The 70,617-nt window shown below is 47.7% G+C and overlaps 4 protein-coding genes across 10 annotated transcripts in view; 1 reads left to right on the top strand and 3 right to left on the bottom strand.

Moving 5' to 3' along the window:
• Positions 1 to 2,555: 2,555 nt before the first annotated feature.
• On the bottom strand, positions 2,556 to 27,061 carry C44H16orf96 (chromosome 44 C16orf96 homolog). Its single transcript, XM_061569764.1, has 16 exons — positions 26,100 to 27,061; positions 22,366 to 22,470; positions 21,021 to 21,101; positions 20,456 to 20,569; positions 18,498 to 18,678; positions 16,785 to 16,870; positions 14,783 to 14,905; positions 14,150 to 14,224; positions 13,167 to 13,331; positions 11,017 to 11,135; positions 10,012 to 10,074; positions 8,943 to 9,044; positions 8,317 to 8,473; positions 7,915 to 8,020; positions 6,498 to 6,629; positions 2,556 to 5,659 (listed from the first exon to the last, which is right to left on the bottom strand). Exons 1-16 carry the CDS (start codon positions 26,595 to 26,597, stop codon positions 5,394 to 5,396), a joined length of 2,373 nt encoding a protein of 790 aa, XP_061425748.1. The 5' UTR covers positions 26,598 to 27,061; the 3' UTR covers positions 2,556 to 5,393.
• A 1,022-nt stretch (positions 27,062 to 28,083) lies between these two features.
• PRPSAP2 (phosphoribosyl pyrophosphate synthetase associated protein 2) lies at positions 28,084 to 40,470 on the bottom strand. Of its 5 annotated transcripts, none has more exons than XM_061570114.1 (13): positions 40,334 to 40,470; positions 39,718 to 39,858; positions 35,995 to 36,047; positions 35,799 to 35,865; positions 35,316 to 35,488; positions 35,055 to 35,170; positions 34,740 to 34,795; positions 33,059 to 33,216; positions 32,691 to 32,729; positions 31,204 to 31,274; positions 30,529 to 30,675; positions 29,117 to 29,228; positions 28,084 to 28,791 (listed from the first exon to the last, which is right to left on the bottom strand). In XM_061570114.1, exons 2-13 carry the CDS (start codon positions 39,798 to 39,800, stop codon positions 28,736 to 28,738), a joined length of 1,131 nt encoding a protein of 376 aa, XP_061426098.1. In that variant the 5' UTR covers positions 39,801 to 39,858; positions 40,334 to 40,470; the 3' UTR covers positions 28,084 to 28,735. The 5 variants fall into 5 exon arrangements, with proteins under 5 accessions (XP_061426098.1, XP_061426099.1, XP_061426101.1 ...); XM_061570115.1 differs by having other exon boundaries at positions 39,718 to 39,855; positions 40,334 to 40,436; XM_061570117.1 differs by lacking the exon at positions 32,691 to 32,729.
• A 1,968-nt stretch (positions 40,471 to 42,438) lies between these two features.
• Positions 42,439 to 52,665, bottom strand: SLC25A17 (solute carrier family 25 member 17). Of its 3 annotated transcripts, XR_009756398.1 has the most exons (10): positions 52,297 to 52,665; positions 50,316 to 50,376; positions 50,028 to 50,094; positions 49,423 to 49,577; positions 47,647 to 47,763; positions 46,915 to 47,060; positions 46,701 to 46,800; positions 46,429 to 46,524; positions 45,308 to 45,390; positions 42,439 to 45,074 (listed from the first exon to the last, which is right to left on the bottom strand). XR_009756398.1 is itself a non-coding variant. In XM_061569831.1 (9 exons), the coding sequence occupies exons 1-9, from the start codon at positions 52,363 to 52,365 to the stop codon at positions 44,927 to 44,929; spliced, it is 972 nt and encodes a 323-aa protein (XP_061425815.1). In that variant the 5' UTR covers positions 52,366 to 52,663; the 3' UTR covers positions 42,439 to 44,926. The 3 variants fall into 3 exon arrangements, 2 of the variants coding, with proteins under 2 accessions (XP_061425815.1, XP_061425816.1); XM_061569831.1 differs by lacking the exon at positions 46,701 to 46,800 and having other exon boundaries at positions 46,885 to 47,060; positions 52,297 to 52,663; XM_061569832.1 differs by lacking the exon at positions 46,701 to 46,800 and having other exon boundaries at positions 52,297 to 52,660.
• A 4,748-nt stretch (positions 52,666 to 57,413) lies between these two features.
• Positions 57,414 to 70,617, top strand: part of MOSMO (modulator of smoothened) — a 22,062-nt gene continuing 8,858 nt past the window's right edge. Inside the window, exons 1-2 of the mRNA XM_061569815.1 lie at positions 57,414 to 58,076; positions 70,424 to 70,617. The exon at positions 70,424 to 70,617 is cut by the window's right edge and continues 19 nt beyond it. Of these exons, the coding sequence (XP_061425799.1) occupies positions 57,971 to 58,076; positions 70,424 to 70,617 (300 nt within the window). The 5' untranslated portion in view covers positions 57,414 to 57,970. The remainder of the gene's footprint in view (positions 58,077 to 70,423) is intronic.

Here is a 70,617-nt window from a genome sequence, read left to right on the forward strand (position 1 = left end):
GTGTGCTCCTTTAGCACACGTGCACGCCAGCATGTGTTTTTGTTCGTGTACAGTACACATGTTTTCTTGTGTGAGATGTAGTTTTGCACGAGCGACGTTCTCCACGCAGTCATTGTTACTCATTGGTTCTTTCGGTAAAGTCACGGAGGTATAATATAAAATACATGAAATCACGACGTTTCGGGCGCAACACAAGCGTCCGTCATCAGGTGGGACAACCACAGCAAGAAACAATTGCCTATAGCAACCGAAAGAACCAAAGAGTATGGATCCCTGCAGTCACGAAAACTTCAAATCTAGACTGACATTCTTTTAAGTTTTTTCAGTAAAGTCACGTAGGTGAAAAATAAATAATACATAATTTATTTGAAAAAATAATAGAAATAAAATAACGTTTCGGAGGCAACACAAGTCTCCGTCATCAGGTGGGACCGTCACAGCTAAATTTACTGTCTCAAGTGAGGCAAAATTCCAAGAGTCAAGCTCTTAAATACAAGCTAAGGGGGAGGGGGGGCTTATCTGAATGTGGTAGACAGGGAATGGAACGTGTTGGGGGGTGGGCGGGGCTACAAGCGAACAATCGGTGTACCTCGACCTAAACAGGTGTTGGCTGAAAATACAAATATAAAAAAGCAGTACTGTTAAACGCTGGGGATGTCAACACTCAGTAAAGTAGAAAAGTACCTGTCAAATAAGATGGTACAAATATGGGTAGTTAAAAGACTGTCATGGTTCTTCTTCTTGGTTCTTTCGGTAAAGTCACGTAGAAGGGAAATAATAAAATAATAAAAATAAAACATTTTAAAATAATTCTCACGACGTTTCGGCCACAACGCAAGCAGCCGTCTTCAGGTGAAGACCAGGTCTGTCGGGGAGACAGCGTCTGAATGAAACACCACCACGCTTGGCAGCGTCTATTTAAGCTGGGTTGGAAGGGGGGAAGGGCGCCTTGACAAAATAATTTGCATATCAAGAGGAATTTAGCATATTTATGGAAAATGCAGGTATGTGATTAGTACTACTTGTGAAATGCGTAGGAGGTGCTTTAAATCGAAAAAAAACTGTCATTGTTACTTTGCCATTTCACTGCTGGATGAGGCCCCTGCCTCCCGTGTCATGCACTTCGGGAGGTTGAGATGCGGTGGAAACTGCCAGGCACGTCCACGCTTGTTTCACATCATCGATTACGTGCCACGTGTTCCCACATTCATTGTCCTGTGCATTGTTATTGTTATTAAACCCTGAATGGATTTTCGACCAAAATTCTCAAATGGTTGGAGGGGCGGGGGGGAATTGCCATCGCAGAAACCACGACGCGTAGTGAACTTCTCTACCATTCCACTTAGGCGGGTATTGGGATACGAATGTATCCCTTCGGATGCCTGATGCCACTGAATCATAACTTATGTACTGGGAAAAGCAATAATTTTAACAGATAGTCAGTCTCCTGAGCTTAAAACAAATCAGGGCCTTGTCCCTTCTTTATGCGACTGGTAAGTATTCAGAAGTAATACGCGTGTTGCTCTCTGATATACAAGTCAATCATAGGCAGTTCCTATTGGACCCCTCCCCCCGTATGGACTTAAGAGACTGTAGGGGCAAGTGCTGTTAGCGAGCACCTATGAAGGCCAGAACGGCACACGAGGGGGTGGGTGGCTAGCACCACGCCCAGCCACCTTTGTCTCCCCAGCGGCGATGTTTTTACACACCGCACCAGGTACTCATTTGAGGCTGAGTCGACCTAGGGGAGGCCCAGGACCGGTTCAGATAATCGTCACCGGTGTTGGCCGTGAGCGGGGAATCGAAACTCGGGTCGCCGGATTCATAGCGCAGCGCGCTAACCGCTGCACCACCGCTCCACAACTGCCACGTGCAGTGCTGCTTAAAGCGTGTGGGTTCATTTTCGTGTGAAATAAACCTTACTTATATATAAAAACTAAACTATTACGTTTCAGAGAATTAAATGGGGGGGGGGGGGGGGGTACTAAGACACCTGGACCACCATGTGTGCAGGGTATGATTCAGCACTGCTCTCCCCTGAGTAGCGTAAACAACAGATAACAGACAATAAACCAATTCTACTTCCACTTGTACAACATAACATGAGCTCATAGCAGTTAAAATATATTGTCTTTCATTGTGGCCTTAGGCAACAGTGGACTTTGTATATACTGTATCGAAGTGTTGTCTTGTACAGCAACTTAATATACGGACAATCACTGCAACGTTGATGTTACCTTGCCGTTTTTTGACGACTTATTATTATTCATATGTTATGAAATTATAGAATTTCCATTAAATGTGCTTTAAAAGGTTTTGCGGCATTATTAGGTGTGAGTTTATTACATTTTTGGGCCAATTTTTTTTATTCCCCGTACGAACGCATCTGCAGTTATATCATGGAAGCCAATGGTAAAATAGAGTTCGATTTATGGAATTTCGTATATCGAGGAATGGCCATCGTTTACATTGCTTGGTACGATATCTTGCGATAACAAAAATGTAAATTCTTATCTGCTACACATAGAATGTAAAGGCATATCAAGAAAGCCACAGAACATTGATTCAGCTTTAATCAACTTCAACAAATAAAGGTAAGACATTCCAATTTGTAAACGTGTACAGTATATCCTCAATCTAAAATGTCAAACAAAATCGAGTTGAATCGTGCAGATGCAAGGGATGTCAAGAGTTGTACTGTCTTGAGTTTTTGTCGAGTCTCTGAGAACCTGTGGAAATCTTAGTAAAATCTCAAGTCAAATCTTAGGATTTCATGAAACCAAAAATGCCGACTAACCAACACGTGTCCACGTGTCGTAGCATTCTTTTTTATGGGACTAAGAATTCATTCATTGAGATTAGATTGATTTGCTGCTATAAATGTCCAAATAATAAGCCACTTTGTTGAGCTATCATTTGTGGACAGGTCGCTTCTGAAAAATAATGTAACACCTGAGTGGGCTTCGCCTCATGGGATAGCGATGGTTTAGTGTTGTTCTTGTGTTTGGGTGATGTTTACCTATTTTGCACTTTGCACTACGATCGTGTTCTTTTTTATTGTTTGTCGTTCTAACGTTCTTACCCCCCCCCCCTTACTGGACATCTGTAAAAAAAAATTTATAGCTCATCGGATTCCTCCTGCCGTCTAAATAACTATTATGATTCTGAAGTGTCCCGTTTTCAATTAGTCAGATTGTTTCGATTTAAAGCTTTCGTGACTGCAGGGATTCATCTTCTTGGTTCTTTCAGTAAAGTCACGTAGAAGGGAAATAATAAAATAATAAAAATAAAACGTAATAAAATAAGTCTCACGACGTTTCGGCCACAACGCAAGCAGCCGTCCTCAGGTGAAGAACAGGTCTGTCGGGAAGACAGCGTCTGACGCCGTGAGAATTATTTTATTAGTCAGAATGTATTATTTGGACGACTAAGACGATACTTTAATTCCATAGGTTGTTCCCTACTCGACGAAGACTCAAGACTACGACTGCTGCCTCAGTACCACACTGCAGGCAGCACTGTGAGAGCTGTTGTACATCTGTGCAATACCACCCACAATGATATAATTTACTGCAATTCCCCCTTCTTCCCTCGTGAAACCGTGCAATCATTGTGTAGATCACCAACCACAGCGGACAGACCGCTGGACGTTGCTTTGGTAGGAGAATCCATGGCGAACAAAAAACACTTCTTTAAAGACGTGTGCTTATCAGTAACATATCCATGAAGTACTGCACCCTATACACACTAAAGTAAATCGAAAACCGATGTGGGTAAAGCGTGAAAACTCTATTTTGATACATCACCATAAAGTGCATTATGCTCTCGAATGTGTATCGACATACAATTGGATGTAAAAAAAGCTTCAAAAACATCACAATACGGGGGTGGGAGGTGGGAAACTATTAATAGAAAACTACTTTTAGCATATGTAAAAATTTATATTATATATATATTTTCCTTACACGTGAATATGGAATTAACTTTTTGCCACCATAAATTTTACAATGTCAAATACTCGTTTACAATGACAGTATACACGCGACAGCATATTGGCTTTTTCAAGACACCTTTAGGCACTTCGTAGTTTTCTTTCATCACATAAACATCTTAACGTGTTTAATAAAATTCAAGTTGATGTATCCCATTATATAAATACTTCACAAATCGAGTTGGAGTAACTAGCACGTCACGCGAACTCCGATCATCCTTGCAGCAGCTTCTGGCTGCTGCCATCGAACAAACAGAGCCACCGCATCGCGCGGCGTTTCCAGATGCGCTTCTGCGATCGTCTGGAACGCTCTTCCCCCGCACCTCCGATTAGCACGGTTGGCTTCGTACGGTGCGAAAGAAGTTCAACGTACACACACGTACATACACCAGATTACACCTTGCACGGGCATTGTCCCCTTTGCTAGGATCAGGCACCGCTCCACGTGGGAATATTGCCGCACGTGAGTTTGGTTCATCCCTTCTCGTTGGGCCTTTGCCTTGCAATGACTGATTGTGGCTTGCGTGTGCACAGACACGCCAAGCCCTTTGCGTTGAGGAACTTGCTGGACGAACGGAGATGCTCATGAACACAAACACGGCAAAAAGGCTGCACCGACTGTGACATTTAGTGACCCGACACGGAGATGCCAGCTTTTCTCAACGGTTTAACCCAACACCATCATCGTGTCACGTGCCACTTGGCGTCCTTAGGTCGCAATACCATTCAGACTGTGAATGCAATAAAACTGTATTTAGTGGTTCTTACTTTGGTAGACAGACATTACACTTCTTATTTGAAATAAATTATGCTGCTCTACTTTGATTGCGGCTCTCAAACTATACTCATTACCAGCCCTTCGTGCTTTCACCCTTCTCTAGAATATAAACTATAGAAACTATGAACTATAATCATCTACGGCCTTTTGTGCTGCGACCCTTCTTGTTGAGGCATCTGCCTGCAAGAATCAAACCACGTGATTTTGACTCTTTCACAAGTTATTCTACAGCTCCAAAACAGCAGCTGCAATAATTTGTATTTCATCAGGAAGAGCTTTCTTTTCTATGGCTATGTTCCACTTTGGGAGAGAAAAGTTACCGATATGGAAATGCCTTAATTTTTAACAATAATTATTTTCTAGTTTGTATCACACTGGAAGCCACTTCACGTTATTCTTTGCCAACTCAAATGACCCGCTTTGACAGGACGTGCATTTAGAGCCTCCGATCATAGACGTTGCCGACCATTGTGAATCTCCAATACCTGCCCAGGAGTACAATGACATCGAGTGGATTTCACCGCTCACAACATTGCAACCAGCGTGAGCGTAGCTCCGGCCCCCGTGCTGTTTTAAAACCGCAGCGGTGAAGGGACGATGTCATGGCTCCCGTCCGCTCGTCGCTTACACAAGCTGCTGCTGCTGCTGCTGCTGCAAAGTGTCTGGCGAGCCTGGCGGTTCGGCTGGTGCGGCGGGGATGCTGACTGCGATGGAGGCTCCGTCAACTTGGTGCTGCTGCCGCTGCTGCTGCCGGTGCTGCGCGAGTGAGGAGGTGGCGGCGGCGGTGGCGGACGGCTGCATTAGGAGCGTGGCCGCGCTTGCCTGCCGCTCGCCGCTCAAGCGACCCAGGGAGGTGGTCGGCCGCTCGCGGACCGAGGGCCGCGCCGAAACTTGACGACAAAACGACAACGACGCATGGCAATTGAGAACGCGTTGGGGATGCGCCTCATGAGAAGTCACCTAACGGTTGGCGTCAGGAAAGAATTGCCACGGCCAATAGGAATGTGGAACCTCCGCTTCGTGTGGCTCCATCGCTCGTTTGACGCTTTTAATTGTTTGATGCGACGTATTTTTTGCACGTCAGTAAAACCGCACCGTTTCATGTCTCGGTAAAAAGCAGCTCGGGGAAAAGCAAGAATCTGTTTATATATTAATTTTACATTTCGTATTGCCTCTTGTACACAAAGTGGCAAAATATTAAAATACATCATACCACTCGAGATCATAATAGCTTGTGAAAGGTAGGACGATCATGTGCGCGAATATTAATTCGTCTGCATAATGTATCCGTCCATCCCTGTACCATCGTTTCAGAATGTACAACAAAAGCAAATGGCTACGGCATTTATTCTAAAACGGTAAATGTCATGGAAGTCCTCGAGCAGACTCGGGAGGAGGGAAGTCGACTTAGAATAATACAGCAGAGAAAAGCATATTGTTAAGAGGCGAAACCTTGATATAGAAAGATCTGGAGGGACGAATGTTGTGAAGAGGGCAAGAGGCAGAACAAATGAAATGCTGCTGGACAACTTGACGGAAAGGGGTCTATGCGGTGGAATGAAGAAGAGCGCTCAATGTCAGACAGGGTGGAGGGAGTGTGAGCCGAAGACCGGCCACTAAGACAACGGCCTAAAGAACACGAAATGTAACGGCCACGCTGCGACGTGTCAACCTGACTCTGGCTGCCCCAGCGTGGTGGGTGTCGTGCGTGCGTCGTGCGCGAGGCACCTGCCCGTGCCCTCGTCGGCAGGCGAGCGCTCTGGGGCCGCGTGGGTACGGCCCGCACTTCCGCTCCGCCGCTGTTCCTCCGCTGTACTGTGCTCCGGCTTCCTCTGTATGCCATCTGAACGCTCGCGTCCTCTTCAATTGGGAGACAAACGGATGGATCGATCGCTCTGTTTCGCAGGATGGATCGGGCTGCAATGTTTATATTGCGATGGGGGCACTGCACACAAAGCACGCGCTACTCTTGTCGGTGGCGGGAATAATGTAGGCCACAAACTTGCCGAGCGCCAACGCACCATTGATGCCGGTGGGAGGCAGCAGGAGGTCGGGTTGGCAGGCTGATTGATTTTGCAGTTTTGAGCAAAAGCCCCATACAAAACCATTTGCCACCGATGGCTATAGTGATAACCCGATAGGCATTTTTTTTTTGACATTGTAAATTAATATGTATTGTGCTAAATATAAAATGTATACATGAATGCATGTGTAATAAGTGACTTCCGCGACACGTCGTGTAGAGGGTACTTCTTCTTTACTACTCACACTGGGCACCACACAGGCCAACACTTATTCCTCTCACTCTGAGTACAACACTTAGATATTAACGTCTCTACTGGCTACTGGTCCCATCGCCCTCACTCGGCTACGTCCGCTGGCTGGCGGCGTGACGATGACGGCGATGGAAACCACGCAGAAGATCTTCCACGTGGCCGGACGACAGAGAGATGTCGGCAAGCAGCGACGCAGCCGGGACCCAGGACCCCACACATGAGCCCCGGGGCCGCTCCCTCTTATTTCCCCCAGGCGTGGCTAGGCCCCGCCTCCGGCCACGCCCTCTCGTGGAACCTTCGAGCAGGTTCCCGGAGTACCTCGGCTAGCCCCGCCTGTTACCTTTGCTCAAGATACACCTCCCTCTCTGATTGGTTGGTACTTAACCGTGCCCGTACCCGTGATTCCCCTTCCAGGCCAGCAGGTGTCACCCTGTCATTACACGTGTAATACATTTGCGGTAGATTTCCATTTTGGACCTGGCACCTGCCATCACCCCCACTTTGCAGCACCGTTAATTTATAATTAACTTAAAATTAATGTCTACAGTCATGTGAATGGTCAGTAAAGAGTTTTGAAAACCGAAAACTTTCTTGAAAAAAAATGTTGTGACATCAAAACGTTATATAACAATTTTCTAAGAATTATTTGTTAATTTCACGCAGATAAATGAGTTTGTGTGAACAACTGTTTGATGCATGTCCGTTCATAAGCTATTTTTCTGTGCACTATATTTTTCGTGCTGGAGTAAATCACACAGGGGGTCAAAGTGTGAATTGAAGCATGGCTCGGCAAATCAAAATACTTTAGTTGGTAGGCAAAGCCTATTCCCGTGGGTCGACATGCGTACTGCCAGAGCACGTGGGCTTACCAGTGGGAAAGTCCTCGGTGGGCTGAGCAGGCTGGAGATCAGGGAGGCGACCGGAAGCCCTTCCCTTGTAAATCTGCCCATTCAAGCCCATGATGTCGACCCCTTCCTGAGAGCCGTAAGTCAGTACGTAGAGAGATTCATGAAGATGACAAAAAAATTAACAAAACGGGACTTCACAAACTTCACGGATGCTTTTGCTATCAAAAACCTATTAATTTCTTACATTCTATGTACATTAACCTTGAAGCCTATATTGTTTTGCTGCTTTAAAAATTGTATCGAAGTCACTTGATATCGCACCAGTTAATATCGCGGCCGTCCAAAAAATAAACCTCGAGTGGTTTGGCGTACGTAGCCCACGGAAGTGCCGGCTTGAGTGCGTGCGTGTGTTGGCCCACTGACCTTCGTGTAGGGCTGCTGTTTTTCCACCGACTGGGACAGGTAGATCTGGTTGAGGTTCTGAGCTTTGTTGAATCGGCGGGCCGTGTACGTCATCGTGTGGCTGCCCCCGCAAGGTCGCGCTGACGCCCAGTAGGCATACTCGGCGAGCTCCTTCTCACTGGAAAACCAGCGAGCCGCGTGAGGCCGTGGGAGCATGTGCCAGCGCTGTGTGCAAATGGTCTCAGCTTTGTGCTAATAAAAAAAGGGTGTATTTATTTTATTTTGTAAATACAAGTTGAGCTGCTGAAGGGCTTTTTCCTACCGAACCAATTTGCGTGTGAAAATAGAACACCAGCTAAATGTGTGTTTGTAGTGCATACATGTGCTTTCCTTATTATATCTGTATGTCACTGATCATGCTGAATTACCAGAATGTCATCTATCCATGCATTTCCACTGTCATTGGTGATATAGTTTTTAATGCAGTAGCTATAAAATGTTGCTAGAATAGTCACAATATGCACGCAAGCCTGTGTAGTCTGGGCTGTAGACATGGCTTCACATCGCCTTGGTTGGCTCCTGTTGTGTGAAAGTTGTTGTGTCCGTGACATGAGGGCTGTGCGGTTTGCGATCGTGTTGCAGCTCACCTCTTGGCATTGTGACGTATGTGTCCGACGTCGTAGACCGTGTAAGGCCGGACGGATCGGCTCGGCGGAAACCCTTGCGTAGCTGGTAAGGTGATCATATGCCTAAAGTAGCAGAGCAGGGAGAGTCGGAAACTTAATTTGCAATAGCAGCCTTTGCCATGCTCCTCAACGAGTTAGTGCTACAGTCTATGGAGACAGAAAGCATGGCTGGGAATTGCGCATCGCAGACAATACATCTGAACAGGTGACAGGTCAGTACCGGCATTGAGCATCTGTGGTCAATTGTGTCCAACATTGATTTTCCACAACGGAACATCAGCCCCGTACTTAGCGCTGTCACATTCAATCTCGACACGCGGCGACTCTCAAGTGGTTTCCATGATGCGCTGCTGCCTCTGAGATGGAATAACATTTAGACCTCTCAACGATTTTGCCCCGGCCTTCTGCGGCGTTATGCTGTCCAGCAATGTCCACCGATTAAGCGGTGACCGCTGAGGGTTGAAAATTAACGTGGCAGCAGCCTTCCGATGGGTTTTCGAGTTGTACCGCCACGTCGTTTGGCATGACGTCGAGGGTGAATGTGAGCTACTTCAGCCGGATCCTGAAGAATCTCACGGCACACGAAGCAAAACATTGGAAGACTTACGGTGGTACAACGCGAAAAACAAAGCGCTACGCAGCACATCCAACAAAAATAAACCTATGCTGCAAAAGGCAAAAATAAAAAAGTAAACAGACCGCTAAACGAATTATACACAATTTACCAGTTAATATAAAAAAATATTTGAAGACAATAACATGTAAGGCCAAGTTATATTCAATGATACAATGTATTGCATATCTAAAATATTAAATAGCTTTTTATTGTTACACTTTTTTTTTTACTCCTGACTAAAAATATAATTGCATTACAACTCCTCAACGCTCTCTGCTGGCAGAACATTGCAACTCCTGTCATTGGCCGCCTTCTCGTGACTCGAAACTTTATTTTTCACCCCCAAGACTAATTCATGACGGCAGTTAAAAATGTACAATTAGTGTCTTCATTAACCCTGATTGTATTACGTACGGTCCTGGCATCAAATCCACTGGCCGGTCACAGGAGAGACAGTTGAACCTTGCCACCAGCTGCCTGAAAGAAATTGAATGTCAACGTCAGTTTTTGGCTTGGTTAGTGTATTGCAGCAGCCTAACAATAACAATTGTATACTTACAATTGTCAATCCACTGCTGGATAAGGCCCCCCCCCCAATGCCTGTGAAGACCGTGAGGGTTACATGAGCATAGCCTGCCACCATGATGGGTTGGTGAAGGTGGGGGGCATAGCAGGGGAATCATAGAAGTACAGTACAGCGGTTGTTTTTGCTCCACTGTCCTCTACTGCCAATCAGCCTCGCAAAGCCTCTGACAGCGCCTGGTTGTGCACGGTGCTCAACCATCCCAGCGCTGTGCAGGATCAAAGCCTGCTGAGCTTTAAAGAAGTGATGAGGTCAGGCACGTTGTGTGTGGTTTACGTTCATAGGCAAACATCAAATGCATTTAGCAACATACAACATCCATAAAACGGAAAATGTATTTTGCTGCACCCACTTACAAAGACAGTATTTAATAAATCATAATTTACTTTCCAGGCTAGGCCTCATAATTATCTGATTAATCTGTCTTTAGGAACCCTCAACCAAAGACAAACTAATGAATTGTCAAGTGGTGTACAAGCAATGAATGCACCGATTAATATTGTTTTAATATTGTATCAGCTCACGGGTGAGTTGAAGTACAATTCGCGCAACCAAATTTAGAACTTAGATACGCAAAGTTTCAATTGGAACCACGTCACACATTACATCGGGAACAAGATCCAGAAAGAGTCAAACTTAACATAACCAATATAAAATATATCCCAAGCCTCTCATTCTCATGCCAATAAAATATGTACCAACAATAACAACCCATCGTGACTGTTGCCGTGAAGAACCGCCGGTGACTTTGATCACACGCGTTCGGGGGCATGCACCAGCCTGGATGTGACTATCGACCCTGCCGCTTGCTGGTGGCGGCTCTCGGTGCCCATTACTTGCGGAAGGCAGCGGCATCATCAGCCTCGATCCTGGGCCCTTCCTGGAGGTGCTTCTTGAAGGCCCTCCAGCGGTCCTCCAGCTGCTTCTTGAGCGGATCCAGATCCATCCGGTCCAGCTGCTCACACACAGCCACACACACACACAGCCACACAGCACAACACACACACAGTCACACAATACACACACACAGCCACACACACAGTCACACAACACAGCCACACACACAACACACACACAGCCACACACACAGCCACACACACACACACAGTCACACAATACACACACACAGCCACACACACAGTCACACAACACAGCCACACACACACAGCCACACACACACACACACAGCCACACAGCACAACACACACAGCCACACATCACAACACACACAGCCACACACACAGTCACACAACACAGCCACACACACACAATACACACACACAGTCACACAATACACACACACACACAGCCACACACACACACAGCCACACACACACAATACACACACACAGCCACACACACAACACACAGGTGCTCGATCAATCCTGCTTACACATACGGTGTGTGGTACAAGCATTCAGCAGCATCTCTTTCTGCTCCATTTATCAAATTTTTTTTTTATGAAAGGCATGAAATATGCATCAAGTCACGTGTGCGTAGCTCCATTTATTTTCTATTTATGGTTGTAACGCATGAGGCAAACTAATTAGACAAGGAAGGATACATTGTATGCTTGTATATGTTGTTAATTTGACAATCAAAGACAGTGCAATACTCTTTGCAGACATTTAACCAGTTCAGTATAAAATGCAAGAGAGAAGTCTTGAATAGAGCTCACAATATGTGGATATTGCTCACTCGTGATAACCAAGGCTTTAAGAGTTGAGTGCTTATAAATGAAACAGTACTTACAAATGGGATGGACAGTGCAGATGGCACAGTACACAGGAGAAAAACGAACACAGAGAGCAGAGTCAAGACGGACAAGCCACGTGGGACGGAACAGACAAGACAACACGGACGTGAACGAGGAGCCTGAGGAACGATGGCTCTTCACTGCATCATGAACGGGTGTTGACGAACCATTGCATGGTTTGCTGAATGCTGCCCACTGTCGGATGCATACGCAACCCGATCTGGCCAATGTTCGCCACGTATCCCCCTCACGCCTGCCTCTTTTCGCAGTCTGCGTTAACGCTGTTTGCGTGCTAGCCACCCTGCCGTGATTATTCATGGGCCTGTCGTATGGAAGCGTTAATTTGCTTCTCGAACGATCGGCCTTCCCACTACACTGCCGTACGAACTCACGCTGCGGAGACTTTGTACAATATCTATTCTCTTTGAACCTGCATCGCTTCAGAGACATTCAAACTAAACTGAAGGTCGTGGATTGTCCTTAGCATCGTCAATTTGTACGTGTGAATGATGTGAACCGATTTGAGCCACACAATAGATATTTGCCGATGCGTTTAAAATCGGTGTGACCTCCAAACTTCGACTGCGACTTTGGTTGCTGTCAACACGTCAAATAGTTGGCAAAAAAAGAAATAATCATTACTGAATTGAATAAAAACAGACGGTCAGCCTTTCAGCAACATGCCCCCATAGTCACCACTGGCCATCGTCTAAAACGTTGCCTTCACACTCTCTGGTTCTTTTGGTAAAGTTACGTAGGTATGAAATAAAATAAATCACGACGTTTCGGGTGCAACACACTGCCTCAGCAGCAGACCATGCTTTCCCACCTGATGACGGACGCTTGTGTTGCGATCGAAACGTCGTGATCAATGATTTTTTCTACCTACGTGACTTTACTGAAAGAACCAAACAGTATGGATTACTGCAGTCACGAAAGCTTCAAATCAAGGTTGCCTTCACACTTTAGCTTTGCTCTTCCAGAGTACGTAACGCCGGTATCGCACCGACCGTCAAACAGGCGCTCGCGCGCTGCTATGGGACACAACGTGCGTGTTACGTATGCCATGGGCAACAGTGCACAGTGGTTCATTACACAACGAACAATGTTGAGGTTGGATCTGGTAACCATAAACATTGGGCGTGGTGCGCTTCTCTTGATATCGCTACCCTCTGCCCACGTTCCGCCCACCGAGCGGTGCGACGGTGCCCCAGGCCTTCGCTTCCCCACCTTGGAGTCCATCTCCTGCGTGAGGCGCTCCAGCGTCTTCACCCAGTCGTGCTCGTGCAGCGCCAGCTTGCTCAGCAGCTCCTGCACCATGGCGCCCAGCCGCTCGGCCGTCTCGTCGAACTGCGCGCGGCTCACCTTCCCGTCCAGCGCCAGCTTGTCCGCTTTCTACGCTCGAACGGAGGAGGGTCAAGAGTTAAACGCCATTCGCCGCGGTGTGGTCGCGATCGTAGTCGTCCGCCCGCTGCAGATCCATCGCTCGCTTGGGATGAGGTACCGCAAGATCCAACCGTGTCCGGCCAGTGCTCGCCGAGCTGCGTTGGCTTCCGGTTGCCGAACGAATACGTTGTCAGAAGTTCGCACTCATGACACACAAAGTGCTTGCCAAAAATGAACGACGCTACCTTGCTGATCTCGTCAAGGAGCAAAAATCATCACGCGAACTGTGGTCATTCTCGCAGCAGCAGCAGCGTTTTGATAACCATCGCACAGAGACGGTCACCGCATCGCACGCCGCTTTAAAGATGCGCTTCTGCGGCTGTCTGAAACGCTATTCCTTCTAATATTAGGATGCCACTGGAGCTATGCACTTTTAAATCTCCATTGAAAACGAACTTCTTTCGAACTGATTTTTGTGTTTAGCTTGTTGTCCTTCCCCCGCACCTCCGATTAATATGGTTGGCTACGTATGGTGCAAAAGAAATTCAACATACATAGTGCACCTCCGATAAGCACGGTTAGCTACGTACAGTGTGAAAGAAGTTCAACATACATACTTGGGATTAAGTAATCACAACATATTCATGTTTAGAAGCTAAACAGAGAGGCTCAATGTATCTGCATTTTGTGTTCCTGTAGAGCAGCATGATATTTTTTCAAGACTCTTTGTTTCCATTAAAACGCGCGTCAGTATCGTTCTATAGTATGGATGTGAATTGAGTAGCAAATACATTATAATAGAGTGCAACAGAACTTCAAATAGTTACCACATCAATTTCCATTTCCACTCGCTGTTTATCTGCCTTCTTCTCTTCCAGCTGTTCCACAAGCTCAAACAATCTCTGGGAAAAAAAGACAGTCAACAACGACATATTGTAACGTTCCGATTCAGTATTTATCAATCACGATAACATAAAAAAAACACGGAAGCCCTTCAGGCACAACATTAATTACAAATGGAAAGTGCAAAGCAGTAAACAATGCTTGAACAAAAATATACATATTTAGCGAGATGCTGGACTTTCAATTCGGAAGCCACTTGATCGTTCGCACGGTGTAACAGTTGAACACATGGTGTAAGTTTCTTCCTTTCCCCTGCCTCTGTCCACCCATCATGAGCAGACCCCCAGTTCGTCAATCTGCAGGTGGCATGTGACGGAGGTTACAGTGTGGGGCCACCTGGAGCTCGCTCTCGTGAAAGCCCTGCCTCAGCAGTGGCACGAGCACGCAATGATGAGCAGGGGCTGCACCTCTAAGGCCTTTCATCTCCAGCACAGTCAATTTAAAACCTGGCTCTCCAAGCTCAGAGCTTGCAACGATTACGCTTGTCTCACCACGGCACCCATGGGCCTCTGTGCGCGTGGCGGGCATCTGTGGGACTAGAGTGTGGGGCCACTCACATTGACGTGCCGCTGTTTTTGAGCCTTGTCTTCCTCCAGTAGGGCCGTGGTGCTGTCGAGCCGTTCGCAGTCGGCCTGCAGCTGCCGTAAGGCCCCCTGCAGCAGTCGAAGCGCCTCTGCGTCCTGCCAATGCACGATCATCCCGTACGCACACAAAAGGCACAGGGACAAAGAACCCCCGTATAGCCTTAACAGACTGTTGGGGCAGGTGCTGTTAGGGAGCACTTACGAAGGCCGGCACGGTACACGAGTGGGTGGGTGGCCAGCACCACGCCCGACTGCCTTTGTCTCCCTAGTAGTGATGTTTAGACACCGTACCAGGTACTTATTTGAGGCTGAGTCGAGCTAAGGGAGGTCCAGGACCGGTTCAGATAATCGTCACTGGTGTTGGTGGCCATGAGCGGGAATCGAACTCGGGTCGCCGGGTTCGTAGCACACTGGCTAACCACTACACACACTACCGCTCTCCACTACCAATGCACAATCATTCCCGTATGCACACACACACATTGACTTCACTATAACCAGGTGATCTTTGTATGGGTATCTGGTGTTGTATGCAATGTATAGCTATCTGGTCTGCACTGAGTTTTCTGTTTCAAGTTACATTTCAACATTTAAAATAAAGAGATGAAGCTGAAAATAGGCATTGGAATCTCGTTCAGGAGATGAGTGAATTTAGATTCTATCGAAATATTTCAGTTCCTGGATGAGAAAAATTATCGCAATTGACGACATGAGATGCCTGCCATCGGAATGAACAGTGCACTGGAAGTGATAGGCAACATAAACAACACGATCTGTTTGAAACCACAGAAAGCTGAATGAAGAAAAGGAGAGCTATACAGCAGGATAAAAAATGACAGACGCGAGCTAAATACATAAAACCCTGTAAATAATTGAAGAGATTGAGAATCGGATTCGGGGAGTACAACATGAACACGATTGACACACATCGTGACAACGGCAGCAACAGAGAAACGGTAAAATGGGTGCTGCTGATGCTGCTGCTTTCGAAAATGGTCGTTCTTAAATATCAAGACAGAACTATCGTGTATTATAGGGACAGATCTCCATGGCAAACAATTCACATATTCCGCATGTCACACTTTGAAGAAATAACCACAGCCCTGTGCTGCCGCGCTCACTCACGAAACTATCACGTGGCTCCAAACGTAAGCCTGGACATGTCATTTATACATACTTGCCATACGCTATAATAAAACAATGTGCTCGTTACACACTATTTCAATATATGCACATTAAACTCTAGTTTTGTAAATGACGCACATTTACTTGACAATAATGATACTGTGGTGATAGGTTTTTACCCTTTCAACTGGTACAAAAACTGACACCTTTATACAAGGCATCATGTTTGCAATAACCACAACACAAGCAGTCAAAATGCAAACAAAAAGAAACAACTTTGATAATGATAATGATATGCACTGTCCTTGAAGTTGATTGGTCCACACCCGAGACAGTGGGTTCAGGGAGCTAATCAGCCAAACAAAGGCTTTCCGAACAGACAATGACAGCGCCGTGATACAATGTACAAGACTGGATCATTGACATGCTGTGCCAGTAAAAACATTTTAACAAGTATTGTTCAGATTTTGTCTTCAATGCAGTCATTATACTCCATACATCTGTGTGGGGGAGCACTGCTTTGATTTTATTTCCAGACAGATATCTTTCACGCGGCTAATACAGTCACCCGCTTGCATCATCCCACGTGTTTTAGAGAAGCAAGTTAAATTTATGTTGAACATGTATCCCATGGTATAACGCATCTCACTAGAATGCAGGTCCTCGGAAGGTGACAGTTAAAAGATTGTTGAAAACAATGACTCTGCTTTCTATGCACACATTTAATGCAGTATACCTTGTCCTTTGACAGTTGAATATATAATCGATTAATAATCGTTATACACCGCAGCATTTATGTAAACAGCTTAACAAGAACATTGTGGATGATAGTAACGGTGGTATATATTACCTTTGCCTTTTCTCCGTTCAGTTTGCCGAGGTCCTCTGCCAGAGCCTTCAGCTGCTGCAGGAGGTTGTCTGGGATGTTTTTTGAAGCTGCACAAGGATATTACAAGCCAGGCGGTATCACACACCAGTTTTGACCATTACATTTGTGGATATGCCAGTTGTGGGGCCTGGTCAATTGTTCCGTTTTTACACGCTTTTATTTAACTCTGTCTGTTGTATCCTCAAATCCTGTAACTCAATTTTAACCCACTTCCGAATGTGCTATCGACTGCAAACTTTGTATACTTATGTCATACTGATGACAATACTATATTCTATCATAAAAACATAAAAAACATATATTTTAAAACATTCTTTTACACGCTTTTTATAAACTCATTCTGTCTGTTGTCGTATCCTCAACTCTTTCTGTTGTTGTATCCTCAAATCTTGTAACTCAATTTTAACCCACTTCCCAATGTGGTATCGACTGCAGACTTGGTATACGTATATCATACTGATGACAATATTATATTCTATCGTTATAAATAAAATCAAAATATTTTTAAACAATCTTTTTTATATGTTATGTTTCGGCTTGGGTCTAATTGTCCACGCTCAACTGACGTTGGCTGTAAATGACCACGGCCCCTGACGTTATGGCAAGCTTCGGGGCCACTTCCTGGAGTCATGGAGTTCTGCCATTACTCGTACGGTACATTTAATTAAAGCGTGTTTTTAAAAAAGTATTTTTAAATATTACTTATTATTTTGTTAACCTAACATCAAACTGAGAGGTGAGGGAAACTGCAAAAATATATAAAAAATAAGAATACAGTGGAAATCCTCTTAGTCTGCCCTGATGTGAGAAGCCGCTTGTGGCTGATCCTATTATGCCCACTTACCTGCGCAATTCACCCATTTAACGAATGCAAATGAGCAGATACACGTGGATAACGGATTCATGTAATACCGCTTCTGCGTCACTCCCCTTCTCCGCATAAAGGCTCAGGCAATAGGAAGATTCGTTGCACATAATAATTTCGGGCTGCGGTGAAGAGGAATAATCCATCATACCAAAGTATTCTTAAGAACGATTTAGCAGGCTTCTGCGTAGATGCAATCAACAGAAGTTGAATTGTGTCAATATGTTACGGTATATATTATCCTAGCATGTTTGTTTGCATGTTTTACCACAACTATGTGTGGTTAATGCAGACTTGATGTCTTGCAAAAAGTATCTATGTGGTGTTTGAACATCTTAACACCTCCTGTTTTATTTCCAGAGAGGGTAAAAACCTATGCTTATTTTTCATCATTTTTGGATACTGACAAAAAGTTCGCATCGATATGCTTTGCAGTATTTTCAGTAAATAAATACTTTTTTCGCAATGCAAAAAAACGTCATGGTCTGGCCATCAAATACGAGAACGTCAGAAATCTAAATGGTTTTCGGCACCTACATCTCATTGAAGCCAGACCATTACCTGCTGCCAATGGGCAGCGCTTAAAACGTATCCGCAAAAAAAACGTGGGAGATGCGGATATCGAAGTGCAAAGTGTAAAATCAAAGACTCTCCTGTGTGCGAATGCATCTAGGAGCTCCAGACCATCGACCATGTAACTTCGCACTGCCCCAAATTCAAACGACTCGCAGAGCCACTGAATTACTCAAATCACTTACAATTGCATCTCTAATAATCCCTCTTCAAAGGCCACGTGAAATCAAGATTACCGAGGTCTTCCAATTGCCGCTTCAACGCCTCCATCTCACTCTTGTTGGGGACTGATTGCAAATCGGCCTCCAGTGCCTCCACGCGGATCTCCAGAGCCCCGTGGAGCCTGGGAAGCTGCCCAATCACCCTGAGAGCCTGCGCCGCCTCTTTGTGCTGCGCTTGAATCTCAGTGGCATGCGCCTGCAGGGGTTCATTAAATCAGCAGAGGCACAGACACGCTCACAAGTCTTGACGGCATCTCTCCAGCCACGCGCAAAGGGGGAATCATCAAAGCTGTGCAAATATGACGTGAATAGCCATGCATTTTACGCGAATTGATTTTTTATGATTGTCGTGGCCTTGATTATAATGCAATATTCATCATCATCATCCACTGCTGGATGAAGGCCTCTCCAATCTGCTATCATCAGAGCAATGTAATGGGTGCAAACAATGACTCGCCATTTTGCAGATCATTGGTATTTATAAATATAAACTGGGAATTGATTATAAGAATAGGTTTTCCCCTTTCTGGCTATAAAACAGGTGTTAAAATGTTAAAACACCAAATAAACATTTTGCAAGGAATCATGTCTGCATTAACCACAAATACTTGTGGTAAAAATACAAACAATAAAAATGCTCGGACAGTATATGCATTGTATTTTAAACTGATTGGTCCACACTAGAGACAGATTTCAATGATAGTGCATTGTCTTTGTGCTGTTCGCCATTTGGCGTCCTCTGGTCTAACACTGTTTGAGACTAGGCTCTCAAGAAAGCCATCTCTGGTGTGGACTAATCAGTTTCAAAGACAATGCATATACTGTCAGAGCATGTTTTTTTTTGTATTTTCGACACAAGTACCGGTAGATGTGGTTAATGCAGACATGATTCCTTGCAAAAGGTTTGTTTGGTGTTTTAACATCTTAACACGTTTCATTCCCAGAAAGGGGAAAACCTATTCTTATATTTTGATACTGGCATAGGAGGTCCCATAATGCAGGCATTGATTACTTGAAAATGCTGATAACACAGGTAACACGCTGTATTTGCATTGCTTTTATTTGCCCTTAATTTAGATGGGCATTCAATACAACGTGTTACTATGATATTATATTTTGTAATAACGGACAGATGTTGTACGATTGTTTCTATATTACCTTAGATGGTGCACATTTACCACTAGTTGCTGGTGATTACTCTGGGAGTGTTTCGATGTCTAGACAGAACATCAATGAGACGATGCCCACACAGCAATATGGTGGAGGTGACATTGTAAAGTTGTGTCATTTACCAAATAAAGTTGTATAATAATAAAGTAGCAGTACATGACCATTATTTTGCTCATATCTGACATAGTGAAGTTGTACAAATGACTAATTTCATTGTATAAGTTTTACGTAATTAAGCTGTTGTATATGCCGTTTGTTTATGCTCATTTATCCTGACCACAACTATCCAGTCTTCATGCATTAACCCCCCACCCTGGCCCTCGCACCTGATTGGATCACAAGCGACGACATCACATCTGTCCCTCTATTTGAGAACGAAAGAGGATTTCTCCACAAATCTGGCCATCGCCTGAGGATGCTAGTTGTAATTACTGGCGAAACCTCGTACTCGAATTGTAAATGTGTGTGGGTTTACTCTCCAACACACCGGTGTGCTGTACTAGTAACGAATTTGCATGTTGTTTACGTGACAAGCCTTAATAATTTGCTGTGTCGGGTGATGTCGGGTTGAATGACACATTCATATTTACGCGATCTAACCCAATACACCTATATTATGGATAGCTGTGGATGATCACAGCTGATGATGATTAATTAAATTGTATAACAACTAAGCACCTTCTTTACACGTCATAATTTACATCGCGTTATTTATTACAAAACAAAGTATCTGTTGTTTTGAATATCATCATTATTATCAATAACTGCCGTGTCTTTGATTTCTGTTGCAGAATTCCACTCACCTCCTGTAACGTGCCACCCCTTGGGACCAAGGTCTCCTGGAGGAATTTGTACGTGATACAATTCCTGAACTCCTCCGGGCTTGGCAGAAGGCCTAGTTTGTTTTGTTGCTCTCTCTACGGGCACACAAACAGACGCGTGACGATGTAGCCTCAAACTCGGATTTCAACAAAGAAGGCAGTCCATGTTGCCCATGTGAGCGTGCTTAAAAAATGTAGAAACGTCATTTTACCACCGGTCATTTTTCAAAAACGAGCACGCTGTAATTGTACAAAGCAGTGTTTGTGGAAAACTGTTTAAATTGTACAGTATTATTATATATGGTTATGTGCAATGAATTTCGAATGGCAATGTGATTTTTAATTTACACAAAAATGATCATGCCATAAAACTATATCTTTATCGTAGTACCTTCTAAGATGACACATATTTTATATACAGTAATAAAATGTTTTTAAAAGGCAGCTATGAACAGTTTATGATGTGAATAACGTTGCTATTATATACATGTGAATATTCAATGTGACATTTATTACAAGTATATATTCGATTCCTAAAATCAATTACCAAATTTCTATCCAGCTCATCAATCCTCGTCTTGTAAGCCTCCACAGCAGCCATCCGCTCCTTTAATTCGTTTGCATTTATCTGTGGAAATAAGCACAGCGTTTGTAAGATACACACAGTGCAGTGGTTGGGGAGGATTTTGTAGGTGTTTGCATTGGAGTCTTTTTTTGTTAAACATATACGTAACGTACTATAACCGTGTGGCCTGAGCACGTGTGATGTGGACAGCTTGATGAATAGTCATTCATAATGTTCTCTGCAGGAGGGAGTCTAGTGAACTGTGAAACGGAGTTGGGCAAGCCACCCTGCCAACCCCGTGACTAAAACATTCGTTGCTAACCAAGCAAGGCTTGTGGCATAGCAATTGTCAGAAGCCAGGCAAACATTGTGCTGGACATTTTTTTTATACACCGTTTATCGACAGCAACGGGAGGGTTATGAACTTCTGCACCAACACTGTGTCAACATGCTGGCCCAACAGTGCCATCGAGTAAAGATAGGGCAGTGCTGAGTAAGTGGTAATCGTACCATATTATTAGGCTTTCATTAAAATGCTCAGTGTGATTTAATAGTACCTGCTTTAATCAGGGGTGAGGCACCAACAAAGTGGAATGTAACGCCATATCACATTACAACACGTGACAAGGCAAGAACCATCAACGCCTATACCCTCTGTGTGGATTAGAGCATTATGGTAAGATATTGTTCATAAGAGGTTTTTAGGGTTAAATCGCGTAAATATGCGTCGTTAAACCCGCCACCACCCGACACAGCAAACTAGTAAGGTGTGTCACGTAAACAGAACGTGCCAATTCGTCACTAGTACAGCAACACCGGTGTGTTGGAGAGCAAATCCACAACATTTACAATCTGAGTACGACGTTTCGCCAGTAATTACAACTAGCTTCATCAGGCGACAGCCAGATTTGTGGAGAAATTCTCCTGTTTTGTTCTTAAATCGAGGAATACATGTGATGTCACTTGTGAGCCCCTGGGGTGCAAATGCCAGGGGAGAGGGTTGGTTAATGAATGCATATAAATGACGATGGGTAAGATATCGGTTCGAGATGAAAGAGGGATCATGTTCTCTTTGTTTTCAGATCGTTTGTTGGAAGGTTCACATCCTTACAAATAACGGTTTCACGAACATATTTATCAACAATTTCCAAACAAACGCACGAATCCATACAATTGTTGAGTGATAACATCCGAATAGTTAGGCCTATATTCAAGGATGGAATACGTATTACATTGAATCAACAACCGATATATGTTAAACTGCGATGAAGTATTGATCAGTATTAAAGGCCCTACTGGAGTACCCTATTACCATGACATTACTTACTGATTCTTGCTGATCGCGCAGGTTTCGGATGTTCTCCAACATAACTTCTTTGGCTGACTTGAGGCTGTTGATGTCATCCAGCAGCTCTTGCAAGAGGGACATCGCCTGTGACCAGAAACGGAACAATCGAAGCAATCTGCTGTCGTTTCGTGCTTTTTCGGGTGGCATTGATGCTGTGACCATAGATCTGTGATCACGTGAGTTTTCATTTCACAATAAAGTAATGCAAACATGTTTACAGCAACAAAATATAGCAAAATAAGTGAATAGTTATATAGTACATTGTCTCGTGTAACCAAGGAATTCAAATGAATACATTTTAATTGGGTCATATTCTTTCAGGTTTCAATTCCTTTAAATAATAACGATTATAAAGTGTAATACGGCACTTGGGTTTGCGGTATTTTAAATTGTCTACCTTGAAAAAAAGTCAACAATGACAAACAAAGCGATGGTTTGAATAGGCCAGGTCTCCTAGGGTTGAGTCACGAGTACAGTAGTGTATAGTGTAGTGCAATTGTTGTTGCCTGGTTGCACAAACACGCGTGACATTTTGTTCATATAACTTTCTGTTGTATAGACTCAGCATGCACATCAAACGAGTCGGGTCAGACTTCATTTTCAGCTTATCATATCTACATAGAGTATTTATTTTGGCATGTCTTATTTGGCAGTTTTGTGTTGGGCACACATTGTGTTTGCAGGCAAAAAACGTCCAAGTTTTTATTTCACAATGATCTACAAAGTCACTGTTATTGACAGATAATTATTAAAAGTTTTAAACATTTTAAACTTTATGAAATACTGTCGCGTGGATAAATTACATTGATGTCACTGCTGGTGACGCGCTTAAAGTAACACATTTCTAAGCTCAACTGTTGCTTACTAATGCAATTTCATGACCGTGTTTCCACATCAAAAGCTGTTTACAAAACAAGGCTGGACAGGTTCAGTTGAACCATTAACGGATCACGAAGCAGGGCCGCAAGTTCTGACTTGTAAGTCCGCGAGCAAATATTTCTGACAAGAAAAGCACTCAAAGAATAAAGACAAATAAATGAGACTGCTCACGAATTTGAATGTCAAGTCGCACATGACAATCCATTTGTAGATTCACCACGAGGGTAAACCAAACACAAAAAGCAATTGGGAAGAAATGAGTTTTTAAACATCTACATTGAAAACTCGTTTCTTCAGAACTGATTTTTCCATTTAGTTTGCTATCCTTCCCCCGCACCTCTGATAAGCGCGGTTGGTTACGTACGGTGCGAAAGAAGTTCAACATGCATGACATGCGTAATGGGAAGGACTGACAGAGAAAACAGCATTTTAAATGAAAGCCTCTACACGTCTCCAAACCAGTCTCACTCCACTTATTAACCATTTTAGCCCTCTCCTGACACGCTTTGTCCAACAAAGCATCCAGTGTGCGTCATTTAGAATCAGTGGGGTGGTCTCCAGCACGGTTGGCTACGTACACTGCGAACATACACACATATATATAGATCACACTGTAGAAAATGTACATGCACTATTTATATATATATATAAAAAAACTATTCACTATGATTAAAATACACTTTCAGGATCAATTATTTTCACATTGAAATAACACTAGCCCTCAATTGTGCTGTGACAGGCACCCTTTATACATCGGGTGGCACGTGAACCCCGTGACCCCCTTGTGAATGACATGCTCTTTAGCGTGAAGAGTGCACTCCTGGTGAAGTACGCAGAGGACTACATTCTATGGCTCTTACCAAGAATTGTTTATGGTTCCAATCATTGACCAACAGAAGCTGAATAAAAGCATCTTACTGCTGTCAATCATACAAAAATATATAGGTAAGAATAATTATTCTGTTATCTACTGGCAGTATAAGCCAGAAAACACAAATTTCAAAGTTGTTTGTTGAATCACAGTCGTTATCACCAAACAACAAGTGATCTTGGTTTTTTCGGTGAAGTCACGTAGAAGGGAAATAAAAAAATAATAAAAACTGCTACTTTTTTCAAAAAAATTCTTGCTGTGGTTTTCACACCTAATGATGATTGCTTGTGTTGCAATCGAAACGTCGTGAGAATTTTATTGTTTTATTTTTATTTCCCTTCTACGTGACTTTACCGAAAGAACCAAGAATATGAATCCCTGCAGTCACGAAAGCTTTAAATCGAAGCAAGTGACACATTTAACTATTTTGTTAGTTTAACAATACTGATTTGGGGATACAGTAAGGGAAGTGGTTCGTGGTAGCTACAAAGCAGTTACTTTAGTATCAATAAATATACAATGAGTGGTAGGATTTACATTTGTCATGGTGACCATACCTGGTGCCGTGGCTCAGGCAGCTACAGCCGGTCCACAACCACCCCCAACTCAATTGCATCAATGAAGCTCAGCACTGCGACTAATGCGGTGGCATTCTCTTTCCCTGGAAAGGATCTTAGCCCTTGGATAACAGCGAAAGATATAAGTTTACCATGAACTTTACCACTGATATTCAATCCAGGTTGCTTTGATTTCAGCCACCTCTCAATCTGAATTCTCTGGACCGATTCAGTCTTGGAATTACCAAAGGTCCCAGCCACCGTAGAACCATATAATCAATTGCCTTATATCTAATATTAGCAGTGGTTTAAAATTACAAGAAAAAGCAGACAGGCGAATGCTTTACTTGGGTCCTCTCTGATATAAAGTAACTGGTGCCACTTGCGGATGTCGATTTCTCTCCACACCTTTAGGTTAGCGCCTGCATGGACAACATCTTAACCCTATTCCAGCTCGGCCACTTATTGGCAGACTATTAGAGATCTGGTCTTGCCTTAATGTGTAATTTAAAACTGTCTCAGCAGCTGAACCGGATTGATGTTACGGGCAGGGCTGTGACTGGTAGCTGTATACAATACAACTTTAATCTCTAAAACATATGATCACATTTCAAGTTAGGAGACATTCACCGGAAGACGTCGGTCATCAAACAATGTCTCCTCACATTGGAGCATTAAAGCAGATTGTCTTCTTTATTGAATTATAATTCCATAACGATCTAGAAGAAGCTATCAGCATCATCCAAAAGCCGACTGAACTGGGTTTCAAATAACGATACTGTGCCCAGAGTTGATTATAGTCCAACCCAATAAACAACACACATGTAAGAATAGATTTTACCCTTTCTGGCAATAAAGCAGGTGTCAAGATGTCATACACCAAATAGAAACATTTTGCAAGGAATCATCTTGTTCGAAACGACCAGTGTTAAAAGACAAATGGTCATCAACGTCCCACGGCGAGACCCAGCACACCTGGAAAGGTTGGTCATCAAGGTAAGGACAAGGATTTGCAGTGGCACATGCCTCATCATCTCAAAGCACCTTGCATATCACATCTTGTCTCCACCAACCCTGCCTAAGGCAGTCTCGCCAACGGGAGAGGCGGGGCAAGGCATCTGCAGCACTGGCTGTGATGGTGTACATCTTGCCCAACACGAGTGGTGTCATTACATACACTACCCAACTACAGCAAGGTCCAGCGCACCACCCTCCATCAGTTCGGCCCCACGCAGGGATCCCATACCCTGTCAGCCCTCGCGTTCAGAAGCGCACGGCACGTGGAGCGAAACGTCGGACACCGTGCCCGCGAAGAACAACACCGCAGTGACAACACGAAAACGCACCGGGGCTCTAACACAGCAGCACGACCGCTGCAACCTGCACGGTCAGAATTCACCTCTCACCTTGCTCACAGCCGTCTCGTTCGCCTCCAGACGCTTGTTGATCTGCAGCAGCTGCCACATGTCCCTCACGGGCCCTGGACGCCCGCCTCCACCGCCAATGCCACCACCGCCAATGCCACCACCGCCAATGCCACCACCACCTCCACCACCTCCTCCTCCTCGCTTGGACCCATCCAGCAGCTCGGGGAGGTCAGGCAGCGCGTCCAACACGCCGAGTCGCCTCTCCAGCCCGTGGACTCTCTCCTCCAGCCCTGCGGGGCTCTTGCCCGCCGTGGGCGGCCTGCTGGGATGTGCTGGGAGTGGAGTCGGACCTGCGGGGTTCTCCTCCTCCCGCTGCTGCTGCTGCGTTGGGCCGCCCACCACCCGCACCTCCTGCAGCTGCAGCTGGGCCAGCAGGGCTCGCAGCAGGCGGTGGAGGGCAGTGAAGTCGACGCATCCCGCCTGGGGGGAGCCCACGGCCAGATCGGCGAGCTCAGCCAGGCTCACAGTGGAAGCCATGGGTCCCCTCTGGCTGTCCTCTGGCTGGCTGTGTCAGTCTGTGAGTCTGGCTTTCTTCAGTCAGAGAGTCGCTCTGTCAGCCGATCTCGCACTCTCTTTAATGAATCACTGCCTTGCTCAGTCAGAGAGTCGCTCTGTCAGCCGATCTCTCTCGCACTCTCTCTCTCTTTAATGAATCACTGCCTTGCTCAACTCAATTAGTCAGGTCCCTTTGGTCGGGCACTCAAGACGCCAACGGAGCGGCGGCCAATTGCTTGAGTAGTTCGCTATTGTCTAGGCGGTGGAGAGAGGATGAGGCGAGAGAGGAGGAGGTGAGAGAGGCGAGAGGATGAGGCGAGAGAGGCGAGAGAGACGAGTGGAGAGAGAGGCGAGAGAATGAGGAAGAGAGGCGAGTGGAGCCGGCGGCGGCTGCTGCTGCGGCTGCTCCAGACGGAGCCTCCATGGCCCGGGACGCGCTTCCTCCGTCGCTTAGCAACGGCCGTCTCACTCCCTCCCTCACCACGTCGCGCTCCGCCGAGTAGTGGGGGGGGGGGGGTGAAAGTAGTGCCGCGCATTTGCATCGGGATTTTTTTTTTAAACTCAACTTGATGATTTGTGCGCATTATATATATCATGTAAATGTTGGACGTTTATTAAGTGCTCGTTGCGTTGTTGTCGTTCATCTAGTCGAGGTTGGGTTTGTGTTTGACGGGTGCTTCTGTATCGTTACGCCGCAGTAAAACGTGTTGGGAAGCGCATTTCTCAGCAGTGCCCAGTTTGACGCGGATTTAATTTAAAACACGTTATCATTATTTCCGTATTACTACTTGCATTAATTAAATACATACTTGACAGCCGACGCCCTATCGTTTATTTTCCCCTCACTACAGTAGCGCCCCGCACAAAACGAGACGGCCTTCCTGCCACCCAACCCACGTGGCCAGGGGTCGAGAGGTCAGGGTTGGGTTTCGAGAGCGATGAGATTCTGGGCTCTCTGGCTCAACGAAACCCAGCATCGTGGCGTGCCAGGTCACGGTGGGCAGAGAAAACGTTAATTTGATTAAGTCCATTGAACGTTTCGAAATGATTGCAGAAAAAACCATGACACAGGGCGGTTCAAGATTTTCACTTTAAGGTAATTTATCTATTTTACCAGGTAAGGCCCACTGAGCTATGTTGCTCTTTTTCAGAAGCGACCTGGCCACAAATGATAGCTCAATGAAAAGGTGGATTGCTTCCTTAAGATGTGCTACCAAAATTTGACCTGGCCCATGGGACGAAAAAGACCCCGCAGTGTAGATAGGAAGGTGCCGATGATCGACAATTTAAATGGGCTTATGCAAAATGAAAAATGCACGATCAGAGAGGATGATGGGGATTGGATCGAGAAAGCAGTCCAAGACAGGCAACTCGGATAAACTGGCTCCCAACGTTTAAGCCAACATTTGCAGATTACGCAGTTCCAATATTGTTCAACGAACAAATCTCAAGAGGAAATACACAGGAGTGTTTGGGGAAATGTTTTATTGACATCACATCAGACACTTTCACATGCTTGTTGCATACATTTCAATTAACAAAAGAAACAATACTACGTGATGCTGAGCTTTGTACATATTTAATCATGAAAAAGCAATGACACCTACAGTTCATATATGATAAGTGGAAAAATTATTTCAACTGTAAAAGAGAAGGGGCAGGAATGTGGATATCCTTCACACATTACAACAAGAATGTTATCCAGCGTAAATGTTACCATGTGAACACAATTGCAATAAGGTAAGGAATTCGTAATTTTGTATCAAACTTTCCCTTATAATGCCCACAAGTGCTGAGTTGTAAAACACGGTTTTGTTCATTTATCTTCATGTCAAAACTACACAGCATTCAGAATCTCCACTTTAAAACTAAAAACGTCTGTGACAAACTAGTAGGCCATTTCTGTTGAGTACATTATTATCTCATTTAATATTCCCATGGCAAAAATGTAATGGCATACAATAAGTGCACCCTGCCAGCCTTTATGGTCCACCAGATAATCACAGATAAAAGCTCCACTTCTAAATACAAGACAAGCAACTTTTAAGTTGTAGCAGGTGTATTGGACATGAAGTGTTCTCAAGACTGCTAAGCTGTGGTGAACAAGATGCTCCCAGGGTTTAGTGTATGCCCTGCTGTCCCAATCCGGAAGAAGGAGAGAACTGTGGTGATTGATCTGCCAAAACGTGAAAAGCAGCATTAAATGCTGTGCACACATGGAACCTACAGCATGGGTTTACAAATCAAGGCAGCAAAAGAATGCTGGAAACTAGAAAATAAAAGGAAGAACCTTGGAAAATAGCGCACACTTGAGTCGGGGACCACCAAGCACAAACCAAAGAAATGATCACCCATTCAGCCATCTCCCAGAGGGCATGGATGCAACTTCAATGACATTGCAAGCATTCAAGGCAGGTGGATAGAGGCCCAGCAGGTCGCTCCACCGCGGTGCGCCTAGTCATCGACGCCAATGTTGCGGAAGAGGTAGGACATGGACTCGCCGTTGTGGATGCGACGGATGGCCTCGGACACGATCATGCTGATATCCACCGTTTTGATCTTGTGGCACTGCAGCTTTTGCACCTCGTGTGGGATGGTGTTGGTCACCACCACCTGTGCATTAACACATTCCATTAGCATCAACCTCTTGAGTATAAAGCAATGCACACACATACGCTACAAAGTTACTACGTGGAGTTACCAACACACAAGCGTGTGCTCACAGTCTGGTGAGATGGCCATGTTTCAACTCTTTGAGTTTGTTACCTAAGCAATAATACGGCCGCATATTCAGCTGTATAGCTGGTGGTCTAGACAAAGTCGAGGGTGTTGTGGTCACATGACATGCATGCAAGACATGATGGGAGTTATGCCTTCCTGCTGTTTGTGAGCACATATTTGTGGATATTGAACTTTGTTCGTACCATACGTAGCCAACCGTGATGATCGAAGGTGTATTGTTAAATCTGTTTCTCGACTATACGCATTCTGTTGATATTTTGCAGTGTATTTTATCATCAATTACATAAAGTGTTGGCTTTGAATTACAAAGTTCGGTGGCACTGCACACAAGCATTTCGAGTACCTTTTTCCTCACATGGGGGAAATGAAAAAACAGACATACAATAGCTATTACCACAAACAAGGGTTAAAATTCCACATATCCCAAATAATTATCATGCTAAGTAAATTCATTTGAGATCATCAGCATGGCTTTATTCCTCTTTGTCACTTCCTGCACACTGGCAGCAGCTGCTTCAGGCTTGAAGCGCTGTGTGACCGAATTGCAAGGCTTTCACGCAGCAGTGGCTCTTATCTTATCTGAACATAATTTATACAGCTCCTTCACTAAGGCGCTTTACGAAGAATTAACAACGGTATGTACGAATGTAATGGGGATTAGGCGAATGAAATAGATGAGAGGAAGCAATCGGGGCAAATCTGTGATGCGTGAATTCCGTGAAAGCGAAATTCACGACAGTAAATGATGACGAAGGGATTGAATGAATGGGGTTAATGATTGAATGAGAATATGAAGAGGGAACAGTACCGATGGTGGTTATGAGAGGGAGATTAAGGGGGGTCGTGGGGTGAGCATGGGAAAATAAGCGAGTTTTGAGTGAGGAGCGGAAACTAGTGAGGGGGGGTGAAATTTGTTCCAGTGAAGGGGGGCGAGGAGAGAGAGACAGTGTAGATTGAGCACAAGGAGGAGGAGGAACAGAGAGAGACAGCAAAGAGTGAGGAGGGCGTAAAGGGCGAGAAAGAACATAGGATACAAGAGTGGAAAGATATGGTGGGGTAAGACCATGAACGGATTTAAAGTTGCCGGTTAAGTAACAGCAGTTTGGTTCAACTTGGGCCGGCTGCGAACTACCCGCCGCCCCGCCAAGTGCAGCCTGCATGCAGTGAGGACCTCGTGAATGGGAGATTCTTCAATGAGCCGAGGAGCGTCCGACGAGAGCAGGCCGTGAGTGGCCATTACGTAGATCTTGTAGGCACCCCGTTCCTTCAGGGTCTCGGCAGCCATCACGAAGCTGTGCACATCATCAATTATGTCGTCCTGCCAAAATAGTGAGATGGAATGCAGCTGCATTACTTTGCTGGGAGTAAAAGTAAAACAAATTACATGGAATATGCAGTACAGAAAGTTCTGTTCAGGTGGCGCAAAACAATACAACATATTGCCTTCATTGCTTCAACTACAAAGTTGACCAAAAGCTGAATGACATTCGAGCAGGTAGTGTTGAAGGCAACTACACAAACTGAAACTTGCTTAATGTCTAAGTGTTTAGAAAACACGGGAAAGCATCGGGCCGCAACTGCATTCGTGTATCCCTGTAAGTATTCAATGCACGTGCGAACAATGACATACGCAGGTTTATATTCTTGGTTCTTTCGGTAAAGTCACGTAGAAGGGAAATAATAAAATAAAACAATAAAAATTCTCACGATGTTTCGACTGCAACACAAGCAATCATCATCAGGTGACTTCATGGAAAGAACCAAGAATATGAATCCCTGCAGTCACGAAAGCTTTAAATCAAAATTTATACGCAGGTTTGTTAAACGTTCACTGCATGGCACTTACCACAATAATTGCAATTCTTCCACCAACATCTCCCACAACCGTAATGGGTGGCTTCTCCTTGGGCATCATTACTGCGGTAAATGTATTGGGCAGATGGCATTAACGCAGGACTTTGGACAGCAGCCCCAGTGGGTGTCTACAAGCTCCATGCAACTATCACAATAACTGTGGCATCCAAGAGACATGGAAAAAGGTACTGGCAACCATTTTAACTTATATTAAATCATTACACCAGGTAAGCAGTGCAGTTTCTGCATTGTGAGAGATCACATCCAGTACAGGAGTGGGTCCATTGTGCTGACATTAAATTAACTGGGATGTGTACAAATAAACCTACTTTTTTAATTTAACTATTAATCTGCCTCTAATTTTATACAAATAACACAAGAGCAAAGAACGCTACATTTTTTGTAAATTTGGTTAATAATAACCGTAACATACTTGAATTGAGTTAGGATTATGCCAATTAAAGTGTTTTTCTCTTACGGACAGTCAGGTGTCTTTGCACATGGCCCCACCCCTATGTGGCATTGGAACGGAGCACTCACACTTTGGAGAAAGTTTGCGCCATGCTTACCCAGTCGACCAATAATCATGGAACACACAGGCAAGGCGTTGGCAAAACCTGCACTATGTCATCATGGATAATGGAACTCAGGTTCTACAGAATGCGAACGTTCAAGGTGCATGGAAACTAGCTCAATTCATCGCGCATTTGCTGCGAGCTGTACATGCACTCGGTACCGAAATCCTGAATGGAATTTTGTGGGGACGGTAAGTGCAAATGAGCATGCTTTCAGGATTAAACCAGATTTCCAAAAATAAAAAGGATTCAACAATAATGTAACATATGCCTTGTGTTGAACCACATTAAAAATGTTATATTTAATTCTTCCAGTTAAAAAAAAAAACTGTAAAGTTTAACATTACCAAAAATCAAATACTTTACTTAAAGTGTACTGAATTGTTTCATGTCTAGTTCAGCCAGCATGAGACAGGTCTGACAATGAGCGCATTCTAAAATGTTGTCTGCAACAATGAAATGTGTGGGTTTTGACAACTGCCCTTTGCTTTTATATTGTATATTTAATTTTGATTTGCAGAAAGACATTCATAATTTCTGAATGAGGCAAAACTCTCTTACAATATATGCAATTCAAGCTCAGATTTGTTTGCAAAACGTCCAATTGCAAGCCATGCAGGAAGAAAATTAAGGGTCCAAATGATTTAAAGGAATGGCAATTATTTGAATGATGTAAATGGTAACCAGTCGTAAACCACCACCACAATGCAAGTATAGCAAACTCTACATGCCACACACAGTTTTTTCCCCCACACCTTTTCACCAATAAATCAATTCAAATCTCTGGAAGATAGGAAAAAATAAAAGAGCCCATTGTAACAGTATCAGCGTTTTCTCCATGTGTTGATCTCGGTGCAACAAAAAGGCTTCAATGAATGCGGGGCAGGCAAACAAATGGGCGTACTTGGCAGCTCTAGTCCTGGGTATGAACTTGACGGTTTTCCTGACATACGGACACAGCAAAAATGTGAGTAGATGTCCTTCCTTCGAGATGGACGCACGAAGTTGTAGGCTTTTACATTTGTTTTAAAACTGTCGAACACTCCGGAGTTTTACTTGCAACAATCCCACCTTACTCGAAAGGAAAGTCAGCAACAAAACTGTTATCGTTAATGGCACATCATTTTTTAAAACGGTTGCATGTTAGAAATTAAAAAAATGCAAATGAACACACACGCACGCGCGCCTCCTCCTTCTCCATTAGCAGTGTTCGTTAGCAGCCGGCGTTCGCTCGCCGCCGCCGCCGCCGCCACTGCGTTGCAAGTGCCTTACGCGGAAGCTCCAAGACGGGGTGGATGGCAGAGCTCGAGTTCTTCATGACAATGGGCGGTGGCGAGTGCCGCCCGTCGTCCATGTCTGACTCGGCATCCTGCGCCTCCCCGTGGATCACGGCCATGGCGAGACGCAGCCGCTCTGCAAACGACTGAGCCCTGTCTCGCCAGGTACACACACGGACGTTTAAACATCCGCCCCAACACGCACTGCCTACCCCAAGTTGATGTGCGTGGGACAGGCAGCTCTTGATTATCCGGGTCCTCTGGTTTTTTCCCCTCCAGATTTATAAAACATGTGTAGGGGTGTTAAAGAGAGGGCCCGTTATGCATGGCAGCCTATGGAAAACAAACACAGTGGGCGGGGCTACGTAAGTGCACGAGGAGGTGCCCTCTACGACGTCCGAGCCAGACACCCTGGGGGGGGCTGGTTCGAACGTTATGATCCCCCGGGGCCCCACCCCTCAGGGAGGGGTTGGGTATAAAAGGGGATGTTCAAAGGGCTCGAGTCAGTTATGTTTAAGCTAAGGGAAGAAGACTGAAGACGTCTTAGATAGAGCCCTGGACTCCCCTAGTTCGATGTCCTTTTCAGGGCCGGACAGGACTGAGCCAGCGGCGTGGTCCCGAAAGCCAGAGCCGGTGCTCTTGTAAGAGCTGGTCTGGAACTCCGGGTACCGGGCCCGACTTACCAGTGTCGGGCCAGTTAGCCTCCCCTAGCCCATTAGTGGAGGATTCGGGGCTAGGACAGAGTTAGCTAGGGGTGTATCCCGAGTTATACGGGTGAGGGGGCCGATACCCCCTCGAGTGTGTATATGCCCACTGTCGTATTGTGAAATAAATATACGTGTGCCTCAACCTCGGCGTCAAGCGTCTTCACCGGTACTTCAACTTCACATGCTTCTGAGATTGTTTAGATTATTAAATGCCCAAATGATTCTGCTTTTGATGAGTAATCGTTTGTGGCCAGGTCGCTTCTGAAAAATAAGTAAATACCTCATTGGACTTTGGCCTGGTAGGATGGGGACGGTTTAGTTTAATTTGTAAGTGCTTGGGTGATTGTTTACCATTATTGTACTTTTCACTCCCTTCACGTTTTTGTATTGTTGTTGTAATGTTCTTACCCACCCCTACTGGACATCTGTGAAAGAGCTTTGTAGCGGATTCTGAAAAATGCAAAGATGCATATTCTTTGGATCTTTCTGTAAAGTCACGTAGATAGAAAAAATAAAAGTAAAAAATAAAAGTAAAAAAATAAAAACTACGACGTGTCGATCACACACGCAGAGGTGGGGGGATTTAGTAAACTTGCATGTATGTAAATGAGGATATTAGAATATTATTTGTTTGACAATTATCATGGACAGCCCTCTATAAATCCACTGCTGGATGAAGGCCTCTCCACACCTTAAAAGTTGCCAGTTGTTTGACCATATTTCCCCGCAATGACTAGTCTGTTTTTCTTGCGTCTCAAGGTAATTGGTTAATTTGCCAACACATTTGGAGTCATGTGTGCATCGGTCAATGAATCTCAATGAGCTCATAATTAAACCAGCAGACATCGAGATATGTTATGTATTGCTAATCTTCAACCCTGATAAATCTCACCACTAATAACACAAGTTATCTGTACGAGCACAATCACTAGGAGCAGAGTCTGAAAGCATCGCAAAAAGGCAGCTGACCTTTTGGCAGAAGAAGGCGACTTTGCCACAATAACAGCATTTCTGTAGTCTGGAATCTACAACAGGCATGAGTAATTGATACAACAAAATTAGTACAAATAATACATTCAAAAATGTTACTTCATCATGTTCTGTATATCTGAAGATTAGTTGTATATTATTCTTAACTGTGTATATGTTTTCAAGTGACTTTCCACGCATTTTTTTTATTTAAACTTGAAAGCTATATTTCTCATTTCAAGGAGCTGCTACCTGGTTGCAAAGGTTATAATTAATGCTGCAGCATAGTTGCAATTAAAGAGCCGTTGGTCGTACCTCATCCTGTATGTACTGAATCAGAAAAGGTGATGCCCTCAGGTTATCCACTGGGATGTTAAAGAAGCCTTGTATCTCCTTCTGGTGCAAGTCCATTGTGATCAGATGTGTCATGCCTGGAACGAAATGTGGCTTTAATTGCAAAATAAGTCATCAAGTAAAAGCACAATAATAATTGTGCTATGTAGAACAATAATTGCACGATAATTGGTGGTTGTGCCAAGTGTAGCTTTGATCAGTCAATTATTCTCCAGCTCTAACCTGCTTTGCACAGCATGGATGCGAGCAGCTTGCAGACTATGGAGCCGCGTTTGCGCATTTTGGAATGCTTGCTGTAAGGGAAGTAGGGCACTACGCCAATAATGTTGCGCGCTGCCGACGTCTTGCACGCATACGTCATGATCAGCAACTCCATCACCGCTGTGTTCACATCCCTTGGGATAACAAAACAGAAAAGAGGTGCCAAAACATCTACATAAACAATGAAAGAGCGTTAAAGCGTTTTCTTAAAATATACCACTCACAAACCTATCATTATATTCCAGTTAAATGGTAAAAAAATTACCATCGTCATGAACATTTACGAAGCAGCAGTGAGTTCTATTAACAGAACACACAACCAAAAACATACTATTTGTCATGGAAAAAATGTATAAGGTCAAATAAAAAAATCTCGCAATGCACAAAGGTTCTGATTGCCTTGCGGGCTAGGTTATATAATCAATATCTAAATATACTCGTTACCTTGGGCACGTCTGAATAATGAACACATCCTTTCCTCGCACGGACTGCTGGATGTGCACTCTCGTCTCTGTAACACAACAGCATTAAGGATGGCAATGCATTACAAAAGATGATTATACGAAAAACACCTTTACATAAAAAAAACCTGAACATTATATGAATGCGGGCGGTATAATGAATGGCATGGCATCACCACCTCTGTTTGGCTCCTGGTAGACCTGAGCTTTTCCCAGATCAGTGCTCAGACGCCTGAAATTAAAGTACACAAAAACACATTTATTCTCTTCAACATTTTGCACAAACTTTGTAATAACCGACATATATCAGACAAGGAGAGTCAATAGCAGTGGCCATTTATTTTTAATCATTACATTCATAACTCGGAATTTCAATGAAGAGTTTGGATGGAGAATTCGTGTGATAACCCCTATCTCGTGCTGCTTATGTACATACAGTCCCCATGAATCTCAAACTCCAAAATATTTGTTCTAGACTAGTGCATTTTTTATTTCAGCAAAGTCACTCGTTGTTGATTTTATTTAGTCACAGATGCTTTTCTCAAAAAGCAGGTGATGTCGACCTAGCTGAACTTTGTGTTTCTACAAATCACAGTCGGTGGCTTTACCACTCTGGCAGGAGCTAAGCACTTCAATCTAGGAGAGCTCTGGGAACCCGTTCCATCGATTAAATAACAAAACTTCACAACTGGATGCATCGAGGCAGGCCTGTCTCGGTCACGAGTTAGTCTGCCATAAAACTCCAATCACGTGTTTCCAAAGAATCGGACACTCCTTCCATAAATAAACAAGAGTTAACGACCCCAGGCAAAGGCTGCCTCCCCAGTGAAGCAGGCGTTATTTTCCACACGAATACCTTTTAGCCCAGTGGCGCTGTGGGCCACAGCTCTTCATTCACAAAGGAACATTTCCGAATTACCCACCCTTGTAGATCCCTCGGGCTTTTTATTTATCGTGTAGATGGAAATCCAACTGCTCGATGGAAAGCTTCCCCCCGGCACCTCCGATTAGCACGGTTGGCCACGTGTGGTGTGAAAGAAGTTCAATGAACATGCATACATACACCTTGCGGGTCGTGGCCAGTACGATTTGCTGATGGTGGGGGGGGAAACGTGAAAGTGCCACACTTCCATTCTCCTCCAAGCCCAATCTCACCACTCCTCCCATGCTCCTCCAACTCCCAATGCCTCACCACCACTCTCCCTTGCTCCACCAATCACCCAGTCTCACCACTACTTTATCAACACCCCCCCCCTCAACATCAGTTTCACCGCAATATATCTCCTCCATCAATCCCCCAGTCTCTTTCACTATACCTCCTCCTGGCATCTCCCTTGAACTCCACCCCCCCGCCACCTAATTTGAAATAGACTTCTTCTACGTTAACTACCACTCACGGTCTTCTCGTCTTTCTCCTTCGTCTCTGCCAACCTCCTCAATGCGTGCACCTAATCCTCTACACTTCCAGCTACAGTCTCACCACTACACTACGGCACCTCCAATACCAATACCCGCCATTCGCCACGATGTGACGGTGACGTTACCACGGCGCTCGCTGACAGGTCACGAGACAGACCCAGGTGCTATGGGTTGACCGAGATGATTGGCAAGATGTGCCTCCGACTGTGCATACTTGCTGCACTTTAACCGCCTGGCCCACCGCTCGTTGTTGTGAGCGTCGCTCCTCTGCTCTCCGTTGTTGTTGGAGGGCGACTGCCTCCAACTGTGGCCCAGTAGCGTCCTTCATGATCCTCCTCCATAAAGGTCAGTCTTAACACCGCTGATACCAGTCATTGGCAAGTCCGCTCAGCACATCCTCCCAATCCCTCTTCTCCAGCCCGTGTCTTGCCCGTCTAACCCCCTCAATCCGGCCAAACAGACGCTGCTTGGGAATACACTATACAGTACCTCCTCTTCCACCTCCAGCAACACCGACACTGCCAATGTAGCAGATCCACGACTCCATTCATCCCTTTTGGTCTCACCCGCACGTCCACCACTCACGCGCTCGCCCTGTATCGCCACTACAATCAACAACTCTCATCTCCGACCACCCACTGAATTACATTGAAAAATGCACAGCCTTTTGTCAATCCACTAATGGCTTACCATACCGTGTCGGACACTGGGTTGTTGTTTGGACCAAACCTCACCAGGTGGCGGGTGCGGGTTGGTGGTGCGTGAGGGTTGGTGGTGAGTGAGAGCTGGTGGTGAGTGAGGGCTGGTGGTGAGTGAGGGCTGGTGGTGAGTGAGGGCTGGTGGTGAGTGAGGGCTGGTGGTGAATGAGGGCTGGTGGTGCGTGAGGGTTGGTGGTGAGTGAGAGCTGGTGGTGAGTGAGGGCTGGTGGCGAGTGAGGGCTGGTGGTGAGTGAGAGCTGGTGGTGAGTGAGGGCTGGTGGTGAGTGAGGGCTGGTGGTGAGTGAGGGTTGGTGGTGAGTGAGGGCTGGTGGTGAGTGAGAGCTGGTGGTGAGTGAGGGTTGGTGGTGAGTGAGAGCTGGTGGTGAGTGAGGGCTGGTGGTGAGTGAGGGTTGGTGGTGAGTGAGGGCTGGTGGTGAGTGAGGGTTGGTGGTGAGTGAGGGCTGGTGGTGAGTGAGGGCTGGTGGTGAGTGAGGGTTGGTGGTGAGTGAGGGCTGGTGGTGAGTGAGGGTTGGTGGTGAGTGAGGGCTGGTGGTGAGTGAGGGTTGGTGGTGAGTGAGAGCTGGTGGTGAGTGAGGGCTGGTGGTGAGTGAGGGTTGGTGGTGAGTGAGGGCTGGTGGTGAGTGAGGGTTGGTGGTGAGTGAGGGCTGGTGGTGAGTGAGGGCTGGTGGTGAGTGAGGAGTGAGGGCTGGTGGTGAGTGAGGGCTGGTGGTGAGTGAGGGTTGGTGGTGAGTGAGGGTTGGTGGTGAGTGAGGGCTGGTGGTGAGTGAGGGCTGGTGGTGAGTGAGGGCTGGTGGTGAGTGAGGGTTGGTGGTGAGTGAGGGCTGGTGGTGAGTGAGGGTTGGTGGTGAGTGAGGGCTGGTGGTGAGTGAGGGCTGGTGGTGAGTGAGCGCTGGTGGTGAATGAGGGCTGGTGGTGATGAGGGCTGGTGGTGAGTGAGGGCTGGTGGTGAGTGAGGGTGGTGGTGAGTGAGGGCTGGTGGTGAGTGAGGGTTGGTGGTGAGTGAGGGCTGGTGGTGAGTGAGGGTTGGTGGTGAGTGAGGGCTGGTGGTGAGTGAGGGTTGGTGGTGAGTGAGGGCTGGTGGTGAGTGAGAGCTGGTGGTGAGTGAGGGTTGGTGAGTGAGTGAGGGCTGGTGGTGAGTGAGGGCTGTTGGTGAGTGAGGGCTGGTGGTGAATGAGGGCTGGTGGTGAGTGAGGGCTGGTGGTGAGTGAGGGCTGGTGGTTTAGTGAGGGCTGGTGGTGAGTGAGTGCTGGTGGTGAGTGAGAGTTGGTGGTGAGTGAGGGCTGGTGGTGAGGGTTGGTGAGTGAGTGAGGGCTGGTGGTGAGTGAGGGCTGGTGGTGAGTGAGGGCTGGTGGTGAGTGAGTGCTGGTGGTGAGTGAGAGTTGGTGGTGAGTGAGGGCTGGTGGTGAGGGTTGGTGAGTGAGTGAGGGCTGGTGGTGAGTGAGGGCTGGTGGTGAGTGAGTGCTGGTGGTGAGTGAGGGCTGGTGGTGAGTGAGGGTTGGTGGTGAGTGAGGGCTGGTGGTGAGTGAGGGCTGGTGGTGAGTGAGGGCTGGTGGTGAGTGAGGGCTGGTGGTGAGTGAGGGCTGGTGAGTGAGGGCTGGTGGTGAGTGAGCGCTGGTGGTGAATGAGGGCTGGTGGTGAGTGAGGGCTGGTGGTGAGTGAGGGCTGGTGGTGAGTGAGGGCTGGTGGTGAGTGAGGGCTGGTGGTGAGTGAGGGCTGGTGGTGAGGGCTGGAGGTGAGTGCCACTCGGGGAGGGTGCCTACTCACTCGGCTATCTTGCGGGCCAGCTCCACGCAGGCGGGGTTCGAGTTGGCCGAGAAGAGCATGCAGTCGGCCTTGGACACGTTCATGGCGGCGACTGTTCCCTGCCGGGGTGGTGGTGCTGATGGCGATGACGGCGACACGCTGCTGTGAAGACGACGACGACAATGATGATACACTACCGATGCTGCTGATTATAGTTTACACTTGTGTACAGAAGAACAGCGATGACAATTGTGTTTTATTAAGTACGGTGCTACGACTGCTGGTGTTGAAGATGATCTGCCACTGGTGATGGTCACGCTGCTGTGTGTAGCACTGCTGATAGTGTTGCTGATGGCGATTTCTCACGGCGCTACTGCTGATGATTGTGACAGCTGAAGCGGGTGATGCTGCAGCTCGCTGGCACTGGCGATGCTGACGACGATGCTGACGACGTCGATGTTTAGGCCGTGATGAAGGTGATTGTTGAACCACCTCCAAAACACGCAGCCACAAATCCTCTGCGGGGCTCTCGACAGCCGCTACTGTACGCTAAGCATGGCGATTACCTCCCAAAAAAACACACACGCATACACACACGCGCAACAGGAGACGAGTAAACAGGCGCAGCGGCTCCCACCTCAGCAAACAAACATCCAATGGCAGCGGCGTCACCCTCAGCTCTCCCGCCAGGCCGCGACCTGAAGGGTTACGCGACGTCACTTCCGTTAAATACGAAGCCGACGACGTCACTTCCCCCCGCCCTCACGGAGCAGATGACGTCACGTACCCTCAAAGAAAACGTGACTTTACCGAAAAACCCCACGAGTATGACTCCTTGCAGTCACGAAAGCTTCAAATCTAGAACGACACTTCCCACCACAAGGAGCAGGTGACGTCACGCACTCCTACACAGCTGGTGACGTCACGCACCCTCACAGAGCTAGTGACGTCACGCAGCCTGGCGGTGAAGATGACGCCACTCTCCCCTCACGGTGCTGGTGACGTCAAGTACACGCACGGAACCTGTGACGTCACGCACCCTCACAGAGCTAGTGACGTCACGCAGCCTGGCGGAGAAGATGACGCCACTCCCCCCTCACGGTCCTGGTGACGTCATGTACCCGCACGGGGCCTGTGACGTCACGCGCCTGACCCTCACCCCGTCAACTGGTGCCCGTGTCGGTGCCTCAGGCCCCACTGAGCTCCGCTGCAGGAGGAAGGGACCCGCGGCTTGTCGCCTGGACACGGATAGCGGCAGCCACATCGTGTGAACGCGTGGATTGGTGGATGTGGCGGGGAAACCCAAAAACAACAAAATCCACGCGAGCACAACGGGGAGAGAGAGAGACACGAAAACTCCAAAGAGCAGCAGCAGCAGGCAACGTCAGGGTCGAGCTCGAACCCACGACCTCCTGTGCACTAGGCGAGGTAGTCGACCTCGTACAGCCACAAGGCACGGTCGTCTTGTTCTTTCGCAGAATGGCAAACATCAATGCGACGTTCAGGAGGAGCTCCGTGCCGATGTGTCTGCTAGCCACGGCGAGAGGGCTTCACGAGATGGTCACATTTAGATAATCCTCCTCCTTTCTAGATTTCTTTCTAGACCAACAGCGGGTAAAACATCAACAAGATATTTTTTATTAATTTTGATGTTTTACCTACGTGACTTGACCGAAAAAACCTAAGAACAAGATGCACAAACTGTTCTCTTAGCCCCGCCCACCCTCCCAACACGTTCCACTCATTGGCTTCCACATTCAGATAAGCCCCTCCCCCTTCCCTTCCCCCCCTTAAACTTGTATTTAAGTTGTATCACACATATTTGGCAAATCTAGAATTAATCCCAGCAACGTAGCAAAAGTGCTGTTTCATCTACATAACAAAGGCTCAGTCCCATTCACAGCTGCCGCACCTTTACATCAGCCGCACCTGAACAACTCTTGGAACCTCCCAGTCCAACCAGTCTACACAACAAAGACTCATTCCTGGCAGCGGTTTCAGCCGCACCACCTCTACATAACAAAAGGCTCAGTCCCGTTTACACCTTTACATCAGCCGCACCTTAACAACTCTTGGAACCTCCGAGTTCAACCAGTCTACACAACAAAGGCTCATTCCTAACAGCGTGCTTCAGCCGCACCGAACCTCACAATAATAATATCCAGGGCCTACCTTGGCTACTCCCACCCTCAACCAGTATATATAGAGGACTGTTTTCTTGTAATTTCTCTTACTTGATACAGCTATCGTGCTGTGACGGTTCCACCTGAAGACGGAAGCTTGTGTTGCCTCCGAACCGTCGTGATTTTTATTTTATTTTTTATTAATTTTAATTTTTTACCTACGTGACTTTACCGAAAAAACCTAAGAATATTTGTATTTAAGAGCTTGACTCTTGGCATTTTGCCTCACTTGAGACAGTAAATCTAGCTGTGACGGTCTCACCTGATGACGGAAACTTGTTTTGCCTCCGAAACGTGATTTATTATTTTATTTCTATTATTTTTTATCTACGTGGCTTTACCGAAAAACCTAAGAGTATACCTCCTCCTGTTGAAGGTGCGCTGACTGCAGTTGTGGACTGCACGGTGCAGAGTTGGTGTTGCAAGGTCACACACATCCCGTGGCTTTGTCTTTAATGTCCCCTTCATGAATGAGGCGTGCGAACTGGCCTGCTGGTGTAGAGTACTGCAAATATGTAATGCGACATGTGCGTGGATGACATGAACGAGAATCAAGTCGCAACCTGTTAATTTGTTTATTCGGCAAACGCTTGTTTAAATGGCACGGCAGCTCAATTAATATTTCAACAAAATCAAAATGTTACAAATATGAAATGGAATGTAAAATTCATGACCCTATAAATGCACCTCGACCTGTTTGCCAAGTTTACTTTCCTGCCGTAGCACTTCGAATAATTGAGTCAATTAAATTTTAATGTATTTATTGATATTCTTAATTTATTATCTCTGTCGAGAGAGCTTTGGTGGGCCAATACATTTTGCATTACGTGATACTTTTCAAGTTGCAAACTCGGGCTGTCGTGGGAGTGGTGGCGCAGCGGTTAGCGAAACTGCGACCCCAACCTGTCGACCCGAGTTGAATTGATGTCCACAGCTCTCTCTCTGTAGCAGCGAGCGAGATCTCTAAACTTCACGAACCTGCATTGGCCAGCAGCATGTTGACAAAGGTCCCTACTTGGTGTTGCCGTATCTACTTGGGACTATGACACTGGGACACAGTGTACTTTCACCTGTAGACAATTCCCTTTGTACTGGTAGGATACTCCAGGTTACACCAGCCCACAGGGGATTATTCTGTCCGTCTGTCGTGCATCCAAAAATTGGAGGGGTGGGGCTGGGTGGAGAGTGGGAAGGGGCTGGGTGGGGAGGATGGGGCTGGGTGGGGTGGGGTTGGGTGGGGAAGGGCTGGTCACCCCTTGGTGCCCTTAAACGTTTAACCTACTCACGCCGGCTTGTGCCCGCCCTCACAGTCGGCCATATTTGCGGAATACACCACGCCGCCGTTGACCTTGGCCATTGACCGAGCAACCCAACGTTCCTACCAGCTCCCTCCGCAGGAATGTGTTAATGCACGAGCGTGCTTTCACGACTCCCCACAGGGATTAGGAGGGCAAAGGAACGTCACTCCAAACTTTGTACACACTGGCCCAAAGGCAAATGTACTAACCGCTAGGCTATTCAAACTTTTACTAACAAATTCATCCACACTAACGTATGTCCAGTGTTCAAATAGTATTATGCTGTAGACTGGTGTAAGCATCTAGATTGTTGTAATAGTTTCCCAGTTTTAGGTTACAGATCAGCAACGCCAAAAAAACCCTTCACCAAGCTTGATAAATGTTAGTCTGCTATATATCAATGTAGGACAATATCATACCGTTTGGGTCAGGTTGATCGAAGCCGTTAAGATTTATTTTCAAGCAATTAGTTTGACTGGTGGTGAGTCTTCTATGGCTAGTACCATTGTTAGCGTTCCCGTGAAATTCACTCCTTGATTTGTTTCCACCCACGCTGAGAACACACCTTGTCCAGCCAGCACACCGGTGAAACCACTTCTGTTTTCGATTCGTTCTTTGCACCGATCCAGTTTGGAATTCGAACCCATTGTCTTCCCCGCCCCCCCCCCCCCCCAAGTTCTTATAACCTAAGCAAATTCAACAAATGTATTCACTCTTTATCTATACCTTCAATAGTGCTCTTTGTTTCTGGCCACTTGGTGTGTTGGGCCTTCGGGCAACTGTGCTCAGCAACAGCGATTTAGAAGTATATTTAAGTGCGGTTGACTCGATTATCCGTGCTAATGACGCGGATAATTCAAAATCATGGATAATCCAAACATAACCATTTGCAGCGGATGTCTATGCCAAAAAACCACTGATATAGGTATAAATTAAAACTCACAAAATAAATGATCAGATAAAGCACTCAAAATGAAGCACAATTGACAGATTTTGATGCTTGCTCTTTCAATGTAGAATCGACCGATCGATGAGTGTGCAGTGACAACATTTTCCTGCTCCCGGCGCAGAAGACTCGGCCCACTAAGTGGACAGCAGCAGCGCCACGCCAATCAACATCAAACTCCGCCCACCATTGCAAAGATATTGCAACTACTGTACTGTTGAGGCGATCACGTGGATTTCTGATTAACCAGAGTGCATATTTGTTTGGTTTAAGCATCTAACTTGTCATAAACATTTCAAAGAATAATAACTATTTTTTTATTATTAATACGGGCGGAAGGGAAAATCCACGAGTTATTAATTTGTTAAAATCTCAGGCTGCGCGATTAATCCGCAAATCAGATTAACCGCACGTGGATAATCGAGTCTACTACTGAAGTTGTGAACATTCACAAGTCAATAGGAATGTATTTGTCGTTATTTTACTGAAACTAGAGGCCCACTGAGCTACGTAGCTCTGTTTCAGACGCATCCTAGCCACAAATGACAGCTCAACGAAGTGGCTTATGGAAATGTATAGCAGCCAAATACTCTAAAAGGGTGATGTTGATTATAAATGTGGAGAGGAAAATCCACACGACCACATGGAGAACGTGCAAACTCCAGTTATACAGCAGGCGCCAGGGTTGAGATCGAACCCTGTATACCAGGCGAGGTAGTTAACATGCTGCTGCTGTTTCCCTCGATGTGCGTGACGACGATGATGATGACGACGACAGGAGGAGGGCACAGGTCGAAGGAATGTCAGCGTGTGGCTTGTGAATTGAGGCCCATGATGCGGAAGGTCAGGGCAGCAATCTTCTCGTAAAGGACAAACATCAGCGCTGCGGTCAGCACAGTTTGCAGAAGCTTGGCTTCCAATCCTTTGTAGAGGCCAGCCACACCTTGCTTTCTATATTGTGGGAAGGCAAACACGGTCATATAAATGGATTGCACCATTGGACTAAGACACTGGAGCAAAAGACATTGCGATATACAATGAGTTTTTGTTGTTGTTTGCAAACTAGCTTTTGCAAGCTAGTAGATACAAAACAATAGGCAGTTGTAGAATAAGCACCTTCATACGAGTATTTACATGGTTGCGATTACTCATGTTTTGAACACTTTGTGTGGTGGACACCTCACCTGACCCTCTGGCTGATGAGGAGCAGGATGTTCTTCAGGCTTCCCAACACCCCCGAACTGCTCCCACTTTCATACTGTCCAAACTGAGACATCAAGTCAGGCACGTTCAAGTCAGTCAAGTCTCAATCGTGCCCGACATCTCTTACTCAAGAGTCAGGTTTTTCCCAACTCCACTCCCGTTCCTTTCCCACGGATTGTCAAGCTCATGGGGGTCGACAAGCAAGGTGACAAAAAGGGCCAGATTTTTTGTAATTCAGTAAAAAAAACAACTCGGTATTTGAAGAGCCCGCACAATGCACGTTATGAATTCCACACAGGAAGTTTTCCTTAAGTCCAGCTGGCTGTGAGATGAAACGTTGATATTTTTATTCCCAACGTGTAAAATAATTGTGGTTTAATTTATGTGTGTAGAACTTCTTATGCACCGTACGTAGCCAGCCGTGCTCATCGGAGGTGGGATTAACGTACAGTAGTCTTCGTCTAACGGGGTAGTAGGTGCGTTCCTGAAAAATGCCGCGTGAAGTGAAAAACGCACAAAGCGAAAACGATTTTCCCAAAAAACATTGTAATGTCTTCTTGGTTCTTTCGGTAAAGTCACGTAGAAGGGAAGTAATAAAATAATAAAAATAAAACATAATAAAATAATTCTCACGACGTTTCGGCCACAACGCAAGCAACCAAGAAGATGAATCCCTGCAGTCACGAAAGCTTTAAATCGAAATTTAACATTGTAATGGTAAAGTTTGGCGAGATACGATGTACTGCTACGCGCATGCAATGAGGTAGCGGAACAAATAACCGAGGGCACGCTGCCGCGTTACTGTATGATTCCGCTTACTGTATCGCACCGCTAAGTCACGCAACTCTAGAAAGTAGTTCGCCGTTGACCACTCAGAAATTGCGTTATAACGGTGCACGTTTCGCGTTGTGTGAAAAGTGTTCCCTCATGGAAGAACCACGTTAAAGCCAAAACGAGTTCTCGTGTGAACACCACGCGCTAAGCGAGGACTTTCCTTTTGCGTATGTACGCACGTTATATCTCAGCTGAACGCAAGTCTACACGAGTCATGCTCTACGTGATGACCACATGGTGCAGAGGGTTTGCCACAGAGCTGCCGTACCCGGAGTATGGACTGCACCGTCTGAAGCGGGAACGTTGCGGTGGTAGCGATCGCCTTGGCGATGGCTCCGATGATGAAGATGTCCATTGCATTCAGCTGCAACCAAAGGGGCAGCTTAAGGTCGGAGACAACATTGCAAATATCCGCAGTCGTAACCCACGCAGGACAGCGAGTGTGAGCGTGACGATAGGTGACACCGCGCATTGTGAAACGGGTAATGTCGCTGCTGCGTAGTTTTTCGCGGTTTTGCCGCACGGCTCTCTGGGTCGCACCGCGCATTGTTCGGCACGATGTCCAACAGTTCAGGTCCGTGAGGAAGCTCTCGGCGTGTGCAGCGAAACATCGGACACCGCGCCGAACGCGCGGTATGACCTGAAAACGCATCGTAGAACCGCGGTTTTAAATAAAAACGTATGCGCTAAACAACAAAAAAGGTCACTTTTGGTTTGCAGTTACCACGTCGTTATTATCATTGCATGCAGTGACCTTCATTTTGCCAGAGGCGGCTTGCCTCTTGAGGCCTTCGTAAACCATGAACTGGATGGCAGGGTTGAAGGCGAGGACCAGGGAGGGCAGCGTGCCGTTCCACAGGGCCCTCACGCCCTCCTTCTCTATGATCTGCCTGAAGGCATCTGAAAAGGAAGCGCCACAGCATGCGGTCCAAGGTAAAGGCGCAGCCCTGAAATTGCTCTTTTTTACGCCAGCCACACAATGACGACAACGAACCGGCGGCCCTCCGAATTGCAGGGTCCGCGGTGGCTAGGAGATGCTTACTAAAAGCGATGCACGGGAGCAGACGCTGCAGCCAATCCGGCCGGTTGAGCTCCCTCCGTGTACCATAACACCGCAGCAGTATTCCCCGGCACATTGTAAGGAACGGCAATGTTCATCGTTTACGAATGCAGGAAGTGCCCCGGCAAATGTTGGGTTTCTTTTCAGGCAAAAGCAGGACACGAGCCCAAATGAAACCTCAGTACAGTACCAGCTCTGATATGCGATTGTATTTTCAATCAGTAGCCTCATTGAATCGACCTCAGAAGTAGTTCTGTGAAGTTATCTTCAAGGAACATTTTTCTGATGTATGTATGTTGAGCTTCTTTCACACCCTACGTAGCCAACCGTGCTAATCGGAGGTGCGGGGGAAAGACACCAAACTTAACACAAAATATCAGTTCTAAAGAAGTGAGTTTTCAATTTAGACAACTCGTGATTTCTTACCAAACATTCCCTTGTAATTGGTCTGCTCAATGCGCTCGTTCCGGAATTTTGCTCCCTGCAGCTTTAACCTGGTGTTCACCACCCACATGGGTGTCGTCAGCAACACGTTCACAGCGCCTACACGATAGAAAAGGCACACGCACACACAGAGATTCTTCATCGCCAAATACAGGTGGTGGTCCACGACTGCTTTAACGACGTCACAACTGCATTGCTGGAAACCCTGTCGTTGCAAATCGGATCGTCGTATATAACACGGCGGGCTACGTACGGCGAGAAGGAAGTTCAACATACATATGTGCAAATGGTAGAAACATCACTTGCCGATGTGTTTTTCCTTTTATCGGTCGTATTTAACCAGTTTCGTAGGTCAACGATCCACAAAGTCACTCGAGAATTACAAAAGCTCCACGCCAAGTCACGTCTGGAAACCAGACCGACTCCGTTACAAATGCATTCGGGAGTCGTGCCCGAAGTTGCGTCGTAAATCAAGTTATATAAACGTGGTGAATGTGGATCGTGGTAAATCAGACCGTAATAAACCAGAGAGACCGGCTGTATAAAGAACCCCCACTGATGTTTCCTTGATGTGTACAGGGCATTCGGCGTACACGCTTGGGGGTACATGTCATAGAAATGTTCTACAGCACGAGTTCAAGTTCAGTAAGCGAACACAAATAATGATTATTACAGAAACTTTGTTTCGACATATGGTTCATGAATTTGGTCATTGGCGAAAGACACGGAATCTTGAAAAGTGTGCAATGGACGTACGGAGAAATTTGTGTACTGGGAATTACATTGACACGTAAAAACAATGAGGGGCCATCCATTTAGTACGTACGCATGGAGGGGGGGTTCACCCAAATCCGTACGCTTGCGTATGGGGGGTCTACTGACAATGTACGCATAGGAAACGGGGGGGGGGGGGTGAAGCATCGATAATAATTTGTCTGCATTGGCCTTCAAATGAGTTAGATAGTCCGGCGGTGAACTATCTGTTTGCTTAAACACGTCAATATTATTCATCCTTGATTGTTTCTGAGTAGATTAAATATCGGCTGTTCTATAGGATTCGGGGGGGGAGGGGTGCGTCAAGCGTACGCAGGTGGGGGGGGGGTGTAAAAAGTACGCGTGCGTACAGGGAGGGGTGGAGGGGTCAAGTTGACAGATTTTTGCGTACGTACTAAATGGATGGCCCCTAATGCATGGATTAGAGAACGTATGCAGATTAAAGACATCATTTAACTCGTTAACTATTTTTTTTCCAGATAAGGCCCACTGAGCTATAAAGCTATTTTTGAGAAGTGACTTGGCCACAAATGATAGCTCAACGAAGTGGCTTATAGCAGCCAAATACTCTAAAACGCACGGTTCTTGCTGGAGGGAAAAACCGGAGGACCTGGAGAAAAATCCACGCGACCATGGGGAGAACGTGCAACTCTAAATATACAGCAGGCATCAGGGTCGGGATTGAACCCACGACCTCCTGTATACCAGGCAAGGCAGTTAACATCTCGCCACCGTGAGGTGTAAATGGTTAAGAAACATAACTGGGCTTTGGCAGGACACATCGCTCGAAGGCGTGATGGCCTATCGGCAAGAATGGAACAATTCCAAGAGGGCATATGCCAAAGAGATGAAATCTGCTTTCGTGCGGATACAATGTGGCGATCGTTACATCGTAGAACCGTGAGGTGTGGGGGAATTCAACCAGCCGCGGATTGACAACCACGATGATGAAGACAGAAAGAGGTTCAAAGCGCCTCTACCCACCAGAGAGGAATCCCATGAGCATGTCCTTTCCTGGGCTGGAATTGTTTCTCTGGTCAAGCCACAAGGTCTTGAGGCTGTTGAAGGTGTAGAAGTAAACGAAGTTTGAGCAGCAGAGGCTGCTGATGACAGGAAACCACCCCCGGTACACGGCTTGTCTAATACAGATACAAATAACAACAAGAACGACAACAATTTCAGACCACAGGGACAACATAATCACAATACCAGCAGTCAGTTTGTATTTTTAACTTCACACAATATATCTCGCAAATTATATTTTTGCCTGCATCAGTAACACCCTGGTATTGGTGCTAATTGGGTGATAATTCCAATTAAGAAACCAGAATTGTCTACTGCAAACAAGGTTGTTGTTAATAATCTCCATGAAGGTTAAGGGCAAGATAAACCAACAGAAATTCTTGCCACGTCAGCTCCGAACATGACGACAATGTACTCTGTAATGTGGGCTGTAATTAGGGACATTAATTCACATTTTGAGAAGCGATGAAAAGAAAACCTTCACGTAATTCTACGCACCAACCGAGCAAGCTTAAGCGGCAATGTTTAAGGACGATCTGAATACATCTGTGAGCGCATGTACTCACAAGCCCTCCTCCCGCACTATCTCTTTCAGGATAGTTGGGGTGGACCTTGATTTTCTCTTCTCGTCAACTGAAAACAATAAACAAACAATGGCCGAACAGCCACGCGTTGGGCACGCAAACAAGAGCTCGGGCGGCGTGATGACATTTTTTTTTGTTCGCGACGCACAAAGTCCGACACCGCTGTGAGAGACGGCGCCCAGCGAAGCCGCCTATCGTAGCGCGAGCGAGCGAGCGAGCAGACCCGGCGGGGTTTTTATTTGCGGGTCGCCACCGTGCGAAAAAACTGACCCTGCAGGCGAAGTCTGGCCGTGTCCAGTGGAAAGAACACGGTCATTGCTGTGACACTGCCCTGCGAGGGGAAAGCGGGGGGGGGGGGGTCACGTTGAATCTGATTAGCACAGCACAAGTTCAACTCCATAGTACAGCACACCGGTGTGTTGGCGAGCAAATCCACAACATTTACAATCTGGATTTGCTCTCTAACACACCGGTGTGCTGTACCAATGTAGGGGATGTTCGGGACATCCTCGCACACAAACACCACACAACCCAGGGTTAAGGGTCACGGGAGCGCTGCCGTGTACGACGCGCAATCCGATTGTTGGGTGGAGGACACTCCGATCGGATTGTCCCCAGGAGGATTAACAGAGTTTAAAGTTCATTTATTAGGTACAGCCCTGTGAGCCATTCGGCTCTTGAATCGGGTGCAACCGCAACAAACAAAAAACAAAAACATGAACAAGAAAACATCTTAAAGGGACTATGTGCAAACAGAAAATCCAACAGAGTGGGGAACATTCGCGAAGGATTGCCAAGGGGGAAAGAACCCGAAGAAGGGGGTGAGACGGGCTGTATAAAGGGAGAGAATTTGGAGGATTTGGAGGTTGGTTTTCGATGATGAGGAAGTAACGGTGTGAGTTGCCTTGTAAATAAAGATCCTGCCTAACCATCTCAAGGCTCCTCTTCACTAGTAACGAATTGGCATGTTCTGTTTACGTGACAAACCTTACTAATTTGATCTGACGGGTGGTGGCGGGTCTAACGACACATTTATATTTACGCGATATAACCCCAAAAAAAACCTGTGTAATGGATATTGGTCGCTAAACCTGTGTGTTAAACTGAGAAGTTAAATTGTGAAACTATTTTTTTATTTTACCAGGTAAGGCCAACCACTGAGGCACGTAGATCTTTTCTAGAAGCGACCTGGCTCTCACAAATGAGAGCCCCATGAAGTGGCTTATCACGTGGACAAAAAATGATCGCAGCCAAATACTCTAAACGCATAGGACCCGGAGAAAAGTCCACGCGACCACGGGGAGAGAGAGAGACACGCAAACTCCCAATATACAGCAGCAGGCGTCAGGGTCAGGATCGAGCCCACGACCTCCTGTACACCAGGCGAGGTAGTTAACATCTCCTAGCCACCGTGATGATGATGAGAGAGACACACAAACTCCAAATGTACAGCGGCAGGTGTCAGCGTCGAGCCCACGACCTCCTGTATACCAGGCGAGGTAGTTAACATCTCCTAGCCACCGTGATGATGATGAGAGAGACACGCAGCAACACACACACAACACATAACAAAGATCCCCCGTGTAGCCTTAACAGACTGTAGGGGCAAGTGCTGTTAGCGAGCACCTATGAAGGCCGGAACGGTACACGAGGGGGTGGGTGGCCAGCACCACGCCCGACCGCCTTTGTCTCCCTAGTCACGATGTTTACACACCGCACCAGGTACTCATTTGAGGCTGAGTCGACCTAGGGGAGGCCCAAGACCGGTTCAGATAATCGTCACTGGTGTTTGCCGTGAGCGGGAATCGAACTTGGGTGGCCAGGTCCGTAGTGCAGCGCGCTAAACGCTACACTACCGCTCCCCACATATAACACACATATAACACATACACACACACATACAACACACACATACATACACACACATATATAAGACACATACACACACATACAAGACACATACAACACATATACAACACACACACATACAAGACACATACAACACATATACAACACACACACAAAGACACACATACAAAGACACACACACAAAAGACACATACACACACATACAACACACATACAACACACGCACATACACACACTCACTAACCGGACCGGCGCAGTCGAACCAGAGCGGTCACCCCCCATCACCCATCATCACGACAGCGCGCGGGCCCGAGTCAGTGGATTGCGAGCACCACGAGGAGGAGGAAGAAGCAGCAGGTTGGAGCTGCTGCCCCCTACTCACCGAGGCCCCCGCCAGCGCATGGACGAGGTTGTCGTAGGAGAAGACGGCGGCGATGCTTGCGGAGGCCATCGCTCAGTGAGGGTCCCTCCCGGCCCCGCGCCGCCAACTTCCTCGGCGGCCCCGAGCGGCCCCGCGCCTCCCTCCCTCGGGGGGGTCTCGAAGGCCGCTCACGCCGCGGCCGCCTACAGCACGCGGTGGTGGTGGGGGGGTGTGAATGGTGGTGGTGGTGTGAGTGGTGGTGTGGTGGTGGTGGTGGGGTATGAGTGGTGGTGGTGGGTGAGTGGTGGGGGGGTGAGTGGTGGGATGAGTGGTGGGGGGTGAGTGGTGGGGGTGGAGTGAGTGGTGGTGGGTGAGTGGTGGTGGTGGGTGAGTGGTGGGGGGGTGAGTGGTGGGGTGTGAGTGGTGGTGGTGGGTGAGTGGTGGGGTGTGAGTGGTGGTGGTGGGTGAGTGGTAGGCGGGGTAAGTGGTGGGGGTGAGGTGTGAGTGGTGGTGGGGGGGCGAGTGGTGGGATGAGTGGTGGGGGTTGTGGTGCGTAGCCGACTCGACATGCCTCGCTAGGGGGGGGGCGGTGCGAGGACTTCGTGGCAGCGACGACAGGGGGCACTGCTCGCTGGTGCATCAGTCGGCCAACCCATGGCACCTGCTGGGTCTGAGACGTGACCCCCTGTGCACATAGCCTGGCACAGTGGGAGCGTAGCTGGTGCATCAGTCGGCCAACCCATGGCACCTGCTGGGTCTGAGCCGTGACCCCCTGTGCACCTAGCCTGGCACAGTGGGGAGCGCTGCTGGTGCATCGGTCAGTCGTCCAACCCATGGCACCTGCTGGGACTGAGCCGTGACCCCTGTGCACCTAGCCTGGCACAGTGGGAGCGTAGCTGGTGCATCAGTCGTGACCCCCTGTGCACATAGCCTGGCACAGTGGGAGCGTAGCTGGTGGCATCAGTCGACCAACCCATGGCACCTGCTGGGTCTGAGCCGTGGACCGCCACTGAGGCACCTAGCCTGGCACAGTGGGGAGAGCTGCTGGTGCATCGGTCAGTCCTCCAACCCATGGCAACCTGCTGGGACTGGGAGCCGTGACCCTGTGCACCTAGCCTGGCACAGTGGGGAGCGCTGCTGGTGGCCTCGGTCAGTCGTCCAACCCATGGCACCTGCTGGGACCTGAGGCCGTGACCCCCACTGTGGCACCTAGCCCTGGCACAGGTGGGGAGCGCAGCTGGGCATCGGTCAGTCGGCCAACCCATGACACCTGCTGGGTCTGAGCCGTGACCCCCTGTGCACCTAGCCTGGCACAGTGGGGAGCGCAGCTGGTGCGTCAGTCAGTCGGCCAACCCATGACACCTGCTGGGTCTGAGCCATGACCCCCTGTGCACCTAGCCTGGCACAGTGGGGAGCGCAGCTGGGGCATCGGTCAGTCGGCCAACCCATGACACCTGCTGGGTCTGAGCCGTGACCCCCTGTGCACCTAGCCTGGCACAGTGGGGAGCGCAGCTGGTGCGTCAGTCAGTCGGCCAACCCATGACACCTGCTGGGTCTGAGCCATGACCCCCTGTGCACCTAGCCTGGCACAGGCGCCGTGGTGACCTCGCCGTCACTTTGTGGCGGGTATTGTTGGGGTTCTCCCCACGGTGATTATAATCATCATCATCATGGGGGGGGTTCACCCGGGACAATAGCAACCTCAGCCCCGGCGGCACGCAGAAAGTAGTGGCCAATGCCACCGATGATTCCTAAAGAGGATGAAACCAGTGCGACAAGACGTCTCAACTGTTCTGCTGCTGTTCCTGTGTCTAAAACAATTTGGTCCACTCACTTTGACTCCCTTTGGAGTCGGACTGGATGCAGGGTTTGGGAAAACTGCGGCTCCTTTAAGGAACCGCCCCGCGACGTCAATTATGAATTAATATCAATAATTACGTATTAATTATGAATAATTTACATATACATTGTTATGAATTATTATTGATTGAGGACTCCGTCTCGTATTCATCGCTTGCATTGCGGCTCTTGATATCACGAGCTGTTTCCGTTTTACCGATTTCAAAACAAAAAGAACGTCTCTTCTTTTTCACTTGGGTTGACGATCCCGGGACATGGGCGAGCCAAGAAGCCATGCGTCTCATCAAGATCGATCGATTAATCAATCGATCGATTCAACCATGCGAGTTCAACCGCCGATGAAGCTTGGAAGAGCTGAATGGAGTTTACAAGAAGTCACGATCACTGCTGGTGAAAGACCCAGCGCAGCATATCCCTGCGTTTGATCTTCCCCGAAGCTCGTGGTCAACCCCTAAACCGCATCCACTGCACAAGCCATGGCAGTAGATGCGGGTTGCCTGATGATGCACAAATAGGAAATTAAAAACCCTCCAGCAGTAGAAGCGTGCGACCGTGGCCATCCAGAACAGAGACCGTGCAACGTGCAACGACGCAACGCTCCGATCCGCAAACCCGAAGGGGACACCGCAGCGACGATTCACGACTCCGCTGCTGCTCCTGATGCGGCTGCCTGGGCTTGACCAGCTGCACGTGGCATTGCAGCCGTCGCTCTGCGCCTACATCAGCAGCAGCCGCACCAACGGAGAAGAAGAATCGATCGATCTTTAGTTTACGTGCCAATATCCGCCCTCAAGTGTGCACCGTTCTTCCTTCCGATAACACATTCCTGCGGAGGGAGCTGGTAGGAACGTCGGGTTGCTCGGTCAATGGCCAGGGTCAACGGCGGCGTGGTGTATTCCGCAAATATGGCCGACTGTGAGGGCGGGCACAAGCCGGCGTGAGTAGGTTAAACGTTGAGTTTTATAAGGGCACCACGGGGTGACCAGCCCCTCCCCACCCAGCCCCTCCCCTCCCTACCCAGCCCCTCACCCCTCCCTGCACGACGGACGGACACAATAATCCACTGTGGGCTGGTGTAACTAGGAGGTTCCTACCAGTATTAAGGAAGCCACTGGCAGCTGATGCACTTTTAAATCGTCTCGATTGAAAGCTCAACGATAAGAAGTGCTTCGTCGTAGATTATAATCGGGCTTCACCGGGCAGCGAGCGGTCAAGTTGACACACCGCGGGAGACGCAACGCGTCTCGTCTGCGGCGTCGTCGTTGTTGTTGTTTACAAGGGCGACATTCTCACGACTCGGCCGTCGCCTCGGTTGGGGGGTGGGTGGGGGTGGTAGACCAGGAGGGGAGGAGGGGGCGGGGAGGACGGGGGGAGGGAGGAGGGGGGAGGGGAGGAGGGGGGAGGGAGGAGGGGGAGGGGTGGAGGAGGAGGGGGGAGTAGGAGGGGGGAGGAGGAGGGGGGAGGGGGGAGGAGGAGGGGGGAGGGAGGAGGGGGAGGGAGGAGGGGGAGGGGTGGAGGAGGAGGGGGGAGGAGGAGGGGGGAGGAGGAGGGGAGGAGGGGGGAGGGTCCTCGTCGTGACGTCAGCGCGCACAGACACGCAGCTCCCGGCAGACGCGTCGCTCTCTGCGCCACGTGCGCGCCCCTCGTGGTGGTTGTTGGTTGTGCACCACTCGTGGTGGTTGTTGGTTGTGCACCACTCGTGGTTGTGCACGCAGCTTCCTCCCATAGGTGCTGGGAGGGTGACAGCGTCTGGTGACCCCCCCCACCCGCGTGCTCCTCCCTCCCCCGCCTCGCACCACCACCACCACCGGGGGGGGCACCCCAGACGTCTGTGAGAGAGGGAGACGCGGCGAGACAGCAGCCATCGCGGGACACCGTCCCGCCGTGATGTGACGCCTGCCGGCCGGGGTGCTGGGTGTCGGTGGAGCTTGCGGGGTGCTGGGTGTCGGTGGAGCTTGCGGGTGGAGCTTGCGGGGTGCTGGGTGTCGGTGGAGCTTGCGGGTGGAGCTGCGGAGGCTCAGGTCTGGCGGTGGACCGGGGAGGCTCCCGCTATTTGGATGACGTTGTGCTGTAGAGCGGTGGGTGAAGCGAGCCTGAGACGTCTGTCTGTGTGTGTCCACCACTAGGGGAGACAAAGGCGGCCGGGCGTGGTGCTGGCCAACCACCCCCTCGTGTGCCGTACCGGCCTTCGTAGCACGGGGGGATAGTTGTTGTCCTTGTTCATCACCACCACCACCCTCTTCATAACCACCACCAGCTAACAAACCCTCCACACACACACAGACACACAGATAAAGACAAAAATCCCCCGTATAGCCTTAACAGACTGTTGGGGCAAGTGCTGTTAGCGAGCACCTATAAAGGCCGCAACGGTACACGAGGTGGTGGGTGGCCAGCACCACGCCCGACCGTCTTTGTCTCCCCAGTAGCGATGTTTACACCGCACCAGGTACTCATTTCAGGCCGAGTCGACCTAGGGGAGGCCCAGGACCGGTTCAGATAATCGAACCCGGGTCGCCAGGTTCATAGCGCAGCGCGCTAACCGCTACACTATCGCTCCCCACGGCCAACACAGGCAGATACACACACACAGACACACACAGACAGACACACACAGACACACACAGACAGACACACAGACACACACAGGTACACACAGACACACACACAGGTACACACAGACAGACACACACACAGGTACACACAGACAGACAGACACACACAGACACACACAGACAGACACACAGACAGACACACACAGACACACACACACAGACACACACACACAGACACACACACACAGACAGACAGACACACACACACAGACACACACAGACCCGCGATTTCGCCTGCCCGCTACCCGGGGGTGGCTGGGGCGTTGAGGTTGCCTCTACCAGATGCCTCCAGCATCCTCCTGCTGCTCCTCCTGCTGCTGCCGACGTGGGCCGCTGAAGAATCTGGGCTGACCGACCGACAGACGTCGAAAGCAGAAGAGAGGAAGAAGATAGCAGCAAGAAGATAGAAGCAGGAGATAGCAGCAGGAGGAAGTAGAGGGAGGAGGAAGCAGCAGCAGGAGGAAGCAGCAGGAGGAAGCAGGAGGAGGAAGCAGGAGGAGGAAGTAGAGGGAGGAGGAAGCAGCAGCAGGAGGAAGCAGGAGGAGGAAGCAGCAGGAGGAGGAAGCAGGAGGAGGAAGCAGCAGGAGGAAGCAGCAGCAGGAGGAGGAAGCAGCAGCAGGAGGAGGAGGAAGCAGCAGGAGGAAGGAGGAGGAGGAAGCAGCAGGAGGAGGAAGCAGGAGGAGGAAGCAGCAGAAGCAGGAGGAAGCAGCAGCAGGAGGAAGTAGCAGCAGGAGGAGGAGGAAGCAGCAGCAGGAGAAGGAGGAAGCAGCAGGAGCAGCAGGAGGAGGAGGCAGCAGGAGAAGCAGGAGGAAGCAGCAGCAGGAGGAGGAAGCAGCAGCAGGAGGAGGAAGAGAAGCAGGAGGAAGCAGCAGCAGGAGGAGGAAGAGCAGCAGGAGAAGGAGGAAGCAGCAGCAGGAGGAGGAGGAAGCAGGAGGAGGAAGAGCAGCAGGAGAAGCAGGAGGAAGCAGCAGCAGGAGCAGCAGGAGGAGGAGGAAGCAGGAGGAGGAAGAGCAGCAGGAGAAGCAGGAGGAAGCAGCAGCAGGAGCAGCAGGAGGAGGAGGAAGCAGGAGGAGGAAGAGCAGCAGGAGAAGCAGGAGGAAGCAGGAGCAGCAGGAAGTATCGGCGCGTCCGCGAGTGCCGCCGCGCATGGGGCCGCCTGCGGGTTGTCGCGGGGGCACGGGCGCCGTGGCGGCCTCGGCTCCTCTCCGCCGCCGCCGCCCATGGACCGACTGACGGCCGTGGCGGGCTGTCTCTTCGTCGCCGCCGACGTCTTCGCCGTCGTGAGCCTCGTCAACCCCGACTGGATCAACACGGGCACCACCCCAGGTGAGGTGGGTGCATCGCCCTCTCAACCCCGCGTCAGTCGGGACCCCACCCCCTGCCGTATTACAGACGCGTGCCCCTTGTCAATTCTAGATTTGAAGCTTTCGTGGCAGCAAGGGGGTCATACTCTTTTTTTCCGGTAAAGTCACGCAGGTAAAAAATAAAAGATAAAATAAAAATAAAAAATGATAATAGAAATAAAATGATAATTAATGAAAATAAATCTATTAAATCACTTCATTCTGGATTTGAAGCTTTCGTGACTGCAAGGATGCATACTCTTAGTTCTTTCGGTAAAGTCACGTAGGTAAAAAATGAAATTAAAATTAATAAAAAATAAAATCAAACGCCTCCGAAACGTCGTGCTTTTTATTTTATTTTTATTAATTTTAATTTCATTTTTTACCTACGTGACTTTACCGAAAGAACTAAGAGTAACAATTAAATCACGACGTTTCGGAGGCAACACAAGTCTCCATCTTCAGGTGGGACCGTCACAGCTAAATGTACTCACTTGATACAGTAAATCTAGCTGTGACGGTTCCACCTGAAGACGAAGACTTGTGTTGCCTCCGAAACGTCGTGATTTATTATTTTATTTCTATTATTATTTATATTATTTTATTTTTTACCTACGTGACTTTACCGAAAACAACCTAAGAGTATGAATCCCTTGTAAATCTCAACGTTCATCCTGCAAAGAGTCCCATCGCAATGGAGAAATGCAAACAAATATACGAGATAATGTTACTAACATTATTTTCATGCCTGTGTTGAAACGGCCGCACGCCGTATGGATCTGAAAACTTGGTTTCCCCTACAAGAATACGGGGTGAGCCGTGTGGGTTGGCTGCTATGTGGGTGTCAGCCAGCTCGACTCGATCTCAAATGAGTACCCCGGTGCGATTTGGATAAAACATCGCCACTGGAGAGACAAAGGCGGCCGGGCGTGGTGTTGGCCACCCACCGCCTCGTGTGCCGTGCCGGCCTTCATAGGTGCTACTCGCTAACAGCACTTGCCCCAATAGTCTGTGAAGGCTTTACGGGGGATCTTTATATTTGGTGTCAGTGGCGAGGACACGCATTCATTAGCAAATAAACCAAGCGAAAGCCGCATTTCCCGTGGAGCTCAAGGGGCTCTATCATTCGTGAGAATACAAAAAATAATCTCCGTTTCAAATTCTGACAGATGATTCTCGTGAAAACTGATATGATTGTGCCTCTTCATATTGTTTGCATCTCTCTTCTCTCATCTTACTCTCTATCTCGATGTATTTCTCTCTATCTTCACATTTCTCTTATCTCCCTACAAACTCTTTATTTCTGGTCAATATATTTTCTGTCTCATGAAAGCTAGGATTTGTGAATTGAAAGGGGTACCACCAATAAATCTAGGGCTACCGATTACATGTTTTTTAATTCCTTGTTTGTTTATAATCATACTCTTTGGTTCTTTCGCTAAAGTCACATAGGTGAAAATAAAAAATAAAAATGTAGTTATTATAAAATAAAATAAAAAATTTCCATCTACGTGACTTTACCGAAAGAACCAAAGAGTATGGATCCTTGCAGTCACGAAAACTTCAAATCTGTTTATAATCAGAATGTTTATTTATGCTGGAGAAATCCGATGAACTATGAAGCTCTTCTTCACGAATGTCCAGTAGGCGGCTGTTCAGAAAGCAACAACATCAGAGTGATAAGTTATAGACAGAATTATTTTTTACATACAGAATGTTTAATAATGTACAGCCGGAGATGACTCCAGCAACTTTGGAGGCGAGGATTGGCGGAAACACTTTGAGATGATTGTCATCGTCAGCATGTGCCGTAAAACCCGCAGAGCCGCCGAGCGGTAGCGAGGAGATGGCGGGGACAACGCGTGGGGTGAGTGCCCCCCCATTAGTGTGGACCTCGTCCTGTATGTGCGCTGGCTGACTTGGGCCACTTTGCTTTATAGGAACAGGCAGAGCACCACTCAGAGGAGTTGGTGAGGTGAGACATCCGAATGCAGAATCAGAATATGTATTGAGACTGCGGGAGGAATTCGATGAGCTATAAAGCTTTTTTTCACAGATGTTCAGTAGGGGGCGGGTAAGAATGTTACAACAACAAAATACGATGATAGTGCAAAGTACAAGAAATGCAGCAGAACCCACCCGATTTAAATGTCCTGACACTGTCGCTTTCCTGGATAAAGACAATTAATTATTTATTGCACACACGCCGTGTACAACTGCTGTGCACGCACACGCACGGTGCGCCCTCTTGGATTGTATTATTGTCCAAGGTCTCCGTTGTGAAAGGCACACGGCACGTCCCGTTCATTGGGTTGATCATCGGCAAGTTCACAAACGGGTAGCCCATTCGGCGGAAAGATTGGGAGCACATCTCATCGTTAACAGATAATCTTAGAACGAGTGAATGTTAGAGCACAACGTGCATTTGATCCTTATGGCGGTACCCCGGGGTACCAAATAACACAAAAAGGCCGAGGCAATTAAATACTTTATTTCTGGGACACTATTTTTTTCAGGGGTGTACTTCGCTCCGGCGCTGGGGTACCAATCAATCCGAAATCAGTGCCACTCTGTGATGTCGAAACACAGCGAGGACGATTGCGCTGAAACCCTGAACGCGCGCGGTATGCACCGTAGTGGTGCATCGTGTGTGCAGCTCGTCGAGATGAGTCCGCATCGCCGACCATCAACAGACTAAAAATTACTGCATCACGGACATTGTGCGAGAGCCGGGGTACCGCCATGAGGTTCATTTAGCCCAGCAGTCAGACCAGGAGGCAGTTCCAAGATGTGACGTTAGCAGGACAGAAAGGACTGAAAACTCGTGGACCGGACACTCTGTAACTGTGGACATCCAGTTGTTGGAAAAAGGACTAACAGACATGTTCATTAAATGTTTACACAGAAATTAAACACCATATTTTATTGGGCTGTTACCCGATTATAAATACAACATTGCATTTAATAAAAGAGTATGGTATGCACGACTGATGTAATTTAGTTGTTTGAATATACACGTGTTGTGGGTTCCACGGAGGCACACACTTGAACTTGGAGGCAATACGTTTATTACACGGCCCCAACAGGGCTCCTACTTAAACGTAACAACGGGTTAACTCGACCACAACGGGGTAACTACATAACCGGGTCAGTCAGTAACACACTGCCTGACCCACGATGTCGAGTGTGACGACCGAACACCGAGGATCGAAGAGACGTAGCACCGACGGGTTCCATTTCAGCAGACAGCCGCGATTGCTCTCGGGACCTCCCTTTTATGCTCCCGAGAGGCGTGGCCTTGCTCCGCCCTCGGCCACACCCCCTTCTGGATCTCACCAGAAGGTTCTTGACTGAGCATCACGTGCCCCTTAAAGCCACCCTTTGGGCCCCCTCGCTACCCTGTCCCGGTCACGTGCCCATCTAGTGTTCACCCAGACTGTCACGTCCCTACTTGCCCTCTCTCTGACCGTCATCAAAACCATGCCCCCTAGGGCCCCGCTTCCATGCCATGCCTCCCCTGGTGACAGTAGCTGGCGCTAGACGCCATAGTGACTCCATTTATGTCACTACACAGGCACACTTGTCACACCATTATCAGTGCCCTACCTTATTACAGACCAATTCAGACCGAATTGGTCACCCCGTGCCCCTTATAAAACGTTCATCCAACAGTCCCATCACAAGAGAGAAACACAAAAATACAAAAAATGTTTGTTGTTGCCCATATTGAAACGGCTGTACGCCGTATGGACCTGAAAACTCAATTTCCCTGTACAAGAATACGGGGTAAACCGTGTGGGTTGACAGGTATGTATATGATTGTATAATACTGTTCTCCCAAAGCCAGGCCCTCTGTGTATTATTTGGACTATTAATACCTAAGCATACTGAGCATGCTTGCACGAAAGTGTGCCCTTTATAAGGATGAATAGATATTATATAATGCAACATATCATATATACGACGTCTTTAATTATGCATATTCGTTGGTAGCAGCTTGCGTCATGGTAATAATAAATTAGTGGTTGTGATGCCTCGACAACTCACGGTGCAATTGTAACCGTGGGATCCATCCTCCCACAATGACTTCGCACATCGCATCCTGCGCGCATGACTTGTTTACGGTGCCACGGTGGCTAGGAGATGTTAACTACCTCGCCTCGTATACAGGAGGTCGTGGGTTTGATCCCGAACCTGAACGCCTGCTGTATATTTGGAGCTTGAGTGTTTCTCTCCCCGTGGCCACGTGGATTCTTCTCCTGGTTTTTCCCTCCACCTTTAGAAACATGCGTTTCGAGTGTTTGGCTGCCGCTATAAATGTCCACGTAATGAAGATGAGCCACTTGGTTGAGCTATCATTTTTGATAAGTCAGGTCGCTTCTGAAAAAGAGCCGTATAGGTGAGAACCCATTCTGTTCAACCCTGGGTGCGGCGGCTTCACACTCCGCAACCATCCTTGACGCGTGCGCTTTCAAACAAAATGCTAATTTCAAAAGCGGGGTCGCAGATTTGTACAACAGCATGGTTTAAATTGGCTTCGTCTCACACGGGGTTTGATGAAAGGAAAGCCGCAATTTTCCCACAAGAACACCTTGACTCCTGCGCTTGTTACATTAACGAGACGGGGGGCCTGCCGGCACGCAGAGCCGCATTGATCTGTTGCGATATAAATCTGAGATAGAATAGACAATGAAAGCTGAGTCTCTGGGTTTCCCCGCGATATGAATGCCGCGTTGTCGAGGGCAAGATTTTAATATTATTGAAGCTCTGCTTTTATGTTATACGAGAACGTCGGGAGGTATTTCCGCTTTGCCGAGAATTTGATTGTCAGCTCACAGAAACGCTGCCAGCTGCTGCTGAACAATGTCTTGGTAAGTATCACAGTTGGCCAATTTGTTCTGTTTCGCAGTCACCTGCGTTATAATTGAGCCTCAATACCCCCACAGTCACGCATTCCATTCAGGCTGTTTATGCAACAAATACGACTGCTCTCGCAAAAGCTTCACAGTGCGCGTCACTTGGAGCTTCCAACCGTTACGTTGCGTGTCTTCGGGAGTATTTAATTGCAGCGGTTGTCTGGGTGAATTAATTTTTTTTCGTTTTTTTCGGTCTGAAAAGTGTTTTCGGAATCCACGGGACGATTTGGCCGGGTGTTCAATCTCGTGCATCCGTAACAGCGGCACAACGTTTCGCCGCTTAAGTTGCCATCGTCCTGGATTCATCGTTACGAGACTTTGCCGCGCTGACGATTACACGCGGTCAGAAGTATATATATACAAAAAAGTATGTATATGCTCACAATTTTGCTTTGCAAATTCAGGAATAGAAAGTCCATCACTTTATTTTTAACACCACTATGCGATGATTTGCGTCGCCTCGACCCCCACACACGTCGCTGACAGCGTCGTCCGTCCTTTCTCGTTATCCGCTGCCCCTCAGCCTCCTTCGCCTCCATCACCTACCCCGCAAACCACTTCGATTTGCGTCTTCTCGGTATTCCTCGTCGCACATTTCAGGAACGCTTCCCCTCCCTACGTAAACCCGGGTATCGCCCTACCACGAACCCGGCACCAAAGATTCATGTATAAAAATACACTTTAAAAAATCCTTACCCATCGCGCTTGACATTTTGGCGTGCGAGGGCATGACGCCTACACACTAATTGGACAAGGCGAGCAACCGGTGGTACGGGGATCATTTACGGGGGTTAAATTTAGATACCTCTGACAAATGAGAGACGGCAAAATAGGAGGGGTCTGGTGAGCACGTACAGACGACGCGTCTGCGTATTGGCCATTTCAGGCTCGTCACACACAAAGTGCTCTCCACGAATGAGCCATCGTAATCCCTTGCTGCCAATCTCGTCAAGGAGCATAAACCATCATCGCGCGAACTCCGCTCATCCCTGCAGCAGCAGCAGCAGCTTTTGGCTGCCCGTCGAAACAAAGACGGTCACCACGTCGCACGGCGCTTTCGGATGCGCTTCTGCGGCCGTCTGGAACGCTCTTCCGATATTAGGAGGCCGCTGGAGCTGTGCACTTTTAAATAATCGACATTGAGAATGAATTTTTTGACAACTGCTTTTCGTATTTAGCTTGTTGTCCTCCCCCCGGCACCTCCGGTTAGCACGCTTGGCTACACACGGTGCGAAAGAAGTTCAACGTGCATGACACACGTACGTACTTTACGTGACCGTGTCAGCTCCAGCGAGCTGCCTCGGGAGACAGGAGAGAGGCGCGGGGCTGGTGTCATTCCGCGTGGCCGCCCCCTGCCTGTAGGAGGGCCAGATAAGTGACTCCTTGGAGCTGTGCCGAAAATAAATGTTGGGCTCGGAGGCGTCGCAGGGGCCGCTGTTGACACGGAATCAAGGAGGATGTTTTTGCGCCGGGATGCGCAGCGTCCCGCTTGCCAGTCGGAGCGTAAAGAAATGAAGCCCACGCGCTGCGAGAGAGCGGGAGAAAGTATCACGACGTCCGCTTTACCCTCTGCTGGATTTTTATCGATGTGTCTGTCATCGATTAGGGTTGCTTTTGCAGACTTAAAAAAAAGTTTTTTTGCATGTGCAAGTAATCTCCAAAATAAATCAGGTTTTTTGGTTGTAAATGACACCATAAAAGAAGAATATATATTTTAAAATAAATTGCTGCGTTCGTGCGTTATACGTGACGGGCGATAGATTCCGTGGGGGGCGGGGGGATGCGGGGTTTAGGATCGTAACATTTTTTTTTAATTGCTCTCCTAAAAGTCTGATTCAATCGTCGTTATTGATCCCCAGAGGAATCCGATCAGCTACGAACCTCTTTTCCACAGACGTCCAGCATTCTTGCCGGTGTCCAAAGGTGAAGGTGTCCAAAGGTTCGTTCGTTTCTCAGTCCCCTTGTCCTGGTGAGTAGTGGCGGTCCACACCTCCCTTTCCCTGGCGACAGAATTCAGCACTACTACACCATACACTAATATACACTACACTATACACTACACTATACATTACACTATACACTACACTATACACTACACTATACACTACTATACACAACTATACACTACACTACTGTGCACTAATACACTATACATTACTATACACTATACACTACCATACACAGACTCTAGCTCTGCCTGGGGGGAATTCCCAGGCGTTCCCAGGCCAGCCGAGTGACATCGTCCTGCCAGCAGCAGCATGTGCTGGGCCGGCCCCGGGCTCTTGGCCCAGTGGGACGTGCTGCTGCTGCTGCTGCTGCCCGGCAGAGTTCCAGGGGGAGTCTACCAGGGGGGGGGGGGGGCATCCTCACCGGGTGCCCAAACTGCCTCAATTTCTCCTCTCGATCCGGAGGAGCAGCGGCTCGACTCTGAGGCTCTCCCGGGTTACCGAGCTCCTCGCCCGATCACGGCGAGTGGTGAGTCCGGCAACCCTGCGGAGAAACCTCTTTCGGCCCTTCGTACCCGCGATCTCATCCTTCCGCTCATTACCCAAAGCTCGTGACCATAGGTGAAGGTGTCCAATGGTAAAGGCCGCAATTTCTTAACTCGCCTTGCCGCTGGCTGACGAGCCCCTACCCGCGACACGCGCAGAGAGCGCCCTCCTCTCACCCCGTGCAGCTGGGAGTGCCCACACGCTACCCCACCGCACGCGACCTGCCGGTTCGCTCGCTTGTGAATTGCCGTAACTTTCCCAGCCCTTCAAGCAAAATGTTTGCGTCGTTCTACGGTGGCAGATTGGTGGAGTGGAACAATTGGCCCATCGGAGCGCGACGCCCCATTTGGTCAGCTGAGACCTTTGTGACTGTAAACCCCCCCCCCCCCCGCTCTCTGTATGAACGTTGAACTTCCTTCGCGCCGTACGTAGCCGGAATGGGCTGGAGTAGGGGCGCAGTGGATGGTGTACTGTACGGTACTATCAACCGGAGTTTGATTCCCAGCCATGGCTTACGTCATAGGTGAGGTTCCTATGTTCCTCGCCAGGTATTCAGGAGGTCGTGGGTTCGATCCCAACCCTGACGCCTGCTGCTGCTGTGTATTTGGAGTTTGCGTGTTTCGTACTCCACGTAGTCGTGTGGATTTCTCTCTGGGTCCTCCGTTTTTTTTTCCTTCCACATTTAGAATCAGAATCACGCGTTTAGAGTATGTGGCTGCTCTACATTTCCACGTGATGATGATCAGCCACTTCGTTGAGCTGTCATTTGTGGGCAGGGGGCTTCTGAAAAAGAGCTACATTGCTCAGTGGTGGGCCTGACCTGGTAAAATAAAATAAAAAATAGTTTTAATAGTTTATATCTCAGCCGGTCCTAATCCACAAACAACTCCCATGACTGATACGTCATGGGGAGGCCTTAATCCAGCAGTGAAATGACAAAGCGCTGTAAACTCTGATTATTATGTTTAGTTTTACTACTCTGTGTAGCATAAGCTTGGGCGTTACAAAACTACAACATCTGTAAGTTAAGCCCCGGATCTTAAAAATAGCATTGTTGACGTGAGAACAAATGCCACTTTAGAATTCCACCGCAGCACGCCGCCAGCCTGGTGTTGGATCCAAGAGTGGTGACAGCCAAAGCTGATTAGTGTTAGTCTGTTGAATAAGATCACGTAATCACGTTCTGGTTAATTAGGTCAGGAAATCAAAGTAACAAGCCATGTGGCATTCATTGGCTACCTTTGCCTCCCACAAAGTGGGCCTATCATTTCACGTCGTAATAATAATTAGAGATGAAAACCACTTATCTGCAGGTCAACAAGGAATAGCTGTGTATTTATTTAACTCTTATTCCGCGTAAATAATAATGGTGTTTGTCCACAAAAGCCTCTCGAAGAATTGAATGTTTGGCTGGGCGCTCGGCAAACTCTGGGTTCCTGGAGAAAATCCGTGCATGTGAGGGGACCCCACTCGGAAGAGGTCCCCACAGATGGATGCTGACATTTTGCGATCCTCCCCCGTCCTGTCTTCCGGAATCCTGACAACCCCTTGCAGCCCAGTGGGTTCAGCCGCGGTGACGAGATGTTAACCGTCTCGCCTGGTATGCAGGAGGTCTTGCGTTCGAAACCTGACCCTGACGCCTGTTGTATATTTGGAGTCTGCGTGTCTCTATCCCTGTGGCCGGGTGAATTTTTCTCTGGATCTTCCGGTTTTTCCCCTCCATGTTTAGAATCAACATCACTCGTTTAAAGTATTTGGCTGCTAAAAATGTTCACGGTTCGTGGTACGGCGATACCCCGCTTTACATTGCTCAGTGGGCCTTACCTGGTAAAATAAAAAGTTTGATTTAGTTCAGTGTTAACGATGGCATTGTTAATATTAGTGCAAATTATATTTCAGGAGTGTTAAATCGCCGCTTAACGCAAATTGAATAAAAACAAACCCTCGTACCCAATCCATAATGTGGAGATTTATATGTCAATTTTTATTTTTCCTTGCATTGTTTTTTTATTTTGTAATATCCCTTCCAACATCCCGAGGTATTTTTTTTATATTAATTTAGCACATTAAACGTGGCGAGCCAAAAATTGGATTTATAGAATGACTTACCTCAAACAATGCAAATGAAATTTCCAGTGTCAACCACAGAGGACTGGAATTTACCACCGCTGCGGTTGCCTATCTTGAAATCGCTTCAGGCAGCTCTCTTTACCATCGCAGCCTTTGCCAATTACAGCCTCTAGACTTTTATCGCGGCTTTACCAAAGAAAATGAGAAGCACGCAAAAAAATTAAACGAATTGTGGCGATGTCTGCCGAACGTATGCGTTTCTATTTCGCGCGATGCATTTCACGTTATCTGCTCCCTCAGAGCGCGAAGGCGGGAGAGATTCATCGCTGCCCGTGGCAGCAGGGGGGGGGGCAAGGGGCAAGGGTTTGAACGTGAAGGGTTAAAGGAGGTCGCGTGCCACGAGAATGAAAATCCTGAGCAGGTGGCGTATGCGGGGACGTTTGAATCATTAAAATTTAAGCACCCATGCTTCGGCCGTGGTAAATGATTTAGCCGGAGTGTGTGTATTTTTTTGCATTTTTCAGGAGAATTCTGCACGATATTTGACTTGTGAGCACCGCTGGGATTTCCCGCAGCCTTCGGTTAAAATCACAGCGTCGCCAATGCACTGTGACGGTGGGAAATACTAATAAACTGAACTATAAACTATTTGTATTTTAGCAGGTAAGGCCGCACTGACCTCTTTTGCAGAAGCGACCTAGCAATCACCAACGATAGCTCAACGAAGCGGCTTATTATAACGTGGAAATTTGTAGCAGAAAATATTTTAAATGCACGTTGATTCTAAATGTGGAGGGAAAGGACCGGAGGACCTGGAGAAAAAAATCCACGCGGCCACGGGGAGAGAGACACGCAAACTCCAAATATATAACAGGCATCAGGGTCGTAATCGAACCCACGACCTCATGTATACCAGGCGAGGGAGTTAACATCTCCTAGCCACCGTGGCGCTCCCTGCACACGCGAGTAACCCAGCCCAGATCTTAGCGGTGGCACAACGACCGCGGGAGAGGGAAAATGCTCGACCAGCACGCCCCTGGATGATGCGGCACGTTTCTGATTTATTTCTGGGGATACGGCGATGCGTCTTGAACACAGTTGTGGCCGGGCTTGATAATAGTAACAGACCCACGATTGATCACGTGATTCACTGAACCTGCCGAGTCACAACTAACGCAATTTATAAGCAGGGCTGGCATCCGATTGAATTTGCGGAAGTTTTTTTTCGAATGAATTGATAGCGCGTGGTACGTCTTGTTACGTTTCACGTGTGGCAATGATAATAATTCTTTTCGCTCCGCGTAGCAGCACTGTACAGTGCAAGCTAGCCGCCTCGCTTCAGCCCCCAGTGTGAATTTCGCAATTCGTTTTTTTCTTTCTCTTTCCGGCGGTGTTCGTGCAGCGGCACGAGGTTTAGGTCTCACCGCGAATATTTAATAAATGCCATCAGATAAATTCTCTCTGCGGTACACCGATCCTTACAATGGATTTCCCGTTATTTGACGATGTGTGAGTGTAATGGACACTGCAGCATTTTCAAAGAATCCAGCTGGGTTTTTTTTTCTTCCAATCTATCGTGGCGATGGTAATGCAGCTCTCTCAAGCTGTGCCCTTTTCCGTGGTTCCTGCTTTTAATGTAGATCGATAGCGGGTGACAATCAGCATTGTGACTTTCACGCATGATAAATCTTTGACATTACAAAATAGTTACGGATGGCTGGGAAAAAATGTCAAAACTCAGCTGTGTCTTAATGTTCTACATGTGTTCGTATCGTGAAGTAAAGGTTGGGGAAATCTGCTCCAGATCACGTGTCAATGTTACTCTTCCTGATCTGTCCACGCAGCTTATTTTATCATGACAAGACACGTGGCGCAGCTTGACACATGTTCTAAACAAAGCGTAGCTATACGACAGCTCAATATGGTTTTGTGCGAATGAGTCGGGACAGGATCTTGAGTAGTGGATATGTATGTACATTTCGATTTAAAGCTTTCGTGACTGCAGGGATTCATATTCTTGGTTCTTTCGGTAAAGTCACGTAGAAGGGAAATAATAAAATAATAATAAAACAATATAAAAATTCTCACGACGTTTCGGCCACAACGCAAGCAGCCGAAACGTCGTAAGAATTTTTATGTTTTATTTTTATTATTTTATTATTTTATTATTTCCCTTCTACGTGACTTTACCGAAAGAACCAAGAATATGTATGTACATGTACCTATGTTGAACTTCTTTCGCACCGTACGTAGCCCACCGTGCTAATCGGGGGGTGCGGGGGAAGGACAACAAACTAAAGACGAAAAGTATTTCGAAAGAAATTAGTTTTCAGTTTATATTTCAAAGTTCATAGCTCCAGTGGCTTCCAAATATCGGAAGGCAAAGCGTTCCAGACAGCCGCAGAAGCGCATCCAAAGCAGCAGCAGCAGCGTGCGACGTGGTGAACTTCTTTGTTCGACGGTGAGCCAAAGGCCGCTGCTGCTGCTGTGAAGATGACCGCAGATTGCGCAATGATGGTTTATGCATTTTTTTAACAAATCCTCGAGGATGGACGCAGCGGTAGAGGATCTTGTAGACTGAATGAAGCGGTGAAGCTGGCGAAAGGACGAGACGGAGAACCACTGCGGACCTTTGTTCGGCTCCCATCGTCGCTAACAAGCCGATGGCCAGGGGCAGGCGGCGGCGCACAGTTTGGCGTTGCGCTTGCTCCAACGCGAGCCGAAATCTCTCCACTGCTGCACGGAGACGCTCCACAACCGCCGCGAGCAGGCAAGGCCTCGTGCTGCGCTGCGTGCACGCCTGGCGCCAACTTCGCTCCGTTGCCCCCCCCCCTCCTCCCCCTCCGCCGCAGACGCCTTCACCATCGGGCTGGCGCGCCAGTGCCAGACGATCCGCGGGCGCGAGCGAGCGTGCACGCCGCCCCGGCTGCCCGCCGAGTGGCTGCTGGCGCTGCTGATGATGGTGTGCGGCGTGGCACTGCTCACGGCTGCCTGCGCCCTGCTGCTGCTGTCGCGCTGGCGCCGCGACCTCGCGGTGCACGCCCGC

The sequence above is a fragment of the Lethenteron reissneri genome, chromosome 44 (genome assembly GCF_015708825.2).
Source record: "Lethenteron reissneri isolate LAM-NWPU_2019-01 chromosome 44, ASM1570882v1, whole genome shotgun sequence".
NCBI classification, from domain to species: Eukaryota; Metazoa; Chordata; class Hyperoartia; order Petromyzontiformes; family Petromyzontidae; genus Lethenteron; species Lethenteron reissneri.

What these genes read in the sequence shown, in the direction of transcription:
- C44H16orf96 (XM_061569764.1), bottom strand. Translation starts at nt 26,597, where the DNA reads ATGGCTTCCACTGTGAGCCTGGCTGAGCTCGCCGATCTGGCCGTGGGC. An exon ending in TGCGCGATCAGCAAGAATCA is followed by an intron (nt 21,102 to 22,365) that starts GTAAGTAATGTC and finishes TTATTTCCACAG; the next exon opens with ATAAATGCAAACGAATTAAA. An exon ending in ATACGTCACAATGCCAAGAG is followed by an intron (nt 8,474 to 8,942) that starts GTGAGCTGCAAC and finishes CTGGTTTTCCAG; the next exon opens with TGAGAAGGAGCTCGCCGAGT.
- PRPSAP2 (XM_061570114.1), bottom strand. Translation starts at nt 39,800, where the DNA reads ATGAACGTGTCCAAGGCCGACTGCATGCTCTTCTCGGCCAACTCGAAC. An exon ending in CTGGCCCGCAAGATAGCCGA is followed by an intron (nt 36,048 to 39,717) that starts GTGAGTAGGCAC and finishes CTTTAATTTCAG; the next exon opens with GCGTCTGAGCACTGATCTGG. An exon ending in CATCCGTCGCATCCACAACG is followed by an intron (nt 28,792 to 29,116) that starts GCGAGTCCATGT and finishes ACGTTTTGGCAG; the next exon opens with ATCAATCACCACAGTTCTCT.
- SLC25A17 (XM_061569831.1), bottom strand. Translation starts at nt 52,365, where the DNA reads ATGGCCTCCGCAAGCATCGCCGCCGTCTTCTCCTACGACAACCTCGTC. An exon ending in GGCCAGACTTCGCCTGCAGG is followed by an intron (nt 50,095 to 50,315) that starts GTCAGTTTTTTC and finishes TATTGTTTTCAG; the next exon opens with TTGACGAGAAGAGAAAATCA. An exon ending in CTCATCAGCCAGAGGGTCAG is followed by an intron (nt 45,075 to 45,307) that starts GTGAGGTGTCCA and finishes CCCACAATATAG; the next exon opens with AAAGCAAGGTGTGGCTGGCC.